Source organism: Balaenoptera musculus, chromosome 1, assembly GCF_009873245.2.
Source record: "Balaenoptera musculus isolate JJ_BM4_2016_0621 chromosome 1, mBalMus1.pri.v3, whole genome shotgun sequence".
NCBI classification, from domain to species: Eukaryota; Metazoa; Chordata; class Mammalia; order Artiodactyla; family Balaenopteridae; genus Balaenoptera; species Balaenoptera musculus.
The window spans coordinates 86702416-86774504 of NC_045785.1; the positions used below are offsets into that span (position 1 = coordinate 86702416).

Consider the following 72089-nt stretch of genomic DNA (forward strand, 5'->3'; position numbering starts at 1 on the left):
TCAAGGTCATCTTGGTTAATTGGTTTACTTAGCTTGCTTCAATGAGTGCAGAATCTTAGACTGTTATTTTTCTTTCCTCCCTTAACTACTTCATTTTCTTCTACTACTTTACAACAATCTTCTGTAATAACCATGCCCATTGCACCCCTTCTCCAGCCTAGACAGAATCTCTTTTTAATGCTGAACCTTCTTAACACTCCTCTTGTGAAATCATGCTCAAATTCTTTTTTAAAAAAATTTCAATCAAAGTTTGCCATCTGGCCAATCTTATATTGCACAGACCGACTAATGTAGTGTAACAAATACAGTAGTGCTTACTAAGTAGTCTGTGTGCTCCCTGTTTCTCCCAGCGGCCCTTGTAGTTAGGTTGAGGTTGGATGATTAGCTCTGGTTAGGAAGGGAAATGATGGAGGTCTAGACTACTGAGAGGCAGGCCCTGGAATCTACTTGTTGGGGGTAGCAGCATCACAAGATATCTGCATCAGTGTCATCCTGAGTCCCTTAGTGGCCCCATGTGCACCTACCCCCAACCAGAGCTGTACATGTAGCATGAGTGAGAAATGTATGCTTTTTGTGTACAGTGGCTAAGATTCCTGAGTAAAAATATTTCCCCAGCATATCCTAGCCTACCTTGGTTAATACCCTTGACTAATTAGGCCCAATGGTAATTAACTGAATAGGACTAAGCCAGCAATACAGGTGGTTGCATGGATTAATTGGCTATAGGCCTTTATTTCTCAGATAGTAAAATTATTTCTAGAAATTTTGACTTTCTTTATCAACAGCATCGGAAGAAACATTAATAAAAGTGATGGTAATTGTACACAACTTTCCGGTATTACATCGCCATGAACAGTACATTATTGCCAATAGTGAAATGGTGCTGTTGGCGGCTTTTGAACATTTTCAATTTTAAGGTAAACAGCAGGTGCATTGGCTAGTGTCTGTCCCATCTACTTGTTAATACCTTAATATATTGTGTATTAGTTTCATTTTTTTCATAGTATCCTTTAAAGTTTTTCATATTTGACCTAAGTTCTAAATAAAAATGTGTGATTTGCAGATGCTACTATATCATTTTCATCTTTTAGTGCGCTGCCTACTTTCACTTCAGAAAAAAAAATGAAATCAACTCTCTTTTCTTTGATTCTTCAAGCTTAATTGGAATGGAGCACTCATGCTCAAATTAAGGGACTTTCACTTAACTATTCTGCCTCATTTAAGAAAAAAAAGCCTTGTTAGCTAAGCTAAGACATGATATTTGTGAATCCATAACTGGAAAAGCGTCCATCACACAGCTGCAAAGCACAATAGGTATTTTGGTAAAGTTATATCTGTCTTAGGGATCTGCAGTATGAGAAAAGAAGATGCAAAAATAGGATCCACTAAATCAAAACCAGCCTTTGGTTAACTACACCTTTCCTTTCTTTCTTACTATTCACTAATAAGGCACTAATAAGCTACTAGAACTTTTGTCAATATGAAAAATCCCACCAAATATTCAAAAATGTAGTCACATTAAATAGTTCTGTCCTCTGAGTCCACAAAATGTATCTGGTTCTCACAGAAATATTTAATTACCATAGGAAGGGATATATCTGAAACTCAGAGTAATTATATGATTTTTGACAAGTGTCTAACCGTAGACAGGGCAATTTTGTATTGATTTTTATCTCAGCAACATATATTTTAGAAAATTCTTAAAGGAAAATGTTCTGGATATGCTTTTAAAAGGTAGATATTTATTGCAAACAAGAAGGAGAGAAAGAATCTCTCCTCGTAAACCTGGTCAAGCAGATTACTGGGTTATCAAAGTGAAGCTCTGTTCTGAAGCAGAAATGTTTATTGTTATTTTATAATGGAAAGAGTTTGGATTTGTAAATAGACACACCAGCTTCTTGACTCTTGGTTAGTCACCCTATCCTGACACCTAAGTGCCATCTTTGACACTTTGGTCTCCTTCATGCCTCATATATAATCTGTTCTATTCTTTATATATATTTCAAATTTATACACATCTTTGTACCATATAATCACAAGCTTGTCTCACCTGGATGCTGGCAAAATTTCCTTGACTGATTAAAAACATCCATTCTGACTTTCCTCTGATCCACTCTCCAAATTATAATTGAAACAAGTATCATTGCATCACAACGCATTTTTTAACCACTCAATGGTTTTAGATTCCTTTTGGAATAAAGTAAAAATGCCTTAATGAGTCTAAAAATACAATCTGGCCCCTGTACACCTGGGCTTGCTTCTACTCAGTTTTCCTCTCACTCTCTTCACTGCAGCCATATTGGCCATTTTAAAGGATCTTCCGTTTCTCCATGCTGCCTTATGTACCACAGGGCTTTTGTACATGGTGTTACCTCTGTCTGGAATTCCATCCTTTCCTGCCACTCCTATCCCCCAGCCAACCACAATATGCACACACTACCTTCAATTAATGCTCACTCGTGCTTCAGAACCCAATTTAGTTGCTGCTTTTTCATTTCACATGTTAAGCCCTGTATCTCTCTTGTATGCCACTAATCACAGTTGCAGTTGCACATTTCTTCATATGAATAATTGATTAATATATGCCTCTCAGTTAAACTCTATATTACATGAGGGTAAATCCTGCCCGCTTTTTCATTTAGTCTTGGCTCATAGTAGGTAGACAATAAATATGTGTTGAATGAATTAATGAATCTTTAGAAATAAGTCTCAGCTTGCCTATCTGTAAACCCCTCAAGTCTGTTGTAAGGATTAAATGAAATACTGTACTCACAGTGCCTAGCATACCTTATGGTCTCAATAAATTATAGCTACAGTAATAATAAAAATAAGATGACCATATATAATTTCCTCCTCTCTTAAAAAGCAACAAAGAGTCAGTCTATAGAGAAAATGATTGTTGTCTTTTTTCTTTCTTTCTGTTGAATTTTTAGTGAACCAATAGATCAACTCCCTTTTATCCAATATAGGTTCTGAGGTAGACAGCGGGTAAGGCAGGTGGAAATAAAATTATCAGCTTTACTACTGATAAAACAGATACTGGAGAGTATAGTTTAATTCCAAGGCAATAACAGACCTCCCAATACTCCACCTCAGAATGAAGCTGACATTGCCAGTCATAGACATCATCATCATCAGACAACTGCAAGCCTTCCAGCTTCTCCAGGAGCAGGGCCTCTACCGCCAAGTTAACAGCATGGCATCAAGCAGACTGGAGAACATACATTCTGTAGACAGCAAATCACAAAAAAACGTGGGGATGTGGCTGAGCCACATATGCCCAGTTCTTATACCCAGATTTACCTGTTGGATAAGTCACACCCCTTTCCATGGAGTTGAGTAAGTGAGAAAGTTGGGAGAAAGACGAAAATAACTCTAATGGACTCTATGACTCTGATGGAAACCCTTCCATGTGAAAAGAGACATCAGGAATGGAGATGAAGTATTAGATTTCTTCCTTTTAATGTATTATATTAGATACAAATGTTGTGCACCTTCTTAAGGTTCCTCAACTGTTTCTTTTCTTTCTCTATCTTTTTTATTGCTTCAACTATACCAAATTGACTCTCATCCTTGATGGGGCCAGCTGAGAAAACTCAGAAGTTCAGGAGAATTTGCTTCCAGTGTGTTAAATCTTGATTATTGGAAAGTGAGAAACAGGCAGATGTTTCTTTCCTTTCTCCCACTTGTAGACTGCTCTGAGATGTAGTTTCTCCTTGTCAACTCTTTGGAGAAGTCCTGTATAATGAGGAAATGATACATGTTGAACCATAGTGATGCATTCAAGCACATTATTGCTTTGACGTTTTCCGTGACTCATTTCCCCATTTTTTCTTCACCCTCAACACCCTTGGTCAGTACCTTCCAGTCCAAGCATCAGCACTTTAATTCTTGCCCAGGCTTTACTTTCTATAGGAGCTATTCTAAAACAGGCATGGAATTTGAAATGAAATTTATCATAAAGTTCTTTTTTAAAGTCTTTGTATATAAATGAGGGACTGCCGGGCATTCCCCCATTATCTGCTCTCCCCTTCCTCTATGCTAATAAGACTTTAGCTGAGCACATTTCCCAGACTCCTCTTAAACTAGCAGTGGCCATGTGACAAGGTTTTGGCCAATAGAGTGTGAATACAAATGATACTTATAACTGTGGGTTCCTATACTTAAAAGAGTCTGTCCTCCCCTTTCTTTTTCCTCCCCCCATTAGCTGAAATCTGAATATGATGACTGAGTTGGATCAGTTCTCTTAGATCAGAAGATGGAAACCCTGTGTTAAGGATGGTAAAGCAAGACAGAAGGAACATGGGCATTCCATGCAGTGAGCCATCAATCAGACTTGAGCTGTCAAAGCTCAACTGCTAAGTGAAAGAAATAAACTTAATTTTGCTTACATAATAGTTATTTGGGTCACAGTGGAGCAGCCAATCCTGTTTGTATACATTATATTTCATTTTTAATTACTTATTGAAGTGAAGTAATTAGAGATACAATTTTTTTTTTTTAAAGAATTCTAATCCATGGAGCTGAGTAGGAGCATTTAGAAGAAGGTCAAGCAAAGTTCTTTTTCAGGAAACATTTCAAGAAATTCCTCAAAGTTCTTGCTCACAAAACATTTCCCAGCCAGTTTTATATGCTGCAGATAGAATATTGAGCACACGGGCCAGGTCCTATGAGATCTGGGGCTGTGTAAATTTTGTGTGGCTTCATAATTAACACCCACAGTAAGTTTATAAGCTGTGAAAATGAGTGCTGTCTTCGCTGTGGAGAAAAGCATTGTTGTGGTTTCTAAGGTATGGGTACAACTGAGAGGGTATGAAGAATAAATCAGAGAAGAGGAAAATGAAGCAGTGTGCTCATGTACTAAATATTGAACAAGCAGAATTTTTAGGGAGTCATCAGAAAAGCATCTTTAATTTTCTCTGTCAGTAACCCTGTAAATGTCCTTGGTGTAAGTTGTCCACATCTTGCCACAGGATAGAAACTTGGGCAATCTCATAAGTTTTCTCATAATATCCGGGTGATAAAAGACCCTGTTGTCTCTTTAAGTATAGTCACAATTCAGCAGTTATAAAGTGTCTAATCCAGTATTAATCAACACCTCAAACCCAATCCCCTTTCCCCCCCACTTGGGACTGGCTAAGGTAGGCTACAGGCCTTCAGCGAGGAGGGTGCAGTTGGCCTCCTCACTTGTTTTCACTCTCCTCAGCCCTTCTCACTATCTGCTCTCTCCTCCAACATGGTTTTAAAATGGCCATCAGGAAAATACTTCAGTTTTGAAAGGTACCATCCTAAGATGATTTCATAGCCTCTGGACTTGGCTGATGTTTAATACTGACTCTTTCTGTCATGGAAGCTTTTGTGGTTTCATTGGAGGCTGCCATAGTTCCCTCCCCAGCTGTGACTCTTGAGATGGCCAGTGCTTCTCATATGAATGGCTGCCCCTAGTCCACCTTTAGCGACCATCTCTGATAATACACATGACAGCTTCATACTCCCGGGGCCACATTGCCCTAGAAAGTCACTTTCTAAATCAGAAGCCCATTTAATACAACCACTGAGGGTAAGTCTCCAGGATTTACCCTGACACAGTAAGAAACTATTCTTCATCCTTATCTTACTCTCTGATCAAATATTTTAAATGGAATACAATAAATTCAATAGCTCTTTGCTGAATGAATGAATGAATGAATGAATGAAAAACTTGTTCTTCTAAAATATAATCTTCCTGAACTCTGACCTTCTATAGGAAAATTTCTTTTTACAGCCATAATCTATTAGCCTTTCTTCTGGTCCATTGATAAGACCAATCAACCATCAATTAACCATCAAGTATTTGCTCAGCATGTGCTTTTTAGTATCAATTTTCTAGCTGTTTTAAAAAATATAGATGTTGTTTATGTAGTGGTTTACCAGCATAATTAATTTACAGTTTAACTTGGCAATCAAGGCTAACCAGAAAAGATAGTCTAAAAATGATGCTGTGTATAAAAGGTGTGGAAGTCACTGTAAAAACAATAATCCTCACAAGACACAAATGAGAGGGCCGCTATTTTCCCCCAAAACTCTAATTTTATCTTATATCAGTTGCCTTACTCCCTTATATTCATACTCCCAGCTTCATACTTATTTGTTAATTTTACTACATTCAGGTAGGGAGAGAGAATCAAAGAGTAAGAGAAAGAAGAAGTAGAAGAAGAAGGAGGAGGAGGAGGGGTCATATGGCCACTGCTAATTTAAGCTTGGAAAATGTGCTCAGCTGAAGTCTCATTAACATGGAAGAAGGGGAGAACAAAAATGAGGGGAGGAAGACAGAGAGCTATTTATGGCTTATCAGAACCTATGTGCAGTGTGTGTGTGTGTAAATTAAAATTTCCAAAATGAGAATAAAGTGCTGTGGGTTTTTTTTTTCTTCCACCATCTGTAAACATGGAGCAAGATTCATTTTTAAGAACTTTCGAATGAAAATGGTTGAGTAACAAAGTAATTAATGCCCAAAATGCATTCCCTGATCATACTTATCAGAAGAACATCCTAGAAAATGTTTTGCTTGTGTAATTCTCCTTCTTTTCCCTTTGAAACAGTAATCATTGTTGCTAACTGAGGCTCCTGCAAGCATGCTGTGCTTTTGTCTGACCAGGGCAGCCTGTCTCACGTTTGTCTCCTGCAACCAGCTGGGGTCAAAGGAATGATGATCTAGTGGTCACCTTTTTCCCCCCTATTCCTTACCTTCTACCACAACTCATACAGGTTAAAGTTTAGGGCTTCACTGGAGTTTGGGTATTCATGACACCTCCAAACATATTTAAAAAATTAGGAAGAAACATGATGGAAAAACATCTCAAAATTCCTTTTTAAGAAAAATATAATTTATGTTTAGCAATTTTGTTCTTGTGCATTTAAGGTCATTATTACTGAATTATTACATTCAACATATAAACATAATACAACTGCATGCTCCATGTTAAAGTATTCATAATGAGACTAAAATAACTTATATGTCAAACGTTTAACACGGAGATAGATGCATTTAGGGATTAGAAGTGCAAGGAGTGGTCTATTGCTCTTTCTTTCCTGAAATAACTGCAGAAAGCTTTGAAATGTGGCTCAGCGCCCAGTTTTGCCAATATCCTCTAGGGAATTTCCTGAAGAATAATGTGTTTATTACATGCTTCTACAAACGATATTAAGGTGATTTCATAAGTTGTTTTTTCGTGCTAATAAGGCAGAGATTTTTTTGATTTTTACATAAATATTTTCATGGTTAGGTCCTCCCTACCTCCCATTTTCCACTTTAAATCAAAGGCACTCATGAGTTTTTCAAGTATTCTTTGAATTGCAACTCAGTGGCCCATTAGGGAACTTTCATTTATGTTTAATATTTTCACTCCCATTTTCTACAAGTATTGAGTCACTCAGTTACACAGCAATTAGTGGTAAAGTTTAAAGGAATCTAGAACTCCTAACTATTTTCCTTCCTTAAGTAATTTTGCTTTCCAGAAAAAAGCTGCCATTTAAAGTAGAAGACTGCTCTAATCAAACTGTTAGGGAGGAAGAGATGGAGAAAGCAATTAGAAGAAGATGATTAAGTTTAGAATTTTATTTCCTTTGTGTTTTGGGCTTAGGTCTTTGAAGACTCAGTTTGGCTAGAAAAGTTGGAGGTTTGATGAAAACACCCCCTCCAGGGGAACCACAACTCTCCAATACTGGGGAGATGTTTGGAAGACAGGAATAAGGAAGGAGGTTTTGAAATGGGTTAATGTGGCTAGAGCAGTAACCACTAGTAAGATTTCACCATCTTTTTGGCCTTAGCGGCAAGCAACAAGCTACTAATTTACTGCAAATTATCATTACTATATGCCATATTAAGAACAAAGAATATGCTGCTAACAGATTCTGGTGGTGTTTCAAAAGGGAAGAAGAGACATTTACATAGTAGAGCGCATCTCCCATGGATTTTTTCCCTATAATTTGCCGGGGAAGCATAGAAGTGTAGAGAGGTAGCTAGCCTCCTCAGTAGAGAATAGCATGAAAAAATTTTCACCTCTGTATGCTAGTTTCTCCAACTGCCAGATGAAAGTATCACTGTATTCATTTTTGTCTTCATCACATGCACACATACATAGACACACATGTACACACACACAGAATTTTCCTGAGAATATGGTAAATACTTCTCGGCAGTTTCTAACCACCAACTAGGATCTGCCAGCTGGTTTCCTTGGTTGCAGCAGGAGAAACTGATTCTGGCTAACTTAAGCAAAAGAGAATATTCTTGAGAAATACTAAAAGCTTACAGAATTTATAGAAAGGCTAGAAACCAGTCTTGGGGGTCGATGAGCACTGTGGTGCTTTCAGTGACTGTAAAGCTGAGACTGTAGAAATGGCCTCATAGCAAAACTACAGCCAAACCTGCTGCTGGGATGTTGGAATGAATGGACTCCACCATCATTTCTATTCCTCAGCTGTCACCTTTCAGAGGAGGGTCTTAGGATGTGGATGAGGCAGCAGAACCTGATTGTACAATGGCTTCTCTTCTTCTAAACCTTCTCTTGAGCAGATGAAGACAACTGGGCTCCTTATTGCTGAAATATTCTGAAACCCTAGTTTTTAAAACTGTAGGTAATGGCAGAACGCTAGGAAGATTTCATTAAGGTGTGCTTAGAAGAAACAGTAATATGTTACTCATGCAAAAGTACAGCCATTTGAAGAAGGAAAAGGAATATGACTGGCAAGACTTTAAAACCAAACTGGAGACTCTCTCAGCAGTATTTGTTGTATAATTTATGTTGCAGACATTTTGAGCTGCCTAATTGAACCGTTTCAAGATGTCATGTCATCAATGTTTTCTGAGTTGTGTGGAGGTACAGAACACGTGCACCCATTTGGCAAAACTTGTCAAAATCTCCACATATATTTCTGGAGGAAAAATAGGATTTCTATATTGGAAATTTGAACTTTATCTATTCCATATCCCACTTTGTGAAATTTACTTTCTGATGAGAAGGATTATAGATTAATGTTTTCAATCCTGTCTCACTTGAGACTCTGGAACTATATGTCTGATGGTGATTGTTGTGGTAATTTTCTCCTCTGCCTCATCTTCTATTTAAGTCACATCGTACTTCTTCCAAGCTGGCCAAAAATTGCCTTTGTATTGGAGGCTCTATCTCCTTGCTCTTTCTGTTTCCCCATCCCCAGAATCTATCTGAAGTTGACTTCTTAAGTGGAATTCTTCACTGATGATTTAGAAGCACCTTATCCTAGAAACTGTGCCAGTGATACACGCTTTCTTACTTAGACCCTACACTTAAACTCCCAGAAGCTAGAAATGCCATAAAATGCTAACAGTCTGACAGAGGGGAAGAAGTTAATTATTGGCCAGGGATGGACATAGCCACATCTCATTAAAATGGTAATACATTCAGGGCATCAAGGAAGGAAGAAAATGAAAACATCAGAAGGCTAAAGATGAAAGGAGAGCAATACAATAATAAGAGAGGGCTTCTAATTTCTCAACTGTTATAAATTTTTTCTTTAAAGAACACACCTCTCTCTGGTCTTAAGCCTGCTTCGTTGAAGAGCTATTAGTGTGCTGAGCAACAAGTCACTCATTGACAACAGCAATCAGAGTGGAATCAAGAAACCTGACACCAAATTGGGTCTTAGTCACATTGGTATCTTATTTCCCAAGCATTGGACAAAGAAGTAATGTGACTTCAAAGTGAATAAAGGTAAAGGTGCAAACTATTTGGAATACACACACAAACACACATATACATACATATACATATATTCACACACACAATTAAAAAATAAGGTAGAGACAACCTCTAGGTATTTTTTTTTAACAATTTGATCTTTCTAAGTTTTTACTCATTCTATGACTATATAATCTGTTGACAAGGAGAGAGGGGATAGAAAGCATATCATGATAAGGGAAGAACATGTAGAAACCCATAAAGATGAAAGTCAGGGGAATATTTAGGGAATAGCAAATTGCCCAGGTAAATTGCAATACAGGAGACTTGCAGGGGATTATGGGCGAAAGTGAAAGGTAATGCATAGGAGAAAAGTGGAATCTATGAAAGAAAAGAACCAAGGAACATCAGGGCGAAATTTTTATTAACCTAGTTCATGATGCTGTTGTGAAGCTTTATATATGTGCATGTATAATTACATATATAATTAGAATATCACTATATATATTCATATGAAGCACTTTAAATATGAGATATACTCTATAAATATTAGGTAGTGTTAGAATTTTTAAGTAGGTAGTCAGTCATGATCCATCAAAAGTTTCTTTAAAATAGGAAATGTTATAATGAAAGGGGATGGGTACAATAACAAGTATTTTAATAAAAGGAAGTGGATGCAGTAAGGAGTAGTAGAAGATTACTACATGGTTTTAATCTAAATTGGGGCAAACCATAGTCCATGGGTCAAATCTGCCCATTGCCTATTTTTGTAAATAAATTTTTATTGAAACATGACCACGCCCATTTGTTTAGGGATTGTCTAAGACTGCTTTCGCCCTACAATAGAAGAGTCAAGTGGTAGCAACAAGAGACCATATTGCCTGCAAAATCTAAAATATTTACTATCTTGCCCTTTACAGAAAAGTTTGCTGACCCTTACTCTAGATGATCAGAATAATGAAATCAGCTAACATTTATGAAACACTTACCATATGCCAGGCACTGTTCTAACATGTTTGTTACATGATTTAAATCCTTGAACAGCCTTAACAGAAAGGCTAGGTAACTTTCCAAGGGTAGATGTTAGTGGCAGAATCTAAGATTGCCAAGTTTAGCAAATTAAAATGAAGAGCACCTAGTGTAATTTGAATTTCAGATAAACAATGAAAAAGTTCTTAGTATAAGTATGTCCAAAATATTGCATGGGACATACTTATACTAAGAACTTTTTCATTAGAAATTACTTTTTCATTAAAAATTACTTACTATTTACCTAAAATTCAAATTTGTCTGGGTGTCCTGTGTTTTATCCAGCAACCCCAACCCAATCTAATTGGCCTCAGAGTCTACCCTTAACAAATATCATACTGGCTCTCTTACAAGGGTGGTGGGCTTATTTTAACAGGAATGGGGAGTCTTGCAGGACATGGAAGGCATTTTCTAGCCAGGGAGTGATAACGTTAGCCTGAAATTTGAGAGGCAAAATTGGCTTTTTTTCCAGGAACATCTTAAAGATGTTTGACTTTGGGAAAGAGAAGATTAAATCAGCTCTGGATTAGTTTCTTTATGATATTGTTCAATTTAGGGTCTAGTGCTCAGAGAGCAATTAGGACTTGACACATAGATTGAGTCATCTGAATGTAAGTGGTAGTGGAAACTAGAAATAAACACCATCTCTGAAGAGTTCAGAGGTCAGTGTTGGCTTAAATCAGACCTGAAAGATCCTTCCAGATCTTCTCCAAACAGTGCTAAGCTGCTGGTACTTAGCAGAGCTTTCAAAATCCATTTTATTTCCATAGTGAGGGCCTAGACAGAATTGCACCATAATTTCTCATCAGTACTTAAGGAAAAACTAATAGAAAAGATGCTTTCTCATAGACTCAAGGGTCCTAAAATTTGTAGGACTCACTATACTGAAAAATAACATTTCTGACTAGGAAAGTAAGCCCTCCATATCCTTTCTGTTCTTAGAGATAGGGCCATAGATGTGGGAAGCAGTATATTGAAAAATGCAGTCCATCAGGAGCAATAAAATTCAACACGGGCAACAACTCACAGTTGACTTAGGGGTGTGGTATGTTGCTGTTGGATCTATAAGCCTGCTCTAATGGACAGTTTTGCACAAAGCAGCTTGAGCAAGGCAAATGCTAGGTATCATTATTGCAGTTGTTACAGGCAACAGTCCATGAGCCCAATTATATAAAATTGTGGTGTGTTCTATAAGTCAATCAAATTCAGCTGTGTCTCCTGTGTCCTAGGCAAAATGTTGCCATGAATAGGAATAAATGACTTAATCCCAAACCTCAAGTAACACCACAGTAGAAGTAGAGAAAGACATTAAATAAATAGCTGCATAATGGCTATAATCGGCAAAAATACAAAGAATAGGGACATCACAAAATAGGAAGTGATTATCTCTTCCTAGGACCTCTACTTTAGAAAACAGGCCAGGGGCAATAGATGGCGCTTTGAAGGATGAGTAGGAGTTCCTAACACAGGAAAACAACATTTGCTCTCTTTCTAAACATAACTCCGAGTGAAACTTTATGATTTTTACTTTATCACTTATCTCACTCTTTTAAAATATCTTTTGTGATATTTTGAATGCACTGAAACATGTGGTACAGAGTAGGCTTGTGTTGTTCTTTTGGCTATGGTCTTTCTCCAACATACATTATTTTGGCTTAAAGTTGTATACTACAATCACAGAAAAGTCAACAGTATGACTTTAGAAATTTGAGTATTGCAAATTGCCCATAAAGGAGGCCTTTTGTTCCCTTTGCTCCCTGTCATAAACAGACTGATAATAATCTGACACATCTGGAACAGCTGGTTGGGTATACTTAATCTTTAAGTCTTAGAAACCTTTTTATGTAATGGCAAGAATTTGTTGTGCCGGTTTCAAACAGAAACTTGTCACAGAACTCTCTTGACTTGACTCCTGGAATTTACTTAGCAAAAAGATTCTCCAAATGTAGGCACTAAGGACAAACTGCAGGGGTGGTTTTCCAAGGCTACGTGAAATGTCAAAGGTGGAGGAGACTGAAACAATATATAGGATTCTCATTTGTGAATCAATTTCCTTAAACACTACACCATGATCTGAATCTCCATAATAAAGAAGTATGTTTCTTTACCATGTATTAAATTGAAGCTTTGGCTTCAATTACCATAACAAACTAATGCAGCCTCATAGAGATATATCCAAAATGTCCCAAGTTAGACATCCCAGAGGCTGAAGAGTCTCTAGTAAATACACAAACACGCTCCATAAAAAGGAGTTTTAAAAAAATACAAATACTTTAGTGTCATATATCCTTATTTATATTGAGTAATTGGATAGTATATTAGAATATGTAACTTTAAAAAAAAATTTCAAGTGCTCATCATGAGGCTTATAGGTATTTTTAAGAATGATGTTATACAGTTCAATTCATACATACGTTGTTTTTTCAGTGAAATAAATATCCAGATCACCTGGGCTGAGAATTTACTGTGCAATCTTTAAATAGTAACCTGGCTTAGTGGCTTACTTCTAATTCCTTTCACAAATATTGTACCTCACTGGTATTTTTTGCTTTCTCAGTAACACTTTATTTTTTTTCTATTTTAAAATTCTTTTCCAGTTTTATTTTATTGAGGTATGAATGAAAAATAAAAGATATATATATTTACATTGTACAATGTAATTTTTAAAGTATACAATGTGATGATTTTTTTAACTTTATTTTATAGTGAAGTATAGTTGATTAACAATGTTGTGATAGTTTCAGGTGTATAGCAAAGTGATTCAGCTATATATATATATATGTTTCTATTCTTTTTCAAATTCTTTTCCCATTTAGGTTGTTACATAATATTGAGCCTTAATACTTTAAAAGTCACTTGTGTGGTTCAAAAATAAGACGTGATCTTGCTTTTAGATTTTTCTTTTATCCACATTATGATCTGTGAAATCATAGGATACAGCTCTTATGTGGCCATGCTTTAAAAATGAATAGAACATGCTCGTTTAATAACACCAGGATAGAACACATAGGAAGAGTCCAAGCAGTGGCACTTGATCCACACTCTTGGGAAATGATAGTTTATACTGACCCTGACCTCTAGCTTCCCCCTTGAGATAGGATTCATTAGACTGCTTTCATCTCAGCTGGGCAAAATCCCACCAGGTTTACCTTGGTGCAGACCATCTAGGCTGGCATCACTGCTGAGTCCACCTTGGGAACACTTGTGGTCAAATGATTCAGAGAGTGCTCTTCATAATCAATTCCTTCAAGAGTATTTTTTGACTGACTACTCTGTGACAGACACCATCCTCGTAACTGCAAAAGCAGTGGGGATCCTGCGGAAATGGGGACAAAGTCACTGCCCTCATGAAGTATAGATTCTAGTTAACTTAAGTCTAAATTGTAATCTTTGTTTCTCTATTTAATCATAATGGAATTGTGAGAGTGCAAAATACAGAATGGAGAAATGAGGAAAGGATAGTATCAGTCAAGAGAGTTTATTTGGAAAGTGAAAAATGAAAAAGTAGGGTTTCTGATATTCATTCAGAATAGCAACCAATCCAGAAATCATGAACTAAAAAAAAGGTTTAGTAAACCATGTTTGGCTTAAATGTCACACAATATCAGCAAATAAATAAAATCTGAGTCTTTTTCAAAATAAAATAGACTCTAAGGAAAAAGTGCAGGATCTTTATCAAACAGTATGCAAAGAAAATGTAAACATTCATAGGAAGCTGTGTTTGATAAGGAACATATATAAGTGAAAAATAAATTTAGTAACATAGAGGTAATATTTTATATTTATATTATGATATGTCTTATTTTTTATGAATAAAATGTACGGTACATCAGGGGTCCCCAACCCCTGGGCCACGGATCGGTGGGAACTGGGCCTCACAGCAGGAGGTGAGCGACGGGCGCGTGAGCGAAGCTTCATCTGCGGCTCCGCATCCCCCCGCATCACTCAGGTTACGGCCTGAACCAGCGCTGCTCGCATTGCCGCCTCAACCATTCCCCTCACCCCCACCCCGTGGAAAAATCGTCTTCCAAGAAACCGGTCCCAAGTGCCAAACAGGCTGGGGATTGCTGTGGTACATCATACATTATTACCTCGCAGATTCAGTGTCAGAAGAACTCAAACATGTCAAAGGGTAGACCTAACGAACACAACGTGATCAAAAGAATAAAGTGACTTAGAATGGAATGACTTCAGTGTTAGTTCATTCCTTTAGACCGCTGGATCTTATTTGTCCTTCCATTTTATATTCAAAACATGTTCGCCCAGAGCAGGCCTCAAAGAATTCCCCTGCAGGGTTCTTTTTGTTGAACTTGCCGGGCATATTAGACTGTGTATATCTCTACTCAAACGGGCAAAACTCTCTCCACTTTCTCAGTATAGCTTCAAGTGAACTTTCATTTCTTCCCAAACTCTTGTCCCCCATGTCAATCCTCTTAGTTTAGCCAAATGTCCCACACCGCCAGTGGGGAGCACCGGGCATATGTGGTGGGTACTTTGGTAGTTCCTGAATCCTCTTTGCCGTCCTTTCTTTCCATGAGATAGGCACTTTTGCTTAACTGAGTTTGGGAAAATGCCTTATTTGCACTTTGAATTTACGGTTTAATTTCACTGCCTTTAGCCAAAGGAACACTTCCAAAACCATCTTAAATTTTGAAGGAGGGTCTCTTCCATAGATTTAACTAGATATAAATCATATGGTTGTAATAGCTTAAAGAAACTGGAGTTCTGTCCAACCCCAGGTTTTCTCAATTCTGGAATCACCTCCGTTATATCTGGGGTCCTCTGGCCTGGAAATAATAATAGAGAAAGGTAAGCCCGAAAAGAATTTACTTGCTCAGTTCTCAGCCAGAATGGGAGCATTTAGGGAGGCGAGAGCAGATTTTGTTACACAGTAAGCCTCATCGGAATCACCTTAGGAAACTTCTTTTCAGAACTCCAACATTTGTCATTGGTATGGCTCCAGAGATTCTGATATATTGATATTAGGAGCTTTAGGTGGATTTGTGGAAATATTTTTGTAATGTCCACGGATCATGATTTGAAAAAAAATTCATTTGAATGCAATCATCTTAAGACCCCTGTGGCTGCAGGCAGCACCCCTGGTTCAGTGGAATACTTTTTCTGTGTTTATTCCCTTAAAGGTTCACAGAAATAGAAAAACCATGTGAGATTTCTTGGTGTGATTTCTTGAGATATTGAGGTCTCAAATTTAGGAGACAATATGAAAGGAAGAAAAGGAGGAATATATTGTGCTGATTAGGTAACAAATTGAAAAACCATGGGACATTTCTTTGGAGAATGAAGCTGTAGCAGTGGGAAATAAAGCCCTATGTAAATCACTGATGAAATTAATACATTTTAAATGTTATCAGAGCAAAACTGCTGAATCCTATAGTTTGTCATCAGTAAATTAAATGCAAAATCACTAATTTAATTTGTATGAATTACCAGTTGACTTCTAATGTATGGAAAATAAGAACTAATGCTCCTTTATGAGCTGGAAGTGAGATTTTTTTATTTTCAAAAGAGCAAAAAGACAAGAAATAAAGTTGATTCAGAGACCAAACAATCTTTTAGTTACAGTAATTTGTTGACTTCTAACAAAAAATTCTTTCTGGGTTTTGTCTGCAATTTTCTCATTCAAATCAAACTCAGATGAAATGTAGGGAGGTAATTGACTTCTCAAAACTGGTCTGGTTCTGACCCAAGAGAAGAGAATTCCAAACCAGGGCAATGTGGGCACACTGAAGTTTACCCAAGAGAACCACCTACACTCTAGTTTCTAAACTTGATTGAAAGGAATAAAAGGTTGTGTTTTTTTCCATATGTTTTTTATTGAGCATGAAATTCTGAGCTCTATGAAACTGACTTAACAAAAAAGACTTTTGTGGCAATATCTGGGATAGCAGAATAAATTTAAATTCTGAAGCCTTAGCAAAAACAGAATTATAGAATGTTAGAACTACAAAGATCTTAAGAAATTGTTTTTGTCCAACTACTAATTTTCTAGATAATGAAACAGAGACTCAGAGAGATAAGACTTATGAAAAGCTATGTAGGCTAGTTAGGAGCAGACCTGAACTAAAGGTCATGGTTTGAAAACCATTTAATTAACTGCAAAATTAAGAAATCTCCATTGGAGAAAGACCGTTTTCTGCATACACTTAATTTTCCCTTATACACACACACACACACACCCCTAAGGTGATTCCGATGAGGCGTACTGTGTGACAAAAACTGCTGTCAACTCCCGAAATGCTCCCATTCTGGCTCAGGACTGAGCAGGGGCTTGCTTGTGTAATATTTATAATCCTGATCTCATACCAAGGGTGATTGGGAAGAAGGGGGATTGGGAAGAAACATACTGTGTAACAAAGGCTGCTTTCTCTTGGAGTCACATTTTTCCCTGAATGCATCCCTTGAGACATTGTGTTTAGTATCTTCCCTATCTTGGGGGAGGAGGGCTTAACCTTCAGAGGAATGCGCTATGCAGTGGCTTCCCTCTGCTTGTTCAGACACCTGAAGGATGTGCTTGAGCAGCTCTGGAAAGTAACTTTGTTCATCTAACTGGCAAAAGAATTAAAGGATAAAAACACAAGAGGGCCAAACAAAGGATGAATAGCAATTTTATAAACTGTTTCCATAACGAACTGTTTTAAAAAGTGATAGTGAATTCAGTTAACATAGATTGATCTGAAAATCATTTGGGTTCTTAGTAGGTGGTGGGCAGCTCTGTACTTCCTTTGTCACTTCTCTGGTACATGGTTTTTGTTTTCCATCTTTTAAAAATGGAAATATACAATGATTCCCTTTCCTATTGAGCTTATAAAGCTAAGTTCAACATGATCTAGTTAACAAAATATGCGTCAGAAGGGACCACAGTGAACAGAAGTAAACTCTCCCATCTTTATAGGTAGGGAAACTGAGTCCCAGTGACCAAGGCAAGGTTCTCTAGCTTAATAAAAAGAAGCAGGGATTAGAATCCAGGTTTCCTGATGCCTACATTTACTTGTGCTTTAAAGCAATCATCGGGCTACAGGAATGATATATTGAGTGGTGTGCAGGTCTGGGGGTCTGTGATGAAATCCCAGCTCTGACTCATCCATATTATCCTGGTGAAGTTACTTATTTTCTCTGTGCTATAGTCTCCTCACCTGTATCATAGGAATAAAATAGTCTCTATCACATGGGGGTTCTTGTGAGTATTAATAGGTTTAGCTCAGTGCCTTGCTGAACAATAGTAAAAGCACAGTAGATGTTAGCTCTTGGGCGGAGGAAGTCCTTGAACAGCAGGAGAAAATGCTCTAGTCAAAAATCATCTACCTTTAATAGAACCCTTCCTAGATTTCTATCATACTTCCAATATGATAATAACAACAGCAATGTATTAGGTAACTGGATCTCTCTAACACTAAAATGCATTATATTAAAAATAAGTGTATATTGTTACCACCCAGATCATTTATTCATCCATCAAACATTCATTAAACAGTCTCTACATGCCATTCTGCATTGGGTACCAGAGAATCAAAAGTACATAATTAATCTATGGTGTCTCTGTTCTCAGAATTATTCACAATCTTGCAGAAAAATAAGTCCCAAAGGAAAAATAATAATCATAGAGTGTGCAGCAAGTACAATGTTAAGATGTAATGAGAGCAACCAGTAAGGGTACTGAGTCCATATTGCAAGAAGGGGACTGGGTGAGGTTATGTTTCTCGGGAAACATAATCCAAATCTTGTAGCATGCATAGGCATAAGCCAGGAGAAGTTGGGGGAGGGGACATTCCAAGCAGTGAAAAGTGCGTGAGCAGGGGAAGAATGGTATAACATAACACAACACACTGGGGGAAGTACAGGTATTTCAATATAGCTAAGATTCAAGGTTTAAAAGAAGAAAAGGAGCAGGGTATAAAAAGTGGAATCAAGTCCAGATCATGAAGGGCCTTGAATGTCATGCTAGGGACTTCCAATATTATCCTAAAGGCATTGATAAGTCAATGAAAGATTTGTATGCAAAGGGATTACTTGATCAGATACTTATTTAAGAAAGGTAATTCTGGAGGTTGAGTGAAGCATTGATTGGAAAGAGTAATGACTGGAAGAATGGAGAAAAGTTCAGAGAAAATAAAAACCAAATGAAGGAAGGAATGGTAAGAATGGAAGAGAATTGGAGTCAGGTGACCTTAAGATGTCAGGAATGGGTTGGTGGTGAGTCAGAGAGGGGAGTCAAAGATGACTATTAGTTTTCTGATTTGGGTTTCTTAGGTTAATGAAGGTACCACTCACCAAAAAAAAAAAAAAAAAAAAAAAAAAAAAGAAATCCTATAGAAGGAGCAGATATTGGGAGTTAGAGGGGTAGAAAAGATGCTGAATTGAATGTAGCCTACTCTGAAGCTATGGGATATCTGCATTAAAATGTCCTACAGATGCTTTGGAACCCAGAAGAGAGGCTGAATGGTAATCATAAATTGGAGTTGTCAGGATTTGGATAGAGAGCCAGTCACACTCTGTACCTCTGCAGACTGGTAAGGCTGCGGTTCAGGACTCGTGATGACCCTCCCAGGAAAATCATGTGGCATCAGCCCCTGCAGGGAGAGGTTTCTATCAACTTCATAGACCCCCTTCATCAACTTCAACTGAACCCCACATTAGTGTTATGAAGATTGTTTCTTGTGGAAATGATAGAATTTTGCCTGATCAAACAGCTGGGTCCACTAGAGTGGCTGCTCTTCATCCCTCATGTCATTTACAGGCAGGACCAATAGTGCCTCACACCTCATGCAGTGGGTTTCTACTCTCCTACTAAGGGTTCATGCATTGCCTCTGAAAAACAAGACACTGTGGGACTGGCATGGCCCATACACAGCCATAGGCTCACCCACCCTGGCCTCTGGGTTGTGGGTTGCAGACAAACAGAGAAATAGTACACCTGGCTCATACCCAGGTCCTGTGCTTCCTAATGCGGGGGCTGCCACTAGATCTTGGGATCTGGCTTCCCTGGTTTGATAAGCAGAATAATGTCCTCTCTACAAAAAGGTCCATGTCCTAATCCTTGGGACTGTGAATATGTCACCTCACATGGCAAAGGGGAATTAAGATTGCCAATTATCCGAATTCTCTGGGTGAGACCACAGTAATCGCAAGAATCTTTGAAAGTAAAAGAAGGAAGTAGAAGCGTTCAGAATGGTGCAGTCTGAGAACTCAACTCACTGTTGCTGGCTTTAAAGATGGAGGAAGGGACCACAACAGCCAAGGCATGTGGGCAGCTTGTCTTTGTCTGGCTTACCTTACTTACTGTGATAATCTCTAGGTCTATCCATATTGCTGCAAATGGCACTATTTCATTCTAGAACCTGGAAAAGGTGAGAAAATGGATTCTCCTCAAGAGCCTCCAGAAATGAGAATGGCCCTGATAACATTGATTTTGACCCAGTGAGAGCTGTGTTAGACTTTAAGATAATAAGATAATACTGTAAGATAATAAATTTAGAATTTTTAAATTGTAGTTCATTCACAATGTTGTATTAGTTGAAGGTATACAGCAAAGTGATTCAGTTATACATACATGTATATTTATTTTTTTCAGATTCTTTTCCCTTATAGGTTATTACAAAATATTGAATATAGTTCCCTGTGCTATACAGTTGGTTCTTGTTGGTTATCTATTTTATACATAATAGTGTGTATACGTAAATCCCAAACTCCTAATTTATCCCTGCTCCCTTTCCCTTTGGTAACCATAAGTTTGTTTTCTGTGTCTGTGGATCTATTTCTGTTTGGTAAATAAGTTCATTTGTATCATTTTCTTTTTAGATTCCACATATAAGCGATGTCATATGGTATTTGTCTTTGGCTTACTTTACTTACTATGTTAATCTCTAGGTCCATCTGTATTGCTGCAAATGGCATTATTTCATTCTTTTTTATGGCTGAGTAGTATTCCATTGTATAAATATACCACATCTTCTTTATCCGTTCATCTGTCGATGGACATTTAGGTTGCTTCCATGTCTTGGCTACTGTAAATAGTGCTGCAATGAACATTAGGGTGCATGTTTCTTTTTGAATTATGGTTTTCTGTGGATTTATGCCCAGGAGTGGGATTGCAAGATCATATGGTAGCTCTATTTTTGTTTTTTAAAGGAACCTCTATACTGTTCTTCATAGTGGGAGAAAATGGAACCCTCCTACACTGTTGATGGGTATACATTTGGATTTTTTTAGCCACTATTTGTCATAATTTATTATAGCAGCCATAGAAAACTAATGTACTTGACAACACCCAAAAGGGCTGGATGGCACAAGTCAGTGTGAAGGCGTTGATGCCCCGTGGGGTAGATTTTGGTCAACATAGGAGGGGAGCCAATGGATAAATTCTTTCCTGCCCTTCACAGTTTGTTCTGACACATAGGATTTTTTATGATCTTTTGAAGCACACTGTGAGACAGAGAAGTCAGGTGTGTTTTACACAAAGCTGCAGAGAGCTGTACCCTTGTATTTGTTCTTACTCCCATTTTGCTCGCTCATGCTTCTCTGAGATTGTACTTCCTAAGGAAGTAACAGTGTGTAAGGATGGGTCTCACTCAGGCTGATTTCTAAGCAACCTGGGAAGGTAGTGACTGCTCTCATGCAATTGGGTGAGTCCAGCCAGAAAGTGTGTACAGAGCAATCAGAAGGAGGGTCAGGAATAGGTTCCTGGGGAACCAGCGTTTAAGAACCAGATGAACCACAAGGATGCTGAAGGGAAGCCAAAGGTGGGCACAGAAGAAGAAGAACTAGGAGCGGTCAGTGTTTTAAACACAAGGGAAGGGAAAGTCTGAGAAAAGAGAAGTGGCCAATGGAATTAGAGGTGTAGTGGTGATCGGTGAGCCCAAATGATGGAATAACTGACATTTTTAAATTAATACCTGGGAGTTCATTGCCAGCCTTGGCTAAAGTTACAGACAAAGCCAGGTTTCTGGGGATTTAGGAATGAACCAGAAGAGATGAAATATAGGCAGCAGGCGTAGACAGCTCTTTAACTGTGTTGGTTATGAAGATAAGAAGAGAGTGCTGTAGCTAGCAAACCGTATTGGGTGGAAGGAGGATTTTTAATTTCTGTATCCTTTTGTTTTTGTTTTAAGATTGGAGAAACCTGAACATGTTTATAGCCTAAAGGAAATGAGCCAGCGGAGAGGACAGCTTAAAGATTCACACAATAGGGAAGCCGCACAGAAACACACCTACTAACAGAATGCAGCATTTTTCTGCTACTTCCCTTGTATGCTGTCACAAATGCAGAAATGTGTTTTTCCTCTCCCCAGTCTAGCATCAGAAAGTTGGCCACAGAGTCTGTTTGAAGAGGCTGGCAGCTCTGTTTTTAAGTGAGTCAGACAGGACAGCAGTGTGAGTTGGGCCTCTGTGAATTGTTCGGGAGAGCAGCGTGTAGTCAGTGGACTTGCTCCTTTAGCCTCCTGGCTTGAAACAAAGTTAGATCTCAGCACCCAACAGAGTAGCTTAAAACCAGCGAAAGTTAAGGTACACATATGCTTCTAGAAAGGAAAGGGATTCTTGTTTGTGAGCCCTTCTGAATTCTCCTGTGGATTCTCCCAGAGGAATGCAGTCACTGAGTTTGTTGAATACTAGGCTAAGACAACTCAGGAAACTTCTTTCCATTAATGTTCTCTGAAACATACACACACGCACGCACGCACACACACACACACTCTAAATAAGAATCACATGAAAGAGAAAGGCTGTACAACTCTTGCTTTTTAAGAATCACAGATTTTTAGTGCTTAGAGGACATTTTAAGAATGATTTAGTTCAATACTCTCATTTTACAGTTGAAGAAATTGAGGCATAATAAAAACCTATAATAATAATAGCATAGCAATAGCAAATTTTAGTTATAATGTGCTCTCACATAAATTAACTCATCTGATCCTCAGAAAGACTTCAGAAGAAAGGGAACAAAACAAACCAAAAACAATTGAAATTGTACCCTAAAAGCACTCTGATTTTTTAATACTAACAATTCTATAAAACAGGAGTATTTCTCTTCCCCTTTATCCTGTTACAGGTTAAATATATTATTTTCATTTTACAGGTAAGGAAATAAAATTGAGATATAAAAGGATATGCTTGATATCTGGCAAATATCCTGGGTCTAAAACTCATGTCAGAATCCACAAGAGAACTCAGGATTCTTTGATTTCAGAGACTGTTTTCATTTCTTTTTCATTTTATATTTTTACAGCATTCTATGCTTATGAGGGTAGTTTCACTTACATGGTTTAATTAATCGCTATGACAACTCTGTATGATGGATGAAACTGCAAAGAAACTGAAAGAAAGATGAAGGATTCGGTGAAAGTCTCATAAGTAGCTAACAAGGTGCTAGCACTTCAGCAACAATTGGGTTCTGAAGTTTCTTTCCCACATACCAGTTGCTCTCAGTCCTGCCTGCAAATTGGAATTATCTCAGGAGCTTTTAAAAAAATACAAGTGACTGGACCCCACCCCAGACTAACTGAATCAGCCTCTCCGATGGATGGACCCTGAGTATCTTCAGTTTTTAAATCTTTCCAGGTGATTCTTATAGCCTCTGTTGAGAATCACTACAATATATAACACATTTAAAGTTCTTAATTTTTGTACCACACAGTCCGATTCCCTCTTTACAATAATAGCTAACATTTTGGTAGCATTCTGGAAGGGATGGGAGATTCATGCATTTTAGCTCTCCACTGAACAGAAACAGTGCCACTGTGTATACAAGCATCTTGTAATACAGGTTACCAAAGTCCTATGGACTTGCCCACTCTAACAGCAGAAAGAAAGTCTTCAACATTATGCTCCTCTAAAGCAGTCAAACATTTTCTCTATTCATGTGGCTCTGGATGACTAACATCATATTGCAGGGGTAAAATACAGAGGAATAAATACTAGAAACATAATACCTTTGTTTTAATTGCTGACCATGGTGACTACAGCGTGAGCAGAAACTCCGTTGCAGGATGAGACTCAGAATGCAGATGATCACAGAGCTTGCTTGTCTCTTCTGCCGGAGCCCCCCCATGTATTATTGCTGGTATCCATGTGTAACAGATAGTATTGTGCACTGAGCTGGAAGATAATAAATACATGTGAGATGATGATTTACAGAAGGGTGCTTAGAACTACTTGAACCAGCAGGAGAAGAAAACAGTGCTGGTACAAGGTTGTACTGTCAAACTCAAAATCCTTTTCTTCCTTTCTCTCCAGAGGGCAATTTCTCCAAGACATAACTTGCTTTCTGCATTATCATCTGGAAATTCGGTGGTTAATTACTGAAATGCCTGATCCACAAATCTCTAACTGTCATATTTTTTTCTCCCTTTTGGTTGACTTTCTTAAAAGAATGTCTCATTTTTAATGAAATAACTCTCATTAAAACTACCTGCTGTTTAGGAGTTTTTGTATAACTCTTTTTACTTCCTTTTAAAAACTTCCCTTATTTAAGCTACTGTGGCTTAATGAAATTGTACCTCTAACTAAAATCAGTATGATTTGAAATCTTAACAACAGCAACAAAAAAAATTAAATGAAAACCGAAAATGCCAGTGAGTTGTTTGCATGATTTCTTATGACACAGTTGTTTTATTTCATATTTCTCCTTGACAGAGAAAGAAAAAATTCTAGAGAAAGTGATGGTGATAGATATATTAAGGTGATTAATAATATTGTCATCTTGATGACTCATCTGCATCTGTATCATATGAAAAATAGATTGTTGATTTATCCAAGACTATAATCTTTTTTATCATTCTAATATTAAATGTAATCACAAGAGGAAAGCACTAACATTGCCAAAAAAGGAAAGTGATTGATTTAAGTGTTCATCTTATACCAGATGCTCTATGGAAACATGAGTTGCTATTAAAGGTGTTATATATAGAGGCCAAGTAAACTAGCCCTCACCTCTATATCATAGGCCCATCAGTTTAACATAGTGATTAACATGCTGCCTTTGCAGTCACACTAGTGAGTACAAATCCCAGCTCCGCCATGTGCTAGCTGTGTGACCTTGGGCAGGTTATTAAACTCCATCATGCCTCAGTTTCCTCATTTATAAAAATGAGAATAAAAGCAGTACCTACTTCACAGAGTTGTCATGAAGGTTCAAGTGACTTAGTATGTGCTCCATAAATGTAAACTATTATTACGATCATCCATCTGATGTGTCCCCTGGTCAGTTATTTTGTATTCGGAAAGCTTCTGATAAGATATATACCTTGATCAGAAAACATGAGCATGATCTACCTGACTAATTTCTCTGGTAATTCAATCAGTTCATCACCCAGGATAGGGGATGATACCAAGGTAGAGAAAAAGTGAGTCAAACTGTGTTGAAGCAAGAGTATGAGTCACTGGCTTCAGGGGCTTTGATGTATAGAAAGCAGCATGGTGCAGGAGACAGCATGAGTGTCAGACCAACATGCATTTGAGGCTCTGCCTCTCAAAATGAGATCTTCAACAACTTATTTAATCTCTCTAATTCTCAGTGCACCCTGAAGTAAAAAGTTCTAAAGATTTAAATGTTATCGTGTATGTAAAATACTTAGCTACATGTTACGCTAACTCATTATTACTGCTATTATTGTTTTTAATCCTGTGAGAGAAGATAGAGTAGGGACACTGGGTAGCTGGGTGGGGAGAGATCAGGAACCATAGTATGAGGGCAGGGGAGAGAATTGGGACAGTTTACAAAAAGGGAAGTAGTCAGGGTCTTTGAACACCAGCTGGGCCCTTCCTACTCTCTGTGCCTCCTGGTAAATTGCCAACTACCGTATTCATTCATTCGGTCAACAAGTATAAGCGAATCCCTGCTATGGGCTGGGCACTTTTCTAGGTGCCAAAGGCAATGGTCTTACTGTTAGGGAGCTTATATTCTGTGGGGACTCTATAATAAACAGGTAAACAAATAAATGAGGCAGATAATTTCAGATTGTAAAAAGACAATAGATCAGACAGAGAATGCGGTGGGAGAGGACATCTTAGCTAAAAAAGGCCCGTTGAAGAGGTAAAATTTAACTGGAGTAGAAGAAAGAGGAGCCAGCCACATAAAGCTCTGGAAAAGAACATTCCACTCAGCGGGTCCTGCACACAAAAGGCCTTGAAGTAGAAATGATCTTGGCCTATGCCCAGGCTAGTGTGACTGTGGCCCATATTGGCTCATACTGAAGGGAGCAGCAGAGCCCTGGTCGTGGAGAGACTTGCAAGCCATGCGAAGGCTGGATACCCAGTGCTACATGAAGCCGTGGGAGGCTTCCATAGGAAGCAGAGGAATGAAGTCATGGTTTTACCACACATGCTCTTGCCAAGAACTCAAAAAATCATCAACAGGTAGCCATGTTGAGCTTACAAGACTCAACCCTGTTCATTTGTTCATGACAACCAACTAGTGAGGTGGCGGAGTAGAGATTTTACTCTCTGAATTTTAGAGATAAGAATACTGAGGTTCAGAGTGCCCAAGCTCCTCCAACCAGATGCCTCATTAAGACAGAGTAAAATCAGTTAGTGGCAGAGCCATGGGGTCTAGTCTAGGTTTTGCGATTCCAGTCCTGAGCTTTACCTCTTACAAGAAATTCAGATCACACTTGGCTTAGCAATCAGATTTATTCTATTAAACATAGTTTTTTAAGTTTTGATTATTTTTAATCCTGCTTGTTTTTCACACCTTGTGATTTCTATTTGATTTCCCTTTAGGTTCTACCAACTAAAGGTAAATTCCTTGGGTGTATGTTAGGCTTCTGTGAGTGGTGATAACCACAGTGCTACAAGAATCACTAAATGCATAAATATGACATGACTCCCTTCTTGCCATTCCCTTCGTGGCAGTGCGGACTGAGTGTAACAAGAAGCCTAGTGAGGAGTTCAGATGGGCAATGGAGATGGAACAATATCACCGACATCTACTAAGGTTTCATAGGCCCTTCCAGACCGTCCTCACAAACTGTGCCTCTCATTAAAATAGTCAGCACAACAATTTGTACTATATGCTAATTCCAGCATTTGGGATTCAATATCTGAAGTATTTACAGTTTTCCACATTACCAGACAAAAAAAATGCACATGGCCCAGAATGACAGCAGTCAAAGACAGCTTTACGTACTTGCTCTGACCAGGAAAATAAAAGAAACTTCTTAGAATTTAATGAGAGGCAGAAAGAAACACCGGTTCCTTTCAAAACTGTAGGATCAACAATGGTAGTGATGGTACTTGTAGAGATTGAGCAACAGAAGGTAGATATACTTGGCATAATGGTAAAGAGTTAAGAAATTGAGCTGTATTAATCAGAGTAAAGAAAATTTTTATTAAGTGCATAGTTTGTAAGCACCACATGTTTTTTTACTGTTTGTTAGGGAGATGGAGGCATGCACTGGAAACACTAATTCTAATTATTACTGTATGTGGGAGTTTTTGGCATGAGGTCAAGAAATAATAGGAGAATGTGTGAATCTCACTATTGAGCTGCAGAAAACCTAATCATTTGAATAAAGCCAGTTGTTTTTTTCTTGGACCTTCTCTGGGCTGTTCAGTGTTCTGGATGAATCTAACACAATCAGGCTGTTCTCTGGTGTATAACCACTTCCTGCTGACTCAGGGCAACTTGCTTCCTCTGCTGTTTATTAAAATGAAACATTCATATTAAAACCCCATTTTTCAGTGATGACCAAATATACATTAGTAATGACATTATTAAAACTATTTTGTTTAAAATGAACTTTCACACTAGTGTGTTGCAAAGCGGCACAAACAAATCTAATTTCACTGGAGATGGTTTTAAAGGCTTGCAGATCTTTCTGGCACTATTACAGAAGGGGATTTGATGTGTGTTTCAGGATACAATCTAAGTTTTTATGGCTGTAAAAAATGAATACTGTTTCCACTACTCCACACAGCAAATAATGTATAATTCATGATTTTTCATTAACATGCAAATGTGAAATAGTGTCTTCTATGTTTGCATCTACTAATAATCTATTAAATATTTAGAAGCATAGTAAAGAATACTAAAAATATTTGGTCTGGGTACTGTTTAAGTAGTTTTTCCCCTCATTTTTTATTTGTCCCTATATTTACACATGTAAAAACGTAGGAGAAACAGACAAACAAATAATCAATTCAGCATCTGGCATTTGTAAAATAAGACAGTAACCCTAGTATTTATACAGTTCTTGGTACTTTCAATAGCATTTTCACAGAAAGGGTCTTGGCCATCCATGTAACAACAATATTAGTCTGTTGTTAGCCCCATTTCATGGATCAAGAAACCAAGACAGTGATTTACTGGCCAGGACAACATCCCAAGTGTCTTGATTTATAATTTATTGCACCTCAGGAGCACAATAGAAACTCAGGTATAAGATCATAGAATTCCAAGTGTTTGATAAATATATTTTTCTAAGACCATTACCTATAGCTTGTACTGGCTGAGGATCTGAAATTTTCAGTACTCTTTCTAAGGTGCCAAGATTCCTCACTGGTTCATTCTACAAATATTCATTGAGCAAAGCCCTATCCTCCTATGTGCTCAGCATTCTTCCAGGGACCTGATGGAAGCTAGAGATGAATCAGACACAGACATGTCATCAAAGGTAGAGCTGTAGAGTCTAAAAGACAAGCTATAAGACAAAATTGCTGTAATAAAAGGAATATTGCATCAAATGCCATTAGAAGTGTACAGAAAATGTTTAAAGGAGAGAAAGAATGCATTTCTCTGGGCAGAGAGAATCTGGGCAGACCTCATGGAGGAGTGATGGATCTAGGATGCAGTGGGTTAAAGAAGTCATTGAAGATCTAAAGCCCAATCATGTGGTGTTTTAAGTTTAATCTTGGAGGGCATGTGAGAAACTAGGGGGAATGAGGCCTATAAAGTATTTCAGAATAAGAAAATAAAGTCTCCAAAAAAAAAGAGTAATGGAAATGAATGTAAAAGAAAAGAAAAACATAATCCAATATTTTGGAAAGATTCTTAGAATCTGGCTATTCTCAATAAGACATCAGTGGGGCAGCAATAGAAAGTCAGAGTTCAGTCAAGATATGACAGAATATTGATTCCTTCTCTTTCCTTAATATGTTCTGGGTTCTAAAAATTTCTCTGTGGTCACAATTTTACTATTATTATCTTCAGTATTAATTCTAGGGAGTCAGTCTGGTTGCATTAAGACATTTGGAAGACACAAATCTACTTAAAAACAAAATTATCCTTTCAGTTCATATTAATGACTTGATACAGTCCATGCCTTCAAGAAATTTGTCTTCAGTCACTGTACTAGGATCTCCATTCAGGAGAAGTGAAACTAAGGACTGGGTTACCTTTCTACAGTTGGTACCACTCTGCACAAACCTGGTCAATCACTCCTTCAACCAACCCAGGAGACTGACCTCAGTTAATACATTTTAAGCATGTTTAAACAATCTATCAAATTGAAGTTGTGATAAAGGAATAGAGAAATAGCTACAAAGATCATACAAACAGAAACAATCACAATGGTCTAAAGTCCTCCCAGATGATATTATGAGTCTGCTTCAAAGACAGAGTACTCGGGCAAGGTTGGAAACCACAAGCATTGGTCATATAATCCTTGCTACCCAGATGGTGTTGTCATTCCAGCAGGTCCAGTCTCCTGTCTTGGGGATCCTCTCTAGTAGAGCTCTGGCTCTAAGGATGCTGTTTTCCCTTTACTGGTGAATAATTCTGTGCCCCAAGTACATTTTTGCTGAGTACATCATTTCTTATCCAGGTCTCAGGGAAGCTTCCATGCTGCATTACTCCCTCAGATATTGTATCACATCCACAGGCACCACGTGGTATTTTGCATGAAGGTTTAGGAATTCCTCCTGAGTCTGGCCAGTGTTTGTTCTGTTCAGTGGCCTGAGTATAGTTAAGTAGGCTCTTTGAATCTATATGTAAGTAGACTTTTTTCTCCCCTTCTGGGGTCATTTCCCATCCAGACACTGTGACTGACTCCTTTTGTGTATTACCAGTCTCTCTCCCTGTTGAAGTGAGCTCTCAACCTCTACAGGATTCTCTAGGGGACCATACTCTATTTATCTGGGGGTCAAATATGTTACAGTGAAGGGTTTACTGGAAGAAGCTATTTTCATACTTTATAAAATGGATTTTTGTACTTTGCTAATTTGATAATGATATCAAGAACTTCTGCACAGTTCATTCAAATAATCCAATTAGTTTTGCTTTTGGGTTTATTTGTTTCACTAATTCTCCATTATACATGACACTAGGTGAACAATTCAGTGTTCAACCAGAGAAGCAGAACACCTATAAGGTGCCTGGTATAGAGTGAGCTCCTGGCTAATAACAATTTAAAATAAATAAATGGTTCTCTGATACCTAAAAAACAAAACAGATTGCTAATTTCTGTGACCAAAGAAATAGCAGGAAAACCATCACAAAATGAATTTGTGGGTGTAATTACCATCTGATATATCCATGTCAAACGTATCAGATCTCTTTTCATGACAAAGTCCTACAAAATGAGCAGGAAGCACAGTGATGAGCTACCTTGACTTTACCAGAGGACTGACATCTTGTCCTGTACAATTTCCTTTTCTTTCAAACAGAAAAAATATAGCTGAAACAATAGTTCTCAAATGCCAATCAGGCTAGGGCTGGACTGGTTAGAAAGGGAATTTGTTTAAAAACTTTTAAAAATAATAATAACTTTCTGATCTGAGAGCCATTTCTCATATCACTGCCATGAAGATTCTAATTCAGTAGGTATGGAATAGGATATGAGAATCAGCATTTTAACATGATTCTCCTGATAATTCTGTCTCACAGCCAGGCTTGGAAATCAGGGGCCTTCAGCACATACAGCTGGCTAATTAGGATCATGCATGGCTAGCAGTGGATCTGTGGCAATCTGAGGCGGGGGAGAATCTGGGGAACCCATGGGATAGATCAGACCCATAAGAGACTTTTGTGTGTGTGTTGTAAATCAGAGTTGGGCACAAGAAACTATTGCTGCTATAGCCACATTAACAATGCACTGTTTTTACAGACCAATTAGAGTTCATGAAAAAAGCTTTTTATGTGGGGCCTTTAGCATCACAGTATTTCTGTCGTGGAGTGACTTGTCAGCCCCGGACGCATGGAGAGATCTCACAGAGGAGGTCATGGGATCTCAGGAGAACTAGGACAAGCGGGAGAACCTGCTCAGTAGCTAGGGGAATCAGCAAATGTTCTTAAATAACATTTAACCCTGATTCTGATAACATTTTAGAGACTCTTCAGTGTGGAAGCATGAGGGATGTGACAACTAGTGCTTCCAAGGATAGCTATTTATACAAATGTATAAATAGGTATAAAAGACGGAAGTGATAACTCAACAGTGACTGGTAATTAGAGTAGATTTTGCAGTACGACACATTAACACCAGAAAAATGAATATTTGTTCATTTTTTAATAGACTGCTCAGAGGCTAAAAATGATTCCCTGCTTGGCCAAAACAAAACCATAATAGAAGGTAGTTGTTGGCATAAAGGAGAGAATGGCTGCAGGAATTCAGGTATTCACCTATCCCTCTGCGAAGTCTGTATTGTACGCAGGATTCATACAGTGAAGAGAGGGGGCACAGCTCAGGGTATTCCACAACAGTTTCAAGACCTCAGAAAGCTGAGAAAGCTGGAATATATAGCGCAGGATGACTTAGAGCAGTATGATGAAGTTGTGAATACCAGAGAACAGTATATGGAGAGTCTCAGGGAAGAATCTCAAAGCCAGATAATTTCCCTCCTGTGTAGACACAGTGAGTGAGGTGAAGGATATCTTAACTATTGGCTGTGGGGCGCATGCAATGGGACAAGAGACAGCCTTGCCTAGCAGCCTTGACCTAACTTACTGTCAGGATATAGTGTTTTCTGTATTTAACACCATTATATACCACTGTGCTGAAGTGTACTTCCAAGAGGATGGAAAAAGAACACTGCATGGTCCGGGATGTAGCTCCTACTCATTAAACATAAAGAGGGTGATGTCCCTAAGAATCACAATCTTAGCCCTTTGTGGCAGTGAAATGATCACAGTGATTGTTTGAAATTTACTAATGACCATTAAGATATAGGGATACCAGATACCAAAAGCTATTTCATCAACAGACTTTATCAGATGAGGTGAACAACCTAGTAGATAAGTTGAAAAAATATTTCCACTCTCTCTCTAGGCTTTCTTGTCATGCATTTCTATGATGACCTACCTAATAATCATAATTACCAGTAGTGCAACATGGATGCTTGGAATTACAATGTTGTTTAAACTCTTACTTTTAAAGAGCGTAATATCTGCCAGACCTGACCTGATTTATTTTTATTTGTTTATTATCATTATTTTTTAGCTCTCAGCCCATGGACTTGTGAAGATTTACATATCTCTGTTAGCTGAATCACATCTGTTCCTTAGGTCTAATTTTCAAATTCCAAGCATTAGCAGTGTGACCACAAAGATCTATGATCTTATGCTTTATTTGATTTTTGTGTGTTTGTTTTAATGGAAGGTAGAAAGGGAGGGAAGAAGGGAGGGGAATATTTGATTTGCTGTCTAGCCAACACAATTCTAAAAAGCATTAAGCTGAAACTGCTACAAGTGTTTATTTTCTAACTCTTTCTTGTATAACGGGAACAGTCAAGATCTGAACATGAGTCGATATAAGGTTTGTGGTTTTATGATAAGCATATCAGCCAGTGGATGGAGTAAACCCCAGTGACAGCTGTGATGGTTCTTGGAATCAGACATCCTTCAATAACATGTTCCCCCATAGCTTATAGATACTGTTGTAAAATAGGGTCAAGGCTTATGGCAGATGTTGAATATCTCCGAGCTATGTGAAATTTCTCTCTGTGGATCCGTGCCTAACAACCATTACATCAAACCACAGGTACAGTGAAGCCTATTTCCCTCTTTGAAATGATACTTTTGTTACTCTAGAGGCAAAGCCTTATGCTATTGCCAGCTGAAAAAAGACACCTCTCTAACAGCTGAAAGAGTGCAGACACAGAATTGGGAACAGTTGGGCTATTCCAAACATCAGAATATAAAGCAATGATTTTATCCAGTACAAACCACATAGCTCATTACAGTATGGTGTCTTGGAATGAGGATACCTGAAATAACAATGGCAATACCAAAAAATAAGTAAATAAATATTGTGCAAATTAATGTTACCAGGCCTCATAGATGTGATTCTTCCCAACTCTAATCTTTGTTATAACAGTAACTACTTGTTCTTGTCATAGAGAAAACTGATTGCTTCATCGATTGATTCACTGAATAAAATCTTGTCATTGAGCAATCAGGCTAGGTTTTCTATAAACATCTGATAAAAGAAAGTTAAGAAGCCTATAAATAGTGTAGGTCAGATGGATTCCAAATATCAGTGAATTTCCAAAATACCTGTTTTTTTATGTTTTTTTAAAATAGAAGTATAGTTGATTTACAATGTGGTATTAATTACTGCTGTACAGCAAGGTGACTCAGTTATACATGTATAACATTCTTTTTCACATTCTTTTCCATTATAGTTTATTACAGGATATTGAATATAGTTCCCTGTGCTATACAGTAGGACCTCATTGTTTATCCATTCTGTATATACCAGTTTGCATCTACTAATCCCAAACTCCCAATTCATCCCTCTCCTACCCCCCCACACCCTGGCTTGGCAACCACCCATAATATCTGTTGAACTACTTACAATTCACCAAGAATGCTAGGTGAGTAGAAATTCTCTAGGTACTCTGGAGAAAGCTAAAGGAAGAAAAATTCTGTATTCACTAGGTATGCTGGAGAAATGAAATATATTTTAAGAATAGTGGCAAGAAAAATACAAGAGAACGCTAAGAAACAAAAATTACAGGGGTGATCCAAATTACTAATAATTTTAATATGTGAAGCTAGCACCTTAATTTTACAAAGAATATTACACTTAAGTGGTTCATTAAGGATTACTTCAAGGAGGAAATAGAACTTTCCTGAAAAACTGGCTAGTGGCCCCCAATCCACAGAAGAAGACTCTTTGCAGGTTGGCCTCCTTGTCTCCTTCAAGGAAGGAAATTATCTTGATGTGTTTTCAAACTGCCATCTTATCACTTTACAAGATGCATCATAACAGTATCAAGAGAAAAGAAATGGCTATCCAAGAAGCTGTTAAAGAATAGATTTCTTGAAAATGCAAAAACGTACTTTGCATGATATATTTTTGTTTTACTTTTTCTTGACGCCATGGTTTGTTTTTTGTTCTGCAGATACACAAGACACACACACTCCTGTGTCTATTCTTACTGGCCAGAAGTTTGTTTTTTTTTTTAATTCAGTTCTTTCTGAGCATAAAGGAAGTTTTAGTTTCCTTTACAATCTGTGGTATGTTATTTCTCACACACAAAAAAAGGTCTATATAATAGTTTACATTTTTACTTTTCTTTGTACTTCATTTTTTAAGTATTTGTCATTCTGGATATGGGAATGAATAATTACTCAGCACTACATTTGAATAGTTTAGCAACATTAATCAGTTATCTCAAAATATTATTATAAACTGAACTTTTATGTGACCATTTATAGAAGAACAATGCATTTAAGCTACTTACCTGAGGAACTCTAGTTTGGTCTGCTGTATTCCCATGAGCAAAATTTTCTGATTCTAGAGATTAATAGACTTAGAAAATAGCCTAACATTTTACTCCCTTTTAAAAACATGATATTATATATATATATATATTTTTTTTTTATCATAGTTCATCTGATTAAGCTGAATATTTTAATATTAATTGTGTTCTCATGACTTGTAGCATGATAATTTGGGGTAGAACTAGCAGTCAGTTTTAAATCCAAATGTTTCCTTTCCTTGCTTTGTTTCATTTTAAATTTTTTCCCAGTATTATAACAAGACTCCCTTCATCTGAGGCATATTTTATATCTTCTTCCCAGTGATGATATTTCAGGAAAAAGATTCTCACCATTTAGACAATGTATACACAGAAAGTGAAGTGGAAGTTCAACACACATCTCAGTAAGTTGATCTATGTAGACATGCTAAAAAGTGAACTCAATCTGAATATCCACAAAATTTCCACATATTTTGTTTCTTAAAGAAAAGTAAATATGAAGCCCAATGCCAGACAAAGTCACTTACCTCACCTACTGCAGGCATTAAATTATTTGGTTATCTACATTGATCCAATTAATGGTCAGACTGCCAAATCCACATTTCACTTTGTGTTGCATAGTCCTAGCCTTTGTTATGTGCCCCTGGGAGTTATAGTTGAAAATGAAAGCAATTAAAGAGTTGCTGGGAATTATTTTATTGTTAGGAATGGCATGCTCATCTGCCTGAAAGAGAAATGATGGTAGAAGTCTGAATAGTGGTGGCTGTAGGCATAGAGATAGAAATAAAAATAAAATGGAGAGAAGTGCAAGTTTGATTATCATTTAAACACATGCTATTTCCATTCATTCATTCAATAAATGTATATTGCATGCCTACCAGGGTCAGGCACTGGGCGTGAGAGTGCATGCTAGGCACTGGGAATACAGAAATGAAGAAGTCAAAGTCTCTATGATCATGGCACTCATATTAATAGAGGATTCCAGAAAAATCTACGCTTATAATAGTGTTATGAGAGATGTAAAAGAAGTGTGCAATATAGGTATTATGGGAAAATCACAGAAACAAGTCCCTAAATGGCCTGGAGAACTTAGTAAATGCTTCCAAAAAAAGTAGTGCTTGCTCTGCTCATGAAAGACTGTGTTATTAGCTGGTTGCCTCTTACTAAAGAGAATTCCAGGCAGAGGGAATAAGCAATGTTTGTAAGGAGGAAGATACGTGCTAGAATGGCATATTTAGTGAAATGCTAATAAGGAGATCTGTAAGGTAATTTTAATACAGGACACTGGTAATTCAAGAGGCAGATTATGAAGGAACATATATGCCAAGGTTTGAACTTTGTGCCAAAGGTAATGGGAGGCCAACAAATTATTTTAAGATGCAGACTGGCAGTTAGATTTCTGAATTAATGTCTAGTGCATACACATAAATCCCTTAGTACTGAGTCTACTTTAGTGCTGCTGATGGGATTTTGTTCTACTGAATGATGAGAGTGACAGCACAGAATAGTAGGAAAGCCTTGCTTTGAACTACCTAGGGGAACCTAGACAAGAATCTCAAACTCTCCAGAGTAATTTTCTTCATTGTAAATGAAGAGGTTGACTAAGTGATCTTTAAGGTCTCTTTGGCTTGAAATTTCTGTGTTCCCTTTCTTCGTTTTGAGCTCTACCACTGTATAAACTGATGAGAGACTGATTTTGCCCTACCTCAATACTGAAGAGACAGTGAATCACATGACTAAACTGAGCCAATCACCAAGTTAGATTTGGTGATATTATCCACTTAATGAGGCATTCTAGGAGGCAGAATTCTGGTTATAAAATCCCACAGTGTGCTGTTTTGTGACAGAAGCCACAAGAGGATGGTACACATGGGAGGAAAATAATTAATTTCCACACCTCCTACTTAAGCAGGAGTCCAGCTATGTAGAGTAAGAATAAAAGTGAAATATTATAAGTCCATCTGTAGATTTTGTTTTTTTTACTGAAGTGGGCCAATAAATTTCAACATCACTGCCAACTCCACTTTTACTTAAAAAAAAATAAAGTAAAACATTCACAATTCCAGCTTTGTGGTGGTTTCAATTTTAAAAAAAGATAAAGGAGGGATGGGGGAGTAAAGGACAGTTTCAGCTTCTGTGAGGGTGAGGTTTATTTAAATAGAATTAACAGTTTATCTGATTTAAAATTAAGATACAACAATGCAATGATAATGCAAGGTAATTTCAAATCTGCGTTCATGGGTGTATTCAGGGCATTTCTAACTATGGCTTGGCAATCTCACAGGGAGCCTTTGGAGGCTCCTATACCAGCAGATAGCCATTTCACATTAATTGTAAAAGGTTTTCTGGAAAGTTAGGATCTTTGCTTTTTAAAGGACAATTTCAAAAGAGTTATGTACCACACTTAAACTATGAAGTGATCTAGTAAATTGAAATGGAAGCAGGACTATTGTCCACAGAGGGGCTAACATTTTAAATGCAAAATAAAGTAAAATAAGATGCATTTGAATAGGTATTTAAGTTAGGACTAAGGAGAACTTCCAAATGCACGGAGTACATCATATGAGTTACTCAGATACCCACACAAATAGCAAAAAGTGAACTAGGGTAGAAGAGGATGGGCCAGTTAACTCTCAAACTACTTCACCCTATTCAGTCTAGAATGCTTTTATATATTAAAGTTAAATGCAAATGATAGTGCATATGTATGTTCTTTGGGTCATAATGGTTGATACAGTGATGTAAGTCAAAATTAATTCTACTATCTGTTCATATTCAAATGAATGACAGAATTAGAAACTATAAAATAGCTAGAAAAAAATCCTTGAGATGACCCCAGCTAAATAAGATCAGCCTCATTTCAGAATTTTAGGTAATTTGCATATAGCCATATATTCCAGTCTTAATCCTCATCTCAGTGACCCATCAGTTTAAAGAATTATCTTGACCATGGTGGGGTCAAAGGAATCAGTATAGTCGTTCTTATACCACTTTGCTTGTAACAAAGTGACTGATAGTTTCAAGTCCTACTACTAAGTAGCTGGACTCCAGACTCCCATTTGCTTCTGTCAAAATAATTTGGGAAAGTTCTGGTACCAAAAAAAAGTAGACTAAATTCTACTACAGTGATGTTCCAATTCTTTCTCTCTCTCACTCACCCCCCGGCCCCCCACATATATGATTAGCATTGAAAACTATGGAAGATGTATATATTTAAATACAATATTAGAATATACTATTAGAATTCTGTTATGATCAATTAACATAATCTTTTTCAGCATGCTGAAAGATTCATTTTTAGCTATGAGCATATCAAAGAAGTTGACTCCTTATGTACCTGAATCTGTGATCCATTCATATACTCAGCAAATTTTATTGAGTGCCTACTATGTGCCAGACACTATTCTATCCCTTGGGTGTATTATAATAATAGATTGCATGCTTTTGTCATCATAAAGAGTTCAATAATAAGACCATATGATTGTAGCATAATAATCTGTGTAGAATATTTTTTAAATAGTCAATTAAAAACTAAGTTATTGAAGCTATTATCCCATCAACCTTACCCAACTCTCTCAGAAGCTGATCTGTGCACTGATGTTTACTCATGTATTTGTTATTTATCAGACAATTATTGAGTGCCCATTATGTACTAGATATTGTTTTAGGCATGGGGGATGGGGTACATTTGTGAACAAATCCATCAAAGTCCCTTCCTTCACAGAGTTTATGTTCTAGTAGAAGAAAGAGTAAATTTTATAGTTGTGAATGGTGGCAGCGCTATGGGGAAAATTAGAGCAGGCTGAAGATGAGATGCAGGGAATGGGTATGAGGGTGGCAATTTAGCACAAGGGGTCAGATTGACATTTGAGCAGTAACAATATGACATTCACTTTCATTCCACTTATACTTGGTTAAGTGGTTAAAATAATTGATATTGAACAGTTGGCTAGATATTATTTGTGGTAGCCTTCCAAAGATTTCCACATCCTAATCTCCAGAACCTGTGAATGATACCTCATAAAGTGAAGAACACTTTGCAGATGCAATTAGATTGATTAAATTAAGTATGTTGAGAAGGGCAAATTAACCTGGATTATCAAGGAGGGCCTAAATATAATCACAAGCATCCTTACAAGAGGTATATAGGAGGGTCAGAGTCACAAAAAGATGACGGAAGCAGAGGGAAGCAGAGTCAGAGACAGAAGATATTACCCACTGGTTCTGAATATGAAGGAAGGGGCTACAAACCAAGGAATACACTGGGCCTCTAGATGCTAGAAAAGACCGAAGAAGGGATTCTCTCCTGAAGAATTAAAAAGGAACGGGCCTTGCTGATTGCTTGAGTTTAGTCCCATAAGATTCATTCTAGACTTCTGATCTCAGAGCTGTTAGAGAATAAGTTTGTGTTGTTTTAAGTCACTAATTTGAGATAATCTATTATAGCAACCATAGGAAATGAATACATTATTTACAGTTGCTCAAATCTAAGCATCTTGCAGACAGACTGTATTTGTATAAATACAGCATAATGTATTGGTCAAGAACAAGGACTCTAGAGCTCTAATACCTGGGTTTGAATCCAAGCTCTGCCCCTTGCTATTCTTGAGACATTGTACAGTGATTTAATCTCTCTGTACTTCATTTTTCTCATCTATAAAATGATGATGATACTAGTACTTATGGCACAAAGGTTTTACAAGGAGCTAATATTTGTAAGTGTTAGTAGAGTTTTGATAGATAGCAAATGTTAAACAAACTGGGTTTAGAGCGAAACACTGAACAGTATAGTTAGGCCATTTTATACCTCAGTAAATGTGGACAAATCATATAACTTCTCTGAGACCTCACTTTATTATCTGGCAATAATACTTACAGTACATTGCAAGACTCTTCTGAGCATCGCAAAAGAAAATGTATGAAAACGTCTTATCAGGTTTATTCATTTACAAATATTTAATGAGCATCTACCATGTGTCAGGCACTCTTACAAGTCCTAGAATGTAGTGAGAAGTATCACAGGCATATTCCTTTTCCTTATAGCAGCTTTATTTTAGTTATGGAGACAGGAAATAAACAAGTAAGTGAATAAAGTAATTTCTGACTTTGACGAGTGTGTTAAGAAGAAAGTAAAAAGAGAAGGTATGACCTGATGCCTTGAATATTGAAGGATACCTGAATATTGAAATAAAGCCAATCATACCAAAATATGAGAAGGCAGGTTTTACTCAGTGAGAACAGTGAGGTTAAATGACTTTGGTGTCAATCTCAATGTTTGAAAAATCACAAGGCCAGTTGAGCTGAAGTGTGGTGAATAAGAAAGAGAAAGGTAAAAGGTGAAATGAGAGAATTAAGCATGGTTCAAAACTGTAGTCTACTGGTAATGGCAAGCCTTAGGAGGGTTTTAATCATAGGAGGATCTGACTGGATTTGCATATTTTAAAGTTGTGCTGGCTGTGGTATGGAGATTATTTGGAGCAAAGATGTGTTCTTTATTTTTAATAGAAACCTATACTCCTTTATCATTCTCAGAGTGTATTTAGTTACAATCCGAGAAATAGGTATGTTGCTTATGAAGGGATAAAGATTTATACCTCTCTCTCTCTCTCTCCCCTTCTCTCTCATACCTAACCATCTACCCAGCAACTATCTGTATCTACCTTTCTATCTAAAGGAGTCATAGCCAAATTATAGCCTGCAGGTCAAATCCACCTGTTTCCTCTTTTTGTAAATAAAGTTTTACTGGAACACAGCTATCCCCACTTGTATATATATTGTCTATGGCTGGCAGACTGCAGTACTTACGACAATGAACGTATAACCTTCAAAGCCCCAAGTATTTACTACCTAGCCCTTTGCTGAAAAAAAAATTGCCAGCCCCTGATCATATACTTTTCTCTTATACGTAGATTCTGATTTTCCACAACACATAAGTCATCATTTCTCTTGTCCTAGTCCCTGGGTTGGGTCTCCTGGCCTGTCCTCTCCTTGTTGCCCATTTACTGCCAAATTTGTCTTCAGCATATCCTCATCTTCCTTGCCAGTGGCTCCGTTTTAGTTTCCATACCTTGAATTTTGGGGTAGCTGATATCCACCTTCTAGCTTTGCTTGATGATTCTTCTGACATATTCTAACTCACAGTTTACCCAGAAATAATAATATATACAAATACAAATATATATACACAGTGGGATTCCATTCTGCCATTTAACTTCATGGACTTTCAACATTTGGGTAGATTCAAAATGCAAACAAATTATCTCTCCCCCCGCCTTCATTTTCCACTACATTTTCCTTATCCATACTTTGAGGATAAGGAGACCCCATAGCCGGCAGGCATGTAGCTTCAAGCAGGGTTCTTTTTTTACTGGCAGCCGTAGCATAATATGGTCTCAGAAAGAATAACTGTTTGCTGGTCCCTTCACTGATATGTCTTCTCTTCATATTCCTAATTTTAGAGAATTGACATCATGAGTCCCTTTGTTCTGTTACCAATCAGTCTGCTGCAAGGTTATGAAACAATAAATGTGTTACTTAATTTCTCTGGACTTTAGCTTCCTCTGTCACAAAATGAGGAGTAAAGTCAAATTGTCTCTAAAATTCCTTTTGACTCACACATTCTCTAATATATTTCTAAGTCCTTTTAAAATTATGTCTTTTACCAGAAAATGATCCTTGAGCAAATACCTAGTGAATATTAAACTTGCTTACTTCTTTTCCAAATTCCCGTGCAAGATAAAATATCTGCACCACCCTCGTGCCAGTGACACAAAGCTGCTGTTTTCACTGGTCGTTGTTGAATGTAGATTCACTATCTTGATCTCTTCCGCCTAGTTCTGTTAAGCATACATGCTCAGAAGTAGCTGGAATCACGTCTCATATTTGTGATTCTTTCAGAAATGAAAAATATTCACACCCTAAAAGAGCTCCTTTTTCTTCTTGACAGAACTGCTAGGTCTCTAAATTCAAGAGTGTGCCTGCCAAGAAATAGGAGATTTTGAAAATATTTTAAGTCAGATAATATTTTCTCACAAATATGGGAAATAAAACCCTTGGTTTATAATACGTTGTCTAGAATGGTAAAGGAAAAATAGAACCAAATGAAAAAGTGGCCTTTAAGAAAATCAAAACAACACCAAAGCAGCCTTTAAGAAGCACTGGATTCATCTTTCTACTTTGTCATAGATTTCTTTAATCAGATGAATGTAACAAGTTGATTAGGCTTTACAAGCTTTAGGAAAAGTCAGAACCACTTATACTGAAAAACAGGACTCAGGATGTAAATTATTCACAGTTCATTAGACTAAGACAAGCATTTCTCAAACATTTCTCTATGCTTGAGAAAAGCGACATATTGAACTCTATTTTACTGTGAGGCTCAAAATGGCAATTAACAGTCTTAAGCTGCATATAAAACCCAATATGAACCACATTGACAAGAAAATTGTGTGGGAATCAAATTATGTTATCTTTGGTTTGAAGAACTAAGAAATAATTGCCAATAAGTATTCATGTATAGGACCAATTTTTTTGAAACAAGTTATTTTAATTACTACTAGTGTCGGGAGTACGTGAGGGTGATTTTATTAGATTTAATGTGTTTAGTGGAGCTGCCTGACTGTAGCTGCTATTCTTGACAAGACCTTAGAATTTATTTCATACTTGCCTTGTTCATTGCAGACCTACACTGAAATAAAACTATAAGTTAATCTCTCATTTTTGCAGTATTCTTAAAAACTTCTGCTAAAAAAATTAAGCTGAATGATGAATTGTATAGTATTATTTTTAAAAGCTGCAGAACTTATACTGATATCAGAAAGAAACAGATAAATGGATTTAAAAGCTCCTCCCTGTATCTGTATTAGATAATGCCTGTTTGTGTTAGGTCACTTGATGAAGAGTTTCCCTGTTGTTCTGTCCATATTCTCTGCTTTGATTATTTGAAACTTATGATCCTTTAATCACACTTCTCCCCCTTAAAGGCCCTACCCCCTACTTCCCAAACAAATGTTTAAAAAAATGTTTCTAAGAAAAATGAAATAAAAACAAAGTGTACATCAAGCTACTGAAAGCAAGCAAAGCAAACTGGAAACTCTCTTTCACCATATGCTGTGAGGAAGAAGTTCTCTGAAAAATCTCCCGGGAAGACACCATCATTCTTTGTGGTGGGCAGACTGGAAATTCAGTATATCTGAGGTTGACATATGTGGACTTCCTTTCACCCCATCTAAAAGTTAACTGCTTTCTCACTCAGGGCTATTTTCTCTTTTCAGTCCTTGTAAATTTTCTTCACTCTGAACACCTAAAGGCTTGGCAAACATATATCTAGATTAACATATTTATTTGCAGCTGTGAATAGAAAAAAAATCAGAGGAGAATATATCTGAATGTTTATATTAATATCACGTGATATAAATTAACACTTTGCAAGGCTTCCATTGACTATTAATTGGCAGTTATTCTACAATGAAAGAGCTTTCGGATGGCCTGGCGAAAAAGAATCTGAAATAGAAGTGAACTTCAGTTATAAAAATAAATCTCTAGAAAGAAGAGGAAAGAAAGAAGAGGAATGTTCCAATCTTACCTTCATCATAATCTTATTAGCATTTCTAGTGAGTAGTTCAAGTATCAGTCTATAGTCTTCTGACTCTGTCTCATAAATATGTCAAGAGCAAAGTATAGTTATTTTAATAGTCTGTGTTGGTGAACCATCATGGATTTAATTAAGAGACAACTAGTGTATGAAATATGACACAAAAGCACAAGACTTAATGGAGAAATGTTTTACTGCAGATTTAAATCAGGGCCACAGACTTAATGATGATCCAGGCTCAGAAATCCTACTTAAATTTAATTAATGCAGACTAGTGCAGACCTGTTCATATAGGAGAAAAAAACACAGACATAAAAAACCATTAGTGATTTAAGATTCTCAGAGTACACTGCCTTATTTATAAGGTTATGTGAGCATGGGTTATTAATAGCTTATTCTTTTGGATTTTATTATATGAGATATTTAGAATGTAAGCTGTATAAAAGTCTTTTAAAATATTATTTTGAGTCTCTTCATGTTCTATAACAAAACGTCACCTCCTTTGCTTCTTAGCAAAAACAGCAAAAGCACAGAATGCAACGTTAGCCATTTTGATCAGATAATGACTGATCAAATGTGATCTAATTCTATGTTTGCTCAAAAGGAGCATAGGTATTATTTCTCTAGCTTAGCCTCATAGGGACATGAACGGAGGATGGACAAAATAGTACATGATCTTCATATTTTATTAAGTATTCCCTGTTTTATTCATTAGAACTACTGAGCTGGAAAATCTGGATCTGTTCTATCTATAACTTTACTATTGATATTATCAAAGAGAGAAACCATCACCAAGAACTTTATAAATATATTGAAAAATATAATCCTTATCACTTTTAAGAATTTGAACTTACCACTTTTAAGAATTTATGAGGTAAAGACATAACATTTACTTCTTCTTAACAGACTTACACTAAGCCATACTCAGGATCATTTGTCTCAGTTAAGTCAGGTTCATATCTTCTGTTCTGTTTTTACTTTTTAACTCTTCTCAAACTTGCCTTGTTGTTAAGGATATCTTAAGAACAACTTTAAGGGACTCAATGAAAATGATTATAAATTTCATCTAGAGTCTTCATAGTCTGCAGCATCCGGTTTTGGAAATTAGTGCATGTTCACGTTGTCTCAATATTTTCTTAATGTGTCTTTTGTCAATGACCATTTTTTGAGGGGTCTGTACAATTCTCAGTGAATCAATTATTTCTTTCTTAATTCAGAACACTGACGATTAAGAGTATTCATTTATTTCATGCCCTTGTTTATTCATTAGTGATATATATTTTACCTTTTGCTAAGTTCATCATTTCCCTTGCTATATCTGGGAAAAAAAAGTCTCATTCACTTTAATTAATTTTTATACAATTAATCCATTCTGCTTTATGTCTTTGCTGATTTTATATGTGCACTGTAGTTGAGACAACCTATGCTTAGTTGAGTGTCTTCATTTACTTCCAGTATAGATTTTTCTTTTCTGGCACACTATTTTTTGTGGAAAAAGAATGGGTCATTCCTTCTTTTGTTTTCATTTTTAAAAATCTATTCCTGTTGGCATATGCTTCTAGAATGGGTTTTACAATTTTCACATAGGGACATTCTGTTTTATTTTTAAAAATGAAAAGATGGTCTAATGGGACTTCATAAATAATATCTACATTCAAACCTTTAGCATTCATTTGCTTGTTCTTGAGCTGTTCTAAGATTCAAATGTCACTAGATATGTCAAGTTTTTGCTGTTGAGTTGAGCAGCTTTTTGAGATTTTGATTAGAATAACCTTTAAGAGGTTTGTTGTTTTAAAAGGCAGTTAAACAAAATAATCATAATTTTTATTAACCTTTTATTACTTAAAAAAATAGTCATTGCAGTGGGACTTTAATAACTTGCAAGATTTTAGTAGCACTCACCTTCCTGGCATGAAACTACCAGAAATTAAGTATTCTGCATCATCAATATCTAATCAAAGCTATAAAGTGACACAAGTGAGTTTGGATGAATATTTTTAAGTGATCTAAACATTTATAAGGCAACTATCAAATGGTTGCAATTCAGATTTTTTTTAAAAAGTATGAAAGGAGTTTTATTATATGTTTTAAAATGCATTGATCAAAAGTACAGTAAGTCTACTTTAATATAACCCTGTTGTAGAAAACAGTCAAGCCGTGGGTTTCTAATATGTTTGTATGAGATCTATTTTTCATCTGTCACCTGCATAAATTATGTAAAATTTCACTGTATTGTTATTTCATTTATTCATTTTTCTTTCTGCATGTATCATTAAAACTAATTAGAAGTCATTTAAAATGACTGAATTTCATTCCATATGAAAATGTTTGATTAAATCTATGTCAGTACAACTTTTTTTTATAGTATACAAATAATGCTTAATAGGTTGAGTTTACATATGAATACCAAGGATTATAAGACTCTCTTCCTTACATGGAGAAGAATTCTGTTTCCCACAACATAGTAGATTAAAACCTGCATACTACAAAACACTCATGCTAGATAAAATATAAGACATCCTTCTAAATAAATATATGACATTATAAGAAATTATGAAATCATTTGTGGCCAGCAACAAACTGGGAGAATAAATTCCTAGAGCTAAGCCAGCACTGAAGCCACTGAATAGCCACTGGTTCTGCAGTCCCTGACAGTCATAGTCTTGAGATTCAGTGTTGATTCTCAAACCAGCAGTACTGGCATCTCCTGAGTGCTTATTGGAGGTGCAGAATCTTGGGCTTCACCTGCTTATTGAGAATCTATCTTGTAAGATACTCAAGTGATTTATGTACCTACTAAATTTGAGAACTTAGGTTTGAGAAGTCTAAATTGGTTTTAATTCTGTAAGTAATTAATTAGATGGCAAAAAAAAAAACCCATTGGGCTTTCCCAGAGTTGGGGGTCATATCAGAGACCTCTCCTACCAATAAAGGCAGGACTCAGAAAAGGATAAACTGGAGTCATGGAAGAGCATTTCTCCTCAGAGGTAGACATCAAAAGAGCTTATTGCTCTCAGCTCTGGTTTAGAGTGGAAAAGGGAAAAAAGCATCTCCATGAGAAATGATAGCCTTCAGTAGGCCCATATATGGTTTAAAAGCTTGAGTCCTTTCCAATTTTGCAACTTAAATTAGAATAATCACAGTTGAGAATTTTTATTAAAGACAACAAAGGTTGGTAGTGCTTCAAGTTATCTGGAAAAAGTAAACAGAAATAATTTGTTTAAAGTAAACAAAGAGTTAATTAAAACTATAAATACATTGCAAGAGACTATCAAAATGACCAAGTAAACATGAGGGGAAAAACATTAAATGCAACTTCTAATAATAGAAAATGTCATCATTAAAAACTCAAAGGAAGGATTAAAGAACAGATTGGACACTGTGAAAGTAAATTAGTGAACTAAAAGATAGATATCAAGAAGTTACACAAAGTTGTCAGCAGAGATACATCAGATGGGTAAGGTGAAGCCACGCATAAGAGACATGAAGGAAAGGAAGAGGCGTTAGATTTCCAGAAGGAGGTAATAGAGCTAATGGGGGAGTGACGTAACCAGAAAAATATGGAGTTGATGAAGCATAGCAATTCTTTTTTTTTTTTAATTTATTTTATTTATTTATTTATGGCTGCATTGGGTCTTCATTGCTGCACGCGGGCTTTCTCTAGTTGCGGTGAGCAGGGGCTACTTTTCATTGTGGTGTGCAGGGTTCTCATTGCGGTGGCTTCTCTTGTTGCAGAGCACAGACTCTAGGTGCCTGGGCTTCAGGAGTTGTGGCACGTGGGCCCAGTAGTTGTAGCTCACCGACTCTGGAGCACAGGCTCAGTAGCTGTGGCTCGCAGGCTTAGTTGCTCTGTGGCATGTGGGATCCTCCTGGACCAGGGCTCATACCCGTGTCCCCTGCATTGGCAGGCAGATTCTTAACCACTGTGCCACCAGGGAAGTCCAAGCATAGCAATTTTTAAATTTAGGAAGCAAAGAAATGCTAGACATCAACAATAAAAGGAATATACATTAGAGTCAAAATATAGATTAACAAAGAGAATATAAGCAGAGAAAAAACAAATTACATAAAAAGGAATAATAATAATAATATAAATAGTTTGTAGAAATAAAAGTAGGAAACAGCAGAATATCTTCAAAGTACTAAGAGAATAAAACATTCAACTTACATTGGTATAATCACAGTGAAATAAAGACATTTTCAGTTAATTTTCTCATCTTAACCAAAACCTTGCCACTAAAGAACTTACAATGTCCTTCAATAAGAAGAAAAATGATCTCAGAAAGGTCAGAGTTACAGAAAGACAAGTAGACTAAATAAACAATAGACATGTGGGTATATATAAATAAAAATTGAGTATACAAATAGTAAAAAACAAAATCTAATTGGGGGGGTTAAACACACACACACAAACACAGATACACACACACACAAATATAGGCAAAAGGCAGAAATAAACAATAATAAAAGGAAAAGGGTGCATAGTAGAGTTGCAACTGAAAATACTGAGACTGTTGTATTTAACAAATAACTTTATGAAACAAAATAAAAGAATTTCTAGAAAGATACAATTTGCTGAAACTGACTCAAGGGGTAATTTAAAAATCTGTTTACTCATGTAACCATGAAAAAGAGTGCTGAATTGGACATTTGAATTTAAAAATAAATAGCAGGTCCCAGAGAATTTACATACGAGTTTTGCCAAGCATTAAAAGAATATATATTTTCAATTATATATAAATCATTTTTATAGAAAATAGGAAGGCAGTACCTTCTAACTCATTCTGTAAGGTTAGCATACATTTCTATATTTTTGGTGGAACTATACATTAAAGGAATACAAATAATGTAATGTTATACTTTGTTCATGGAAACATTTTGCAATCTAGAACCCAGCAACTTCCACTTGCTAGTTACATTGCATGAGAAACTTTTACAAATGTTTGTCAGGAAACATATCTGAAATAGCATGGTATGTTTATAACAACAAAAAAAAAACAAAGAAAAAATGTGTAGCACACATGGTATATTTTACCACAGAGAAAATGAATGAGCCTCAGCCTCAAACCCCTTGAGTCTGGGGTTTTCATAGTATTCCCAAAGTAGCACTTGACATTTTCCTCAGACAAAAATAAATTTAGAACTCCTGCACCAGGTATCAACCTGATGTATTCCATCTTTTTTACAGAGACCTTAAAAGCTACCTCATGACATGTTAGAAGCTAGAGTTTGGTGTCATACCAATCCCCTATTTGGAATCCTGGCTCTACCACTTGCTGGCTATGTAATCTTGGTCAACTTTTAAAACTTTTCTTGCCTCAGTATTTTTCTCTCCAAGGTGAAAAAATAACAGCACCTGCTTTACTGATCAATGGCCATCAATAGATTATAGGAACTACTTTAATTATAGTGATAGTTTCAACATATGCAGCTTTCTAGATTTCAAGGAGTATGCATACATATTCTTATTTCAGCTGCACAAGAAGCATCAATATGCTTATATTTTCCTGTTTATGGCTTCTGTTTGGACCATCATTTTGCTTATCAGTTATTTCAAGGATTATATTTGCCTAATATCATTATGATCATTTGTACCATGTATTGGATGATTACTATGTGCCAGGTACTGAGATAAGCACTTTACTTTTTTAATGTCATCTACTTTCTTTATCCCCTTTAATTCTCACCATAACTCAGGGCCAGTCCTGACAACAGAGGAGCAGTTGTACTTGGTAAAGCACTTTCAAAGATGATGAAATCAGGAAATTATGTTGAATCTTCCACCAGAAGTGGGAGAGCCATCTTTTTGGACTATCATAAGATCCTAAGGAATTAATAATTCTGTCCAGCAAAGAGGACATAAGAAGCATTTTATAATTTTTTAAAATGAACAAATAATAAACATAATAAATAATTTAACTTCCTGGTAATCAAGTTAAAACATTGAATAAAATTATTTGTCACCTTCAGAGTGACCAAATTTTTTAAAGTAATAAAATCTAATGTTAATAAGGGTACTTAGATATTTTCAAACACTACTTAGGGCATATAAATTGTAAAACATTTTAGATGGAAATCTTGCAAAAAAACTTGAGTATATTTATATTTTGAGCTAGCAAGTTTATTTCTAGAAATGTATGCTAAGGGAACAGTAAAAAAAAGTGTGCAAAGATCTAAATATGAGAATTTTATCTAACATTGTTTATAATATGAAACCATTGAAAATAGCCTAAAAGTCCAAAAATATGCAAATGGTTAGACATATAATATATACATTCATTTCAACACTATGTGTCTATTTAAAGTTCAGTTTTAATGAAAATTAATAGTACAAAAATTATTAATGATTTAAGTTCAAAAAGAGGTTACAAAATGAAATATACATTATAATACTTTTTGTAAATATGTATAATTATAAAATTGAAAGGAAGTATACAACTATGTCATCTATTGCAGAATAACAAGAAAAATTGACTTACCTATTACTTTTCTAAAATGTTCAGTTTTCAAAATTAAGCATATACGATCTTTGGGATAAGAATTAAAATCACAAAAGCTAGAAAAAAGATTGGATAGAGGTAAGCCAAGTTATTTTAAGGAAGGCCAAAGCCCTCTCAAATGAATTGTTACAACAGTCAATGAAAATAGTTATACATTGAAATAAGTCAGGAGACCATTCATAGGGCAAAGATCCAAACTACTGTATCCCTCTTCAGCATTTCATTGGGAAACAAAAAAGGACACTGTTTAGAATCAGCATGCAAATTCAGAACACAAACAAACGGGGTGCTTGAGTTATAGAAATTATGGCCACTCCCATGTAAGATAATATTTTCAAATTACAGTAAATTATTTGTTCCAAACCACAACACAGTTTAGCTTTGCAAAACTACGTTAGATCCTCACCGTGAATCAAGCATTCTGCTCACTACTGAAAACCCAGTGAGGTCCCTGCTTTCAAGAAGCTCCTTGTTATAGTAGGCATGAGTTCAATGTATCTAAAAGTGTGGCCCAGTGGCAACTTCATCAGAATCACCTGGGGGTGGTGATTCTTAAAAATGCAACGTCTAACTCCAGAGATTTGCTGTTTGAGACAGGAACCTACATTCATAAGAATTTCTCTAGAAGCTTCATATGCATACCTACTAACATCTGAAAGCTGCTAGCTTGGAAGAAAAACTGGGAGCTTTTCAAATCAAACAGATCCAAATTTGAATCTTGACTACTTCTTTATACACTGCTTTTTAAAAATAATATAATTTAGATTCTGCCACCAACACCAGACTAAAGCTATACAATGATAATTATTGCTCTATCTTAGCTGTTATATTTCTTGCTTTGATTTTGTTGACTATCCTCTCCTTGGAATTCTCTTTTCTTTTGACCTCTGAGACCAAATACTGTTCATGGTTCTTCTCTTGTCTCTCTGATCATACGTTCTTGGTCTTTGTTATTTATTAACTAACTTACTGTGGGTAAATTAATTAACTCACGAATCTCAGTATCTTCATTTATCAAACAAACAAAACGACACCACCAACAAAAAAATTGTCTCACAGAGTTGTTGAAGATGAAATTAGATAATGTATGACAAAAGCTGGGACTCAATAAATATTAACACTTGTAATTAAAGGAGCCATAACAGAGATAACACAAGACACTATTGGAACCCTTGGGGGAACTGGGAGTAAAATGATAAGAAGGTCAGATCCAAGGTCTCCTGAATGATGTCACCCTTTGGTTGAGTCTTGATGAATAAGTAAAAGTCAGGCAAAAGAAAGATTTCTATAAAACAATTTGGATTAATATTTTAACTAAATTGACCAACAAATTTTATCAAATAATTGGTTGATTTGTAGAAACAATTAGTTGACCCAGTTAAATCATTTAACTGATTTATTATTCCATATTTTTTTCTCTTGATTTAAATTTGTTTTCTTTTGATTTAAATTTTCAGCTTTAGATTCATAGACTCACTTTCCTGTGAAAAGAAAATGATATGAACTGTAATATTACATTTAACCGAATATAAAAATAGCTGTTTTAAACAACTGAATACATTAAATTGGTGTAGATGGAAAATAGTGGAAATTGCTTTACAAAGAACATTTTATCTCAAACCACTATCAGCTACTGGGAGCATTCTTGCACTGCATTGTAAATAACAATCATACAAAGAATTGCAATAAAATGTTTATATGGTGTTTTATACTCCTTTCTACATATAGTAGAACAAAATATTTCTATTACCTTTGAAAATTCTGGAGAAATAGTTTCTTCGCTTGATTTTCATGTACAGCTGTACGTAGTGATCTCCTGATGACCTATTATCTTCTATCCATGGTTTAGTCTTACCACTTGGCAACTGCAGGCTAAGGGTCACTTTCCTGTTACTATTTGGGACTATTTAGGATACTTGAGATGTGTTTAGAAGCACAAAGTACTTCAAATGAAGTTTAGCTTGTGTTGGTTATACAACAAATCTGGACAATTGTGGAAATCCTACTGTTAAAATCATAGCCTAACATGAATTTTGTATCATGCATTAATTTTTAAAATTTATTTTATTGAAGTATAGTTAATTTACAATGTTGTGTTAATTTCTACTGTACAGCAAAGTGATTCAGTTATACATATATATATATACATTCTTTTTCATATTCTTTTCCATTATGGTTTATCACAGGATATTGAATATAGTTCCTTGTGCTATGCAGTAGGACCTTGTTGTTTATCCATTCTATATAAAATAGTTTGCATCTGCTAATCCCAAACTCCCAATCCACCCTTCCCCCATGCCCCTCCCCCCTGGCAACCTGTTCGCTCAACTGAGATGTATCAAAATAACTCACTTCAGGTAAGGGGTGATCTAGCAGCTTAATTACTTTAACTTTATGCTTTAATATACATGGAAGACAAACTGAAAGATAAAGCTTTATGTCATTTTAATTTTCCAAATGATCCATAATAAACACCTGTATGCACTATTTCTAAGAAAAATCACCAAATGGAACCAATAATCCCTCTAATCCTACTATGTAATATACATTTTTTTCTTCTAATTGGAAGAAAAGATACTAAAATTACAATCCCTATTCTTGGTTGCCTTTCCTTAATACAAGCAGAATGAACATAGGCCCCTATCAAAATCCTGCCCAGGTATAAAAGGATTCTTATTTAAAACTTCTTGGTTTTGTTGTTCAATCCAAATAGAACATAGTAATGAATTATGGTTTATGGATATTAAGACTAAGAATTTTTGTGAATAGATTTTGTCATCCAGTCGTTCCAGGAGAATTTGTTGAAAAATAGTAAAATCAAGAATTCTCAAAAAAAAAAAAAAAAAAAAAGAATTCTCCCCTGTTTGCTGAAGCAATTGTATGGAGATTTATGCAAGAACTTTGGCAATAGGTGTCAGTCAGTCATTCTGATATCAGGCTCTTGCCAATTTAGGGGTATGAACCCCTTGAAAGTAGAAGGGTCCTATCTATGGATAGAGAGCTGAAAGAGCTTAAGTCATAGCTAAATATAGTTTGAATGTTGTATTTATTCAAACAAATTTATATTGTATGTATAAAAAGGATGTGAGGGGCTTCCCTGGTGGCACAGTTGTTAAGAATCCACCTGCCAATGCAGGGGACACGGGTTCAAGCCCTGGTCTGGGAAGATCCCACATGCCGCGGAGAAACTAAGCCTGTGCACAACAACTACTGAGCCTCCACTCTAGAGCCTGCGAGCCACAACTACTGAAGCCTGCGTGCCTAGAGCTGGTGCTCCGCAACAAGAGAAGCCACCGCAATGAGAAGCCCGCGCACCGCAGCAAAGAGTAGCCGCCACTTGCCGCAACTAGAGAAAGCCTGTGCGCAGCAACGAAGACCCAACGCAGCCAAAAATAAATAAATAAAATAATTTTTTTAAAAAAAGGATGTGAACCTTTTGCACAAATTATTTCTTCATGAGAAGAGAATGAGGGTATTTAAACTTTTGAAAATCAGAGGAAGTTATTAGAGGTATTAGGGGAAGAGTCAATAAATCATTCTAAAATAGATATGGAAGAGTAAGAATCTACAAATACTCTGGTTAACTTTCAAAAAGGCCTGGACATTCATTCTATTAGATGTTAGGACATGTCAGAAATATATAGGAATATGAACAGAATGATTCTAGGACAGGTAGTAACAATTAGACCATATCAAGTGACACACCGTTACTTCTGCCACATTCTATTCTTTAGAAGTCCAGCCCACACTCAAGATGAGGAGAATTGAGAAACACCTCTTGAAAGGAGGAGTACATAATAATTTGTGGAGATATTTTTTAAATTGCTAAAAAGGAAACACGAAGAAAGCGGACATAGAAAATGAACAGGGAATTTACATGAGTGAGAGGTATGTGAAAAGGTAGCCAAACTTACTAGTCATTTGAGAAATACAAATTAAAACAAAGAAATATCACTTTACATACATCAAAATGGCAAGAAATAGTAACTCAGATAATACCAAGTGCTGACAAAGAAGCTGGGCAAAAAAAAAAAAAACTCTCGTAAACAGCTAATGTGATTGTAAACTATTTCAGGTATTCTGGAAAGCAAAATGTCAGTATTTAGTAACATTCCTGGAAGACCATATGTGCTCTTTATCCCAGAGGTCCCATTTCTGATTACAAGTTTCAAGGAAATTCTCACCAGGTATGGAAGTGGACATGTATGAGAATGTTTAACCCAGTGTTGCTTGTGCTGGTGGAGAATGGGAAGTAAAATAGTTTTCAATGTTCTATACACTGGGCAACAGTAAGAAAAAACAGATTATATGTACATACAGCAGAATGCATAATCCTCAGAAAAGAAAAAGTCTCTGTTTTAAAATGCTGGAGATTCTAAAACATTATACCATTTGCTAGAAAGTCATGTAAACATAAAATATATCATATTTTAAAAGGATACCTGCATGTTTCAGGATATACATCAAACACATTAAACTTGGGACCTATAATTGATAAGAATGGCAATATACATCATGGAAAATGAGAAAAAACAAAAGAGGACTTGCATGTACTGATGCTAAAAATATGGAAAAAACCGAGGAGCATGATTGACTAGGCCCTGGCCATCTGAGAACCAATGAAGCATATGAGCATATGCATACACACATGCATACACACATATTCACATACACAAACACAAAACAATTTTAGTAGCCACTAATAAGATGGCATAATGAATTAAAGAACATCCCCATGATGAATATTATCCATCCATTAGAATAATTTTTATGAATAATTCCTCATGATTTTTATGATGGTAAGTGAAAAATTTTAGAAATGAAATAGGCTTAGAGGGAAAATGCAAACAAAATATGTACATGCATAAATACTGAAATTCATAAAAATCTTAGTAGAAATTACTAAGGTGCCTAATTTTTGTTAAATTATCATCTTTAATCTTATTTGATTTTCTTTTTTTTTAATTAGTTACCTTTCTTATACATATTAGTGTATGTAAGTCAATCCCAATCCCCAATTCATCACAACCTTCACTCCAACCCCCTTTTCCCCCTTGGTGTCCATACATTTGTTCTCTACATCTGTGTCTCTATTTCTACCTTGCAAACTGGTTCATCTGTACCATTTTTCTAGATTCCACATATATGTGCTAATATATGATATTTGTTTTTCTCATTCTGACTTACTTCACTCTGTATGACAGTCTCTAGGTCCATCCACGTCTCTACAAATGACCCAATTTCGATCCTTTTTATGGCTGAGTAATATTCCATTGTATATATGTACAACATCTTCTTTATCCATTCATCTGTTCATGGGCATTTAGGTTGCTTCCATGACCTGGCTATTGTAAATAGTGCTGCAATGAACATTGGGGTGCATGTATCTTTTTAAAGTATGGTTTTCCCTGGGTATATGCCCAGTAGTGGGATTGCTGAGTCATATGGTAATCCTATTTTTATTTTTTTAAGGACCCTCCATACTGTTCTCCATAGTGGCTGTGTCAATTTACATTCCCACCAACAGTGCAAGAGGGTTCCCTTTTCTCCACATCCTCTCCAGCATTTGCTCTTTGTAGATTTTCTGATGATACCCATTCTAACAGGTATGAGGTGATACCTCATTGTAGTTTTGATTTGCATTTCTCTAATAATTAGTGGTGTTGAGCAGCTTTTCATGTGCCTATTGGCCATCTGTATGTCTTCTTTAGAGAAATGTCTATTTAGGTCTTCTGCCCATTTTTTAATTGGGTTGTTTGTTTTTTTTTTAATACTGAGCTGCATGAGCTGTTTATATATTTTGGAGATTAATCCTTTGTCCATTGATTCATTTGCAAATATCTTCTCCCATTCTGAGGGTTGTCTTTTCATCTTGTTTATAGTTTTCCTTTGCTGTGCAAAAGCTTTTAAGTTTCATTAGATACCATTTGTTTATTTTTGTTTTTATTTCCATTACTCTAGGAGGTGGGTAAAAAAAAGATCTTGCTGTGATTTATGTCAAAAAGTGTTCTTCCTATGTTTTCCTCTAAGAGTTTTATAGTGTCCAGTCTTACATTTAGATCTTTAATCCATTTTGAGTTTATTTTTGTGTATGGTGTTAGGGAGTGTTCTAATTTCATTCTTTTACATGTAGCTGTCCAGTTTTCCCAGCACCACGTACTGAAGAGAGTGTCTTTTCTCCATTGTATATCCTTGCCTCCTTTGTCAAAGATTAGTTGACCATAGGTGCGTGGGTTTATCTCTGGGCTTTCTATCCTGTCCCATTGATCTGTATTTCTGTTTTTGTGCAGTACCATATTGTCTTGATTACGGTAGCTTTGTAGTATAATCTGAAGTCAGGGAGTCTGATTCCTCCAGCTGTGTTTTTTTCCCTCAAGATTGCTTTGGCTATTTGGGGTCTTTCATGTCTCCATACAAATTTTAAGATTTTTTTGTTCTAGTTCTATAAAAAACGCCATTGGTAATTTGATAGGGATTGCATTGAATCTGTAGATTGCTTTGGGTAGTATAGTCATTTTCACAATATTGATTCTTCCAATCCAAGAACATGGTATATCTCTCCATCCGTATGTGTCATCTTTAATTTTTGTCATCAGTGTCTTATAGTTTTCTGAGTATAGGTCTTTTACCTCCTTAGGTAGGTTTATTCCTAGGTATTTTATTCTTTTTTGTTGTAATGGTGAATGGGATTGTTTCCTCAATTTCTCTTTCTGATCTTTCATTGTATATCTCTCTATTTGTTTGTGTCATCTTTAATTTCTTTCATCAGTGTCTTATAATTTTCTGCATACAGGTCTTTTGTCTCCCTAGGTAGGTTTATTCCTAGGTATTTTATTCTTTTTTTTGCAGTGGTAAATGGGAGTGTTTCCTTAATTTCTCTTTGAGATTTTGCATCATTAGTGTATAGGAATGCAAGTGATTTCTGTGCATTAATATTGTATCCTGCAACTTTACCAAATTCATTGATTAGCTCTAGTAATTTTCTGGTGACATCTTTAGGATTATCTATGTATAGTATCATGTCATCTGCAAACAGTGACAGTTTTACTTCTTCTTTTTTAATTTAGTATTCTTTTTATTTCTTTTTCTTTTCTGATTGCCATGGCTAGGACTTCCAAAACTATGTTGAATAATAGTGGCAAGAGTGGACATCCTTGTCTTGTTCCTGATCTTAGAGGAAATGCTTTCAGTTTTTCACCATCGAATATGATGTTTGCTGTGGGTTTGTCATTTATGGGCTTTATTATGTTGAGGTAGGTTCCCACACTGCCCACTTTCTGGAGAGTTTTTATCGTAAATGGGTGTTAAATTTTGTCAAAAGCTTTTTCTGAATCTATTGAGATGATCATATGGTTTTTATTCTTCAGTTTGTTAATATGGTATATCACATTGATTGATTTGTGTATAATGAAGAATCCTTGCAACCCAGGGATAAATCTACACTTGATCATGGTGTATGATCCTTTTAATATGTTGTTGGATTCTGTTTGCTAGTATTTTGTTGAGGATTTTTGCATCTATATTCATCACTGATATTGGTCTGTAATTTTCTTTTTTTGTAGTATCTTTGTCTGGTTTCGGTGTCAGCGTCATGGTGGCCTCATAGAATGAGTTTGGGAGTGTTCCTTCCTCTGCAATTCTTTGGAAGAGTTTGAGAAAAATGGGTGTTAACTCGTCTCTAAATGTTTGATAGAATTCACCTGTGAAGCCCTCTGGTCCTGGACCTTTGTTTGCTGGAAGATTTTTAATCACAGTTTCAATTTCATTACTTGTGATTGGTCTGTTCATATTTTCTACTTCTTCCTGGTTCAGTCTTGGAAGGTTATACCTTTCTAAGAATTTGTCCATTTCTTTCAGGTTGTCCATTTTATTGGCATAGAGTTGCTTTTAGTGGTCTCTTATGCTGCTTTGTATTTCTGTGGTGTGTGTTGTAACTTCTCCTTTTTAATTTCTAATTTTATTGATTTGAGTCCTCTCCCCCTTTTTCTTGATGAGTCTGGTTAAAGGTTTATCAATTTTGTTTACCTTCTCAAAGAACCAGCTTTTAGTTTTATTGATCTTTGCTATTGTTTTCTTTGTTTCTATTTCATTTATTTCTGATCTGATTTTATGATTGCTTTCCTTCTACTAACTTTAGGTTTTGTTTGCTCTTCTTTCTCTAGGTCCTTTTGGGGTAAGGTTAGATTGTTTGTTTGATATTTTTCTTGTTTCTTGAGGTTGGATTGTATTGCTATAAATGGTCCTCTTAGAACTGCTTTTGCTGCATGCCATAGGTTTTGGATAGTCGTGTTTTCATTGTTATTTGTCTCTAGGTATTTTTTGATTTCCTCTTTGATTTCTTCAATGATGTTTTGGTTATTTAGTAATGTATTGTTTAGCCTCCATGTGTTTGTGTTTTTTACATTTTTTTCCCTGTAATTTATTTATAATCTCATAGCATTATGGTCAGAAAAGATGCTTGATATGATTTCAATTTTCTTAAATTTACCGAGGCTTGATTTGTGACCCACAATGTGATCTATCCTGGAGAATGTTCCCTGTGCACTTGAGAAGAAAGGGTAATCTGCTGTTTTTGGATGGAATGTCCTATAAATATCAATTAAATCTATCTGGTGTATTGTGTTGTTTAAAGCTTGTGCTTCCTTATTAATTTTCTGTCTGGATAATCTGTCCATTGCTGTAAGTGAGGTGTTAGTTTTTGATTATAATCTCTTCAAATATTTTCTCGGGTCCTTTCTCTCTCTCTTCTCCTTCTGGGACCCCTATAATGCGAATGTTGGTTTGTTTAATGTTGTCCCAGAGGTCTCTTAGGCTGTCTTCATTTCTCTTCATTCTTTTTTCTTTATTCTGTTCTGTGGTAGTGATTTCCATCATTCTGTCTTCCAGGTCACTTATCCATTCTTCTGCCTCAGTAATTCTGCTATTGATTCCTTCTAGTGTATTCTTAATTTCAGTTATTGTATTGTTCATCTCTGTTTGTTTGTTCTCTAATTCTTCTAGGTCTTTGTTAAACATTTCTTGCATCTTCTTGTTCTTTGCCTCCATTCTTTTTCTGAGGTCCTGGATCATCTTTACTATCAGTATTCTGAATTCTTTTTCTGGAAGGTTGCCTATCTTCACTTCATTTAGTTGTTTTTCTGGGGTTTTATCTTGTTCCTTCATCTGGTACATAGTCCTCTGCGTTTTCATTTTCTTTTTAAATTAATTAATTAATTAATTTATGGCTGTGTTGGGTCTTCGTTTCTGCTAGTGGGCTTTCTCTAGTTGCGGCAAGTGGGGGCCACTCTTCATCGCGGTGCGCAGGCCTCTCATTATCGCGGCCTCTCCTGTTGCAGAGCACAGGCTCCAGATGCGCAGGCTCAGTAATTGTGGCTCACGGGCCCAGTTGCTCCACGGCATGTGGGATCCTCCCAGATCAGGGCTCGAACCTGTGTCCCCTGCATTGGCAGGCAGATTCTCAACCACTGTGCCACCAGGGAAGCCCCCTTTTTCATTTTTGTCTATCTTTCTGTGAATGTGGTTTTTGTTCCACAGGCTGCAGGATTGTAGTTCTTCTTGCTTCTGCTCTCTTATTTGTTTTTTTAATGTTTTTTTGTAATGAGTATAACAAATTCATAATCTTGAAAACATATTCCTTCTAGGTCAAATATCCCTTTTAAAAATTAATTAATCAACTATCAACAAAGGGAAAAAAGACAACCTATGAATGGGAAAACATTGGCAAACTATATCTGACGTCAATTATAATATTCATGAGCAAGTTCATCATATTTTTGTGTGCTAGTCTGACTTTTGTTTCAATCAATAGGCTTAGGAAAAGCTACTGTAATTGTTGAGTGGAGTTCTCCAGCGACTGTTCTAGCCTTTTGCCAAAAGTTAGGGGTTTGCTTTTCTAAATCCCTTTCAATATGTTCCCATCAGGCAAATTTCATCCAATGTTTGCTTGACCCTCACCAAGAGGCATGTGAACTAACTGATATATCTAAAAAAACAGGTTGGTAAGTTTGAGTAACTATGTTAAAATTTTCAGCAAACCTATGGAGGTCCTCAGTTATTTTAGGTAACTCTTTAACTATGGCTCATAGTTCAGCTTGAGTCCAGGGAACGTAAGAAACTTGGTTTTGTTTGGTTCCAGTATAAAGAAATTGTCTGAAGGTGGAGGGAATGAAAGTGTCCAGGCTGGAACTCCTTCCCTACTCTTTTGCTTAAACCCGCTGATTAATTCTACTAGCTTAGTGGAGAAATATTTCTGTACAGTTGTCTTCTGACTCACAGGATCTTCTTTGCATTATCTTCTAGTTCTCTTGTGGCCTGCGTTTTTACTTTGGGGCAGAGTCTGTGCACACAGGTCCTCTTCCTCCTCTATAATTATGTCCTCATCTTCTTTTTTTTTGGCTGCATTGGGTCTTTGTTGCTGCACGCGGGCTTTCTCTAGTTGCGGCGAGCGAGGGCTGCTCTTCGTTGTGGTGCGCAGGCTTCTCATTGAGGTGGCTTCTCTTGTTGCGGAGCATGGGCTCTAGGCACACAGGCTTCAGTAGTTGTGGCTCGAAGGCTCTAGAGCACAGGCTCAGTAGTTGTGGCGCGTGAGCTTAGTTGCTCCGTGGCACATGAGATCTTCCTGGACCAGGGCTCAAACCCGTGTCCCCTGCATTGGCAGGCGGATTCTGAACCACTGTGGCACCAGGGAAGTCCCTGTCCTCATCTTCTGATGAGTCATTATCCTAAGGATCCCACCTCTTGGGGTCCAGGTTCTCCTGTAAAATAATCAGGCACACCTTTGATTGGGGCAGACTACAGCCCGGCATTTTAGTCATCTTACGTGCCATCACTTCAATATGCTCTTCTTTTTGTTGTGTTTTCTTTAACATAATGTCCAATTGGTGGAGCATGCCCTCTGTAATTCTGTAACACCAGAGTCTCTTCAGACTTTTCTGGTTCCCTGCTGAGCCGTAATTCCTTTTCTGTGCTAATCCTTAGCGTGCATAACAAGGGCCATGCTATAGCCTCAGTAGCTTGCTCACTTTCTTTTCTCCACTTTTACTTTCCTACTCCTTCAATTAATATATCTAATAAGCCCTTTGGTGTTTGGGGAGCTTCCTTATACTCATGCGCCAGCCCAAAGCATTCCACAGACCTAGCCAGTTCACCCACATGGAAGTGGCTAGCCAGACTGGTGTTTCTCCCACCAAAAACGGGCTTTCCCCCAGCACAACCCCTCTATCCATTCCTGTGTTTTCAGTCTCCTGGCTGGCTTGCCAATTGTCCCAGGTTGGAGGGAATAAAAAATGCCCACTGAAATGGCAAGGTATCTTGAGACTGAAAAATGAGGCAGGTAGCTCCATATAGCTAATGGATCAGTTTACTATAGGGTAACTTACATACAGGGTAGGATTGGACAGATGGTGATCCAAAAGCATTTGCAGCTGCACTCCATCTTCACTGCCAAGGGACCATTAGGACAATTTTAAAGTTAACCTAGGGTATGGGGGTACATGCTTGGAAATAGGGAATGCATTCCTAAGTCAAGATTACTGATGGTTAACTAGTCTTGTTGGTGCCAGGAATGCATCAGTGAAAGTTTTTACCATTATTTGGAGACTAACAGAGCATGGAGGCCATGCTTCATAGACCTAATGATCATCAAACAATATCTATTCACTGCAAAGCCCTTAATGATGAAAGAAGAAGTTTACTATACAGTAAAGTCCTTGGTAGGGTCAGTGGAAAGACAGAAGGAACAGAACAGGCCCAAATGGCATTAGTTATGCTAATGGCTATTCATATCCTCAGAAGACAACTTTAAAGGGCAGGTTCTGATAGGTTTAGAGAAAGAGGGAATGGGGAGAGGTTTAGAGAAAAAGGGAAGTTCGGGGAGAGAATTAAAATGGGAAAGTGGGGGATACAGAGGAAGTAGAGGCAGTGTAGAGGGAAGGAGGAAGATGGCACCAGAGGTAGGACCTAAGCACAAGCTGGCTGCCTTGCTTCCAGGGACAAAGGAGATGGAGGACAGGAAAGAGAGGCCTCAGAAACCATTTTGTCTTTCTTCAATTGCTTGCCTCAGTTAATTTAAAAATGGTATTTTGTACAGATGCAATTTTAGACTCGATAATATTTGGAAGCCTCAAAATGCTAGTCAAAATAGGCATCCAATTCACTTTTGACAATTTTGAAGCCATAGCTGTCCAATACCATTTTAAGAAAAGTAATTTTGGGGAGTTCAAAAGTTCCCAATAATGTCCTTCAGTGTTCTAAGTTACTACTGGTTAAGTCAGTCCATTTAGTTAGAAATGCTCATGAGGAGGGACCATGGTTTTTAAACATAAAATCAGCCAGGGTCCCTGAAGGGGGAGTGCCCTCAAAACATTTAGATGACTGAGATCTTATTTCTTAGAGGTTTTTTCTCTAGATCCAAGAAGGAAAAATAATTCTAAATAGCCCAGTTCCAATAGAAACAGGCCAGTTCCAAAACAATTGGACCAAAATCTTAGCAGCACAGTTCCAATAGGAACAGCCTGGTTCCAAAAGAGTCAGGCCAAAGTGCCAAATGAGTACTCACAGAAAGGACAAACCTTCAAAAAAAAGCAGTTCCTGAATAAAGTCTGGAGAGCTTCAGAACACAAAAGGAGCAGAGCTCAAATCCAGGAAAAACTTACCCTCAAACTCCAAGGTCAGCAAGAAAGCAGTGAGCTCAGTGGGCTCTGTGGCTCCCAGCACCTGTTTGCTCACCAGCCTCAGAGTTATTGGGGGTCTTCTCTGGATCCCACTTCGCTGACACCCAATACTGCTGACCTAAAACAATAAAACAGCCAGTTACTTTACCAGCAAAATGGGTTAATTCGAGAACAGCAAAGAATTGCAATTTGGGACATGCAATCTGTGGTGAACCACAGGCAAGTCAGGAGAACATAAGAGATGACAGTTTCTTTTATAGAGGAGAAGGGGGAGTTGGGACTGACTCATGTAAACAAAGAGTCCTTTGGAGGAAACTGGAAGTTTGTAGTATAGCGGCTTTTCATAGGCTGAGTTGTGACAGTCTTTAATTGGCTGGGCTGTTACCAGGCAAGGACAAATTTTTTCTTCCTCCTGCTGGGTAGTAAGGTAGTAACCTTCTTCCTGTTGGAGATGCTAAAATACATTTCTTCCTGTTGGTTCTGCAATTGAGTGGTAGGGCATGACAGCTCTCCTTTCTGTCCTCCCAATTCCATTTTAAATGAGATTTCTGTTTATTAATTTTTACAATTTAAAAAGATATACCATATGTGTAATTGTAATATTAAAAGAAGAAGAAAGAGAAAATGGAGTAGAAGAAATATATGGAGTAATAATGAGTTTTAAAAATTCAGGAAAGACACTAAACCATAGATCTAGGAAGCTCAGAGACTATGAAGCATTAAAAAGTACCAAAAAAAGAAAAGACAATTCATTGAGGCATATCACACTCAAATTGTACAAAATAAAAGACAAATAGCACATCTTATAAGAAGACAGCAATAAGTCAAATTGATATTATGTACCTTTGAAGTCATGTGATTGAGAATAGCACTTCACCTCTGTGATCTTCCTGTCATAAACACATTACTTATTCTAATCACAAGAAAAACATCAGACAAATCCCAATTAAGGGACAGTTTACAAAATACCTAACTGGTAATCCTCAAAGTTGTCAAGGTCATCAAAAACAAGGAAAATCTGAGAAACTGTCATACCAAGAGGTACATAAGGAGACATGACTGCTAAATGTAATGTGGTATCTTGGATGGGGTTTTTGAATAGAAAAAAGGACTTTTGAACAACCTGGGGAAACCAAATAAAGTATTGACTTTAGTTAATAACAATTTACCAATATTGGTTCATTAATTGTCATAAAGGTACCATATGAATGTAAGGGTGTGGAGTATATGAGAGCCCTCCACACTATTTTTGCAGTAATTCTTTAAATCTAAAACTGTTCTAAAATTAAAAATTTAATTTAAAAATTAACTAATATTTCTGGAATTTTTAAATCATTCATGTTTTTAAAACCTTGAATGATCAAAATGCTAAAACATCGTTTAAAATAGTTTAGGTTTTATTACATGAGGTTAAAGGGAATATTGTTTCAGAACTTATGGTTTGCATGTAAGAAAAGTTCTACAGTGATTGGCAGAAGTTTTCTCAGTATTCACAGTGTGGTATATGGAAAGGAGAGAAGAATGGCTGCAAGATGAAATGAAGCATAGGAGGAAAAAGTAAGAGAATATCAAGGTACACCTTAAGAATAAGAAATAATATAGTGAAACATCATTGATTGAAGTTTGGAATTTGTGATCTGACTGTAACAAAGATTATGTCTATACAGCTTTGCACAAGAAATGCTGTTTCACGGGCCTGAGATTTCTTGGCACCATGATCTTTATATCAAAAAACTGATACTGTCAAATGAAGTACTCCTAATGAAGCACTGAAGTAATGATTATAATAACATTAGCAGGAACAGCTACTATTACAATAATACATAGTAAATGCTGGCTGTATTCCTTTCTTTTATTCTCACAAGCTTCCTTGCTCCCATTTTTTGTATTATTATTAGTATTATTGCTCCCATTTTTTGATGGGAACAGTGAGGCTTAAAAAGTATCACAGTCACATAGTTAGCAAATGTAAAGCCAAAAAAGACCTGTCTGGCTTCCAAATATTAGCACTTTTCATGATACTAGAAAGTCTATAATAAAGTCAAGTATTAGGGCCCCAGATACAAGTCAGATACATAATGTAAGTGTTCGTCGAAGAATAGTATGGGTTATCCTGTCTGGTGGATCACCTATATTATACTTCTGTTTGACTACATTACCTCAGTGTTTTTAGGGTATCTATATTTGTGACATATTTATAATATATATGTAAATATGTAATTTATCTTTTTCACAGATAAATGTTAAAGTTTTTGAACATTCATCAACTAATGATGCCAGATTGGAGGAGGCAGCCCAGAAGTGTACTCACTGCTTACAGTGTAAAGATTTACACTTTATCGTTTATTTATTTGCAAGTGGATAATTGAGAGGCTCTCAGTGCTAAATTGTTTGCACTCTGTTAAATGATTTGATGCTGATGGGCCCCAGATGTCCTGAAAATGTTCCCACACCCTTGATGGTTCCCTCCATACACTCATTACTGCTTTAGCATGGCTGAACATATTTACAAATTCTAGGTCACCATCTGCAAAAGGTGCTATGCTGTGTCTATTTCAAATAAAAAGTGTGCTTTTATATATTATGAATAATATTACGCCCCTTGAAAAATATGATAGTATTAAAGTATAATGATCACCTGTGTATCTTTGTGGTTATCACAAGCTGAAACACCAGGGTACTAGATGGAATGCTAAAGTCGGCAAAATGAGAGTAGGCATAGTTTGTTGGAATGAACGCCCCTGTCCCTACTTCTGTATGGAAACCAGCACCTTGATTTTCCCCATCCAATATTTCCTGTTGCTAAGTTTTAAAAAAACAAAGAGATGAGATAAGAATTATGTCAAGGGTCCAGTGCTGAACACTTAGTAAGTGATTAATAAATGACTAGATGTGTTAGGAAACTAGCATAGTAATTTTGCAAATGTTAGTCAAATGCATTTTAATTTCTCTACAAACCACATTTTCCTTAAACTGCTCATCTCTGAGATCAATTCATTTCCCTAAGAAAAAGATGGATGCGAAGTTAGAAATTATACGGAAATGATTTCTCACTGAGAAAGAATTTCCAGCTCAGCTTTTTGGACTGACCTGTGGTATGGATGGGACTTAGAGGTTGCCACTGCCTCTTCTGAGTTGAAAGCCAGTGGGCATATTATGGGAAGAAGCCAGGTGACCCTGAAGCAGAGGCTGGGGTTATTGTGCCCGTTGAAGGGGCTGAATGGAAGATGAGACAAAAAAGATTCAGGAGGTCCAAAAGCTGAAAAAGGGGCTGAGTTAGTGCCCCAGCTAAGACAAGAGGCATTATAGCATCAGAAATGACAGACTTCTGTCACTAGTACCCATAGGATAATTGGCAACCAGGTAGGCCTTTCATAGCCTTTGGCAATAGGACAGAGTTTTTAATCTCAAACAACTCAACAAAACTTTCTAGCTCAAAATGGATCAAAGCCAGATACTTGGTCTCCTTAACACTAGGTACTAACCAACTGAGCTAACTATAACTGTAGGAAATGCAGACAAATTCCTAGCCAACCTGTGAGGACCTTCAAATACCATTATTGATGTTTCTGACTACTCACCTTTGCAGGGGTATTGAAAAACGCCTGTGCTTTTAGTGTATTTTTTTTTTTTTTTTTTTTTTAGATTGCTAAAGAGTAAGGGAACATTATTTAACAAACAAACATAAAGAGGCTTCCATGCATGTGCAATAAATTTTGGTCATAGCATGAGAAGCCTCATTTACAGCTATCAAGCTACATGGAAACTCCAATGCATATAAAAGTGAGGGAGCAACCAACATGCAAAGTCTAAGAGGATTCTTTATTAAATGAAGTGGGCATAGTTAAAAGCATGGATTTTCGCATGCCAGCTGGGCTGCTACAGGTCTGATTATGCAATTTGCACATTAAATTGCCCGGCCCCTTTCTATGCTTTCTTCAGTCAAGTTTTGCAAGTGCGTTAGTGAAGTAATCTGATTTTGACATCGAGAATCTTCTAGGTACAGGCTTATCTAATGTCTAAAGTTTTTGGAAATCAATAAGAGATGTTTCAGCCTGTCAAAGTTGTATTGGTTCCACCTAAATGGAGTAGCACTCAATTCAGTAAGGAAAGCTAACAAAATGCAAGCATTAACTTCATATCACTTCTGCATATTAATATAAGAATATAATATAAAATATGTAATAAAATATTAATACATAATATGTTCTATAACATACACGCTATAAGATATATAATAATATTATTTAGTACAATCTCCCTGCCCAAATTTCTTCATTTTTTTCAAGTATGTTATCAGAAATTCTGTCAAATGAGTTTCTGAAATCTTGACATAGTCTTTAACATAACTCTGAACCAATATCTGGGAATACTGTTAAAAATAATGTATTCATCTGGCATAACTTAATCACAAAATTTCATGCTGTCACTTCTTTAAATTTTTATAGATATACCATTTTATCAGTTTATAATATTTTCTGTCACAACATCAAGCTCACTGGCTCATAGGTGTCACTAACTTTATCCTTCTTTGAAAATCAGGACAATATATGCTAATCTTTATCATTCCCTCTAGCTGTATTTGACATAGTTTTTCATACATTACCAACATTGGTTTATCAATTTCATTTGAACTCAATAAAATATCAATAAAGTATCGATAAGCTCTTCATTTAACTCTATGGACAAACGTTTGAACAGGAAATGTTTGAGAATAGAGCCCTTTGATATCACCAGATCACAAACCCTTTGGGGATAGACTTAAATATCTAAATTCAATGAGTCAAATGTTCCAATTAACTAGGTTTCAAGTCATTGACTTTCAAACTTTTTGACAGTGAGTTACACTAAGAAATACACTTTACATTGACCTCTTTCCTGTTCTCTTTTACACACACTCCCCCCCACACACACAGAATATGTTTCATCTTACTGTATATTTTCCTTCTGTTGTATAAAAGCTGCATCCTAAACCCACCAAACTGACTTCACAGCCCACTAATAAGCAAGTGACAATCTATGGTTAGAAAAACACTGCTCCTAAACATCAGTTTTGCATGTTTTTCTGACTGAACCTGTTATGAAACTAACTATCCCCGTAAAACTGGCTTGAGTTTCTCTCAGTCAAGTTTGGCTAGATTAATCCTCTGGGTTTGGGACACAAGGCTTTTGGAGGCAGGAGCCTGCTGCGTCCCCCTTTGCCTGGCAAAGAAATAAAGCTATTCTTTTCTACTTAAAAAAAAAAAAAAAAAAAAGATTGGCTAGACTATGCTGCAGTAATAAACAACTTCCAAATCTCACTGACTTAAAATTACAGTGATTTGCTTTTCAGTCTTCATGTACTTGGAAAGTTTCTAGGTCATCCTCATGTAAGGACCCAAGCTAAAGCAGGTTCTATCTCTGTGTTACCATTATTGCCGAGAAGGAAAAAGAAATATGGCATATTTCTCTAAGTTCTCTAAGTTTCCAGTTGGAATTGGCACTGTGAGTCATGTCCACTCCCATTTTATTTGCAAAGGAAATCATGTGGACACCCTCATATCAAAGAGATCAGAAATATTTTAATTTACCATATGTCCAAATGGAGGAGAAATCGAATAATCATGAATAGTCCTAATGACTACCACAATCCTTGTAATTACTACTGAGTACAAATGCTCACTTCAGTCAATATATGTCTCCCATCCAATCAAGACATCAAGCTCAAAGGCTAGGATGCTTAGGTAATGCTCAGTGTTGCCTGTGGAATCTGACTCTGCCTTCCATGTTTTGCCTTCTCTGTTATCCCTTTTGGTCACCTCTGAAATAGGTGTTAAAGATTATAACTTGGGGGTTGGAAAGTCAGTGGTCAACATATGTCAGATTCTCTTTTAATGGAGACTGTCTTTTTGACGGTATGAGTTTCTCAAAATAATTGTTTCTTACCTATATTATGTTCAGAGGTATATACAAATCAACACATCTATTGTTTTATTTTTAACATAATTTTCATTATTTCTGTATATATATTTTTGCTTTCTCCATATCCCCCCCACCATATGTCTCACTCTCTTTAAACACATAGTGACTTTTAATCTCTTTTCTCTAATCAATGTTCTTTCTCCAATTAAAAGGATTTACTGGTTGCCAGTATTGTAATTGGGTCTTTGTTCTGAGATTAACTTAATTCATGGGTTTTAAAAATGGGTGTGAGAGCCGTATTCTTGATTTGATCCTCCTCACAAGGCTTAGTGTTAATCGGTCTTTATTGCTCAAGAGCTTCTTCAGTTTCATCTGTTTCCACTGGGGTTGAAAAGCATGTATCTTTCTAACGCTATGAAAATGCTAAAGTCTGGGCTCTAACCTCCTTCACTTCTGCTTGTGAACTAGCCAGTGCTTTGTTATGCTTCTTTCATTTTTGGTAATGCCTTGTCAAACGCAACCAAGATTAACTCTAACACATGCTGGCATTTTGTTTTTCAATCTCTTCTCCTAGAATTCCAAGTTCATTAGGTACTTGTTTGCCTTCCAAATTATTGCAGGCAACAGGTTGAACAAATATTTTGTGACTTCATAATGTCGGTCACCAGCTTTCCAGCTTGCAATAATAGTTTCTTTACTGTCAACTGAACAGTAAGCAAATTCTATGTATGTAAGTGCAATTTAGGTTCATGTTGTGGCAGAACTCTAATGCTGGTACCAATTTCTGAATCATTCAGTAATGACCACATTAGGCTACAGTGGCTTAGAACCAAAATGGTTCATTTTTCACTCATGCTACACGTCCAGTGCACATCAGCTGGGGACTCTGCTCTGGTTGTCCTCTTCCAAGTACCAGGGCAAATGGGATCCATTTCATGTTTCACAATTGCTAAGGTAGGAAAAGGGAGATGTGAAAATTGTGTACTGGCTCTTAAAACTTTTGCCTAGGTCACATGACAGCTCCTAATTTCAAAAGAGGTAGGGAATTGAAATCACAGTATATGCCCAGAAGGAAGACTCATAAAATATTAGTGACCAGGCTTAATGACTTTAATGACTTTATATGTGTGCCTCTGGGTAGATACTGTGTTAAACACTGCATATACCTTCTCATTTAATTTTCAAAATAATTGTGCAAATTGAAATCATTATCCATTTTTTTTGTCACGTGGCAACTGAGACTTGGCCAAGGAGAAGACACATTAGTAACTGTCCAAGCCAAACACTGAAACTGGGTTTATTTGTCTCCAGTGCTGTTGCTATAAGTTACTTAGATAGAGTGAAAAAAGCAAAACTAAATTTTAGAACCATCAGACCCTGGCTCTTCTCTCAGGAGATACTTACTGCATATCTCCTTCAAGTGTTTGATGCTCTTTAGTCATTCCCTTCATTCTTTTCTAAATATCTTTCTAAATGTTATTGCTTACATCCCCTCGCCCAATATAGTATTAATGAGATTAGGCTAAAAAGTATTGTAACAAATAGATCCTAAGATAGTTCTCAATATAATAGATGTTTATTTCTCATTCATATGATAGTACAGGTTTTTATTTCTGTTTATAAAGTGGCTGTCCTCTAGACGTCGATTTAGGGGTCAAACTTTTATGTTGTGGCCCCAGAGGACTTGGGGTCATCCGTATTTTGTGGGAGAAGCCTCAGCCAGAAGTTTTAGATCTCAATTCTGCTCAGATGCTGTTGGCAAATATTAATGATATGGCCATATCCAACTATAAGAGAAGCTAAGAAATGTAGTCCTTAGCTGGGCAGCTCCTTGCTAGCTACGACTCTATAACTATAGAAGAGAATAATTGATTTTTTGGATAGCTTCTGCTCTCTAACACTCACACACACACACATGCAAACACACACACACGTGCTCACATATTCTGTACCATCAAAATATGCCTGACATTAATCATTATTACCTTAATGTATATTTTACTCAATATCTCTTCTGAAAAGTTTTCCATGGGAAGTTCTTACATTCAAATTTTAGATGCATTTTGCAAAACCTCTGTTAAATGAGGCCCATGGTCAAGAAATTTGGGAGGTGCTAGTTTAAGGAAAGGAAAACAGATTTTTTTCCCAGAGGATTTTTTGCAGCTTTTAAACGTGTTAATACAAATTATATATCCTTAAGCAATGAATATGATATTTAGTTTTTCCCCAAAATAATTGAACACAAAACTCCTAGAATCACTTTTGTCATTTAGAGTTACTAGGGTACCTAGGGTACCCAGTTCAGGAAACACTGGTTTAGAGGAATTTAAAACTCCAGTTTGAGCTTGAATAAATCAAGACTTGAGAGGGTTCTCAGCCCTGAAATGCTAATGTATAGAAAGATACGTCTCTTCCTATATGTAAAACTAGTATTCTGTAAACTTGTGTCTGCTGTCTTGCATTAGATCACTCTGGAAAGAGGTGCCTCAGAGCCCTGACTCTCTGAACTGCAGAATACCTTCTGTTCTGACAGATGGGGGCCTGACAAGCTCTCGTTGCCATCAGTACAATGCTAATGTGAATTCTCTTTACAGCTTTGAACAGTGTTCTTTTATAGCACCGAAGGACTGGTCTTAGACCCTCAGGAGTGCTACCAAAGAAGTGGATGTCCTCATTTCTGTGAGGTCTCCACCGGGTTCTGTCCTCCCTGTCTGGAGCCAGATAATAAAAAATAATCCCAAAAACAAACAAAAGGATTTTGCTTGCTGGCCAAATTTCAGATCAATAGTGCAGTTGGGAAGGAGCCAAGATTCAGTAGCTTGCCTGGTGAGAGAGGCTGCAGATCATTAAAGATGAACAGAGCCGTAAAACACCAACACAATTGGTACAACCGATTGCAGTGCTTTTGGCAGGCTCTGCACAGAGGCCACAGATTGAATGTTCCTGGAAACTAGCACAACGCACTCCACAAACATTGTGGGTGAGGCCCTCTTAAGTCGCCTGCAAGGTAGGCTGGGAAGCCAAGCAGGGAAGCGCTCTTGGCCCCTCTGGATGACTGAGGCTATATGTCGCATAGTGCTTGGGAGCTGTGGGCTTGTCGAAAACAATCCATTTCCATAGCAGCACTTAAACACAAAGGCCTAGGGTCCGTTCATACTTATGCCTGAAAAGAGTTGGCAAATATCAGTTTAATGTCTTGAAGCAATTGTTAGAAATCATAGCTTATAGCCTATCTTAGTCTTTAACACAGGTTATTATCAATTTGCTAGAAAACGGTAGTCTCCAGGTGAGGACTGGTTATTTCTCAAATCTCAAAATAAATGTATGAATGAATATATAAATGAATGAGTAAAACCTATTCTGAAGCTGAACTTGTATAGAGGGATAGATTGAAAATTCATACCTGTTAGGTCTGGTTGGTACCCCTGACTTTAAGCAAACATTGAATTTCAAAATTAATTATTAATATACAAAAAAAGGTGGAAGTTGCTTAGAAACAGGTTGTTTTCTTTACAAAGGGATTTACCAGAAGGTTACTTTTTAAAAATTGAAGTATAATTTATATACAGGAAAACACGCAGACCTTAAGTGACCAAATTGATGAGTTTTGACAAAAGTGTATATCCATGTAGCCAACACACAAATCAAGATATAGGCCACTTCCATCATCCCAAAAAGTTTTCTCATGCCCCTTTAGAGTCATTTTACCCTCACCCTACCATAGACAATCACTGTTCTGGTTTCTATCCCTGTACGTTGTCTGTTTTAACCTTAATGTATTGAAATCATATAGTATGCACTCTTTCGTATCTGGCTTCTTTAGTTCTTTAGTTTTATGAGATTTGTTAATACTACTGAGTGTTATCAGTATTTCTTTCTTTTTTATTGTTGTGTAGTATTCCACTGTATGACTATATCTCCTATTGATGGACACTTGAATTGTTTCCTGGTTTGATTTATTAAAAACAAAGTTGTTAAAGTTATTTTATTTATTTTTTATTAAAAGATAATCAACATATAATGTTGTATTCATTTTAGGTATATG

The 72089-nt window shown here is 36.6% G+C and overlaps 2 long non-coding RNA genes across 2 annotated transcripts; both read right to left on the bottom strand.

Moving 5' to 3' along the window:
* Positions 1-3513: 3513 nt before the first annotated feature.
* LOC118881476 lies at positions 3514-33522 on the bottom strand. Its single transcript, XR_005016544.1, has 5 exons — positions 33470-33522; positions 23672-23837; positions 23001-23055; positions 13877-14043; positions 3514-3738 (listed from the first exon to the last, which is right to left on the bottom strand). It is a non-coding gene; the product is annotated as an uncharacterized LOC118881476 (long non-coding RNA).
* A 13390-nt stretch (positions 33523-46912) lies between these two features.
* Positions 46913-51310, bottom strand: LOC118881470. Its single transcript, XR_005016543.1, has 3 exons — positions 51223-51310; positions 49452-49528; positions 46913-46953 (listed from the first exon to the last, which is right to left on the bottom strand). It is a non-coding gene; the product is annotated as an uncharacterized LOC118881470 (long non-coding RNA).
* Positions 51311-72089: the final 20779 nt, after the last annotated feature.